Source organism: Lycium barbarum, chromosome 6 (assembly GCF_019175385.1).
Source record: "Lycium barbarum isolate Lr01 chromosome 6, ASM1917538v2, whole genome shotgun sequence".
Taxonomy (NCBI): Eukaryota; Viridiplantae; Streptophyta; class Magnoliopsida; order Solanales; family Solanaceae; genus Lycium; species Lycium barbarum.
This window is the reverse complement of record NC_083342.1, coordinates 103,102,617-103,174,705: the sequence shown is the minus strand read 5'-3', so window position 1 is coordinate 103,174,705 and position 72,089 is coordinate 103,102,617. Positions and strand designations below refer to the sequence as shown.

At 39.0% G+C, this 72,089-nt stretch overlaps 3 protein-coding genes across 5 annotated transcripts; 1 reads left to right on the top strand and 2 right to left on the bottom strand.

The window, feature by feature from the left end:
• The first annotated feature begins 17,814 nt into the window (after positions 1–17,814).
• Positions 17,815–35,497, top strand: LOC132645143 (protein transport protein SEC23 C-like). The gene is made up of 13 exons (XM_060361930.1): positions 17,815–18,415; positions 23,146–23,424; positions 24,337–24,510; positions 26,380–26,541; positions 28,142–28,284; positions 28,662–28,737; positions 28,812–28,987; positions 29,080–29,161; positions 32,798–32,875; positions 33,033–33,194; positions 33,293–33,556; positions 34,195–34,299; positions 35,058–35,497. The coding sequence occupies exons 1-13, from the start codon at positions 17,966–17,968 to the stop codon at positions 35,199–35,201; spliced, it is 2,295 nt and encodes a 764-aa protein (XP_060217913.1). The 5' UTR covers positions 17,815–17,965; the 3' UTR covers positions 35,202–35,497.
• Positions 35,498–38,530: 3,033 nt separating this feature from the next.
• Positions 38,531–43,210, bottom strand: LOC132645142 (serine/threonine-protein kinase STN7, chloroplastic). 3 transcript variants are annotated; one of them, XM_060361927.1, is made up of 8 exons: positions 42,471–43,210; positions 42,265–42,369; positions 40,623–40,791; positions 40,447–40,540; positions 40,080–40,173; positions 39,942–39,998; positions 38,979–39,392; positions 38,531–38,856 (listed from the first exon to the last, which is right to left on the bottom strand). In XM_060361927.1, exons 1-8 carry the CDS (start codon positions 43,050–43,052, stop codon positions 38,689–38,691), a joined length of 1,683 nt encoding a protein of 560 aa, XP_060217910.1. In that variant the 5' UTR covers positions 43,053–43,210; the 3' UTR covers positions 38,531–38,688. The 3 variants fall into 3 exon arrangements, with proteins under 3 accessions (XP_060217910.1, XP_060217911.1, XP_060217912.1); XM_060361928.1 differs by having other exon boundaries at positions 42,265–42,366; XM_060361929.1 differs by lacking the exon at positions 39,942–39,998.
• A 5,329-nt stretch (positions 43,211–48,539) lies between these two features.
• Positions 48,540–71,231, bottom strand: LOC132599904 (replication factor C subunit 3-like). The gene is made up of 12 exons (XM_060313070.1): positions 70,746–71,231; positions 70,094–70,663; positions 69,883–69,996; positions 69,424–69,456; positions 56,231–56,402; positions 55,961–56,139; positions 55,648–55,784; positions 55,436–55,531; positions 54,952–55,021; positions 54,787–54,864; positions 54,604–54,685; positions 48,540–48,896 (listed from the first exon to the last, which is right to left on the bottom strand). The coding sequence occupies exons 1-12, from the start codon at positions 71,193–71,195 to the stop codon at positions 48,844–48,846; spliced, it is 2,034 nt and encodes a 677-aa protein (XP_060169053.1). The 5' UTR covers positions 71,196–71,231; the 3' UTR covers positions 48,540–48,843.
• Positions 71,232–72,089: the final 858 nt, after the last annotated feature.

The window sequence follows — 72,089 nt, the reverse complement described above, 5'->3', positions numbered from 1 at the left end:
CAATAGATATCTTACTTGATCTTTATAACCTCACTTCTAAGCTGTAGAAATTTCCTTGTACGCTGCTTTCGTTTGGCAAGTTTCTGGCTGTACAAATTTGAGCTTTTATTTAGACAACCCAAGGGAATTTCAAGATCCTCTTCATTTCACCTGGGATCTTGATTTATATTAATTTGAATGTAATCACATTCGTCTTCTAGTATTTGGACTTTGATCACTCCGAACATGAACATTTTTGTGCACTTAAGACTTTTGGCATATTTTGATACTCCATAGATTGTGGACCTTCCTTAAGTAACAAATTGATCTCGAGCTTTTTCTTTTCTAGAATATTTTTCTTCCATAGGACCGTAGTAAATATTCTTTCCATAATTCTTGCACCTTGATTTGAGTAAGTCTTTTTCTTCAACATCTTCTTCTGTAATTCCATCTCGTAATATCTTCTTTTCCATATGTGATTAAATCTTCACCAAATCCTTCTTCATCAAATAAACCTATACCAAAAATAAATTTACCACAAGTAAATGTTCTTTTATTAATAATTATATTGGTTTGTTATCATCAAAATTAATAAGTGAAACCTTGGACCTAACAGCATGTTTTGTCATACAAGAAAAAAGAACATTTTTTACTTATATACTTGTTAGTTTTTTGTTTGCTCGTAAATCAAAATAGAGTGGTAATCAATTAATAGGGTTGATACTTCGCATAGAAGAGCCTATAAAACCAGTTTCCACTAAAGCCCAGTATGCATCTTTTTTTAAGCCAGAAATCATGAACCAACAAAATCAATCAATTCCAATCAAACAGATTACTATGTTACAAGGAAAACCATATTTTAAATGGACTGAGAATGAAGTGGCAAGAATGGAGGTTATTGAAGAGTTACAGCTTGCTGTGGTTGGAAAATTTTCGTATGGTTGGCCAGATTTGGAGCAACTTAGGACAATGATCCCAAAACAGTGTGGAATTAAGGGGGAATGCAGAGTGGGTTTCTTTAGAAATAGGCTTGTGCTGATAAGATTGGGTTTAGATGAAGATTTTATAAATCTAACTTCTAAACCAGCATACTTTCTGACAGACAATGAGGGGTATTCCTATCAAATGAGACCTCTCATATATGATTCAAAGTTCAAGGTCAATGAGGAGACATCAAAAGCAATGGCATGGATCTCTTTCCCTAATTTGTTGCCCACTTATTTCGTGAAAGAAGCATTGTTTACACTCGCTTCAGCAGTTGGTAAACCATTACATTTAGATCTAGCCACAATCAATAAAACTAGACTTAGTTGTGCCAGGTTCAAAGTTTTAGTTGATTTATTATCAGATTTTCCAAAGGAAGTACGGATGGACAGTGAAGATGAACAATAAAAAAATGTTAGGACTGTTGATGTAAAGATTCATTATGACTATTTACCAAAGTATTGTAAGGAGTGTAGACTACAGGGCCATACTACAAGGCCATAATGAAGTTGAATGTAGGGTTATTCATCCTAAACTTGCTTATAGAGAAGATGTGGAGAAGGTACAGATTGAGGAGCAAGCCAATACTAAAACAGATATATCTCAAGTGAAAATTCAAGAAGAAAGTAGGAAAGACAAGGGGGAAATTGTTTCTGAGACCCTAAAATCAGAGAGAAATCATGATAGAGAAAAGTATAAGGGGGAATAGGAGCAAAAATAATGGGTTCTCCGATCCTTTAAAGTCATCTGCAAGGTTGTTACCAAGTGGAAAATGGTTGGGAAATCAAGGTGTATGGAATCCTAAGAAGGATAACAGAGCAATCATTTCAAAGCAAGATGTTGTTCAATCTCAAAAGGGTGGGGAAGGTAGCAAGAATGATGAGGACAAGAATAGCATGTTGCAGACCAATGATCAATTTGAAGTTTTGACAGAGGTGGAAGAAACTGGAGATATTGAAGCAGTCATGGAGAATCGGTCATGTCAATGTTTAAATGGTAACAAAGGAAAGAAGAGTGAATATGATGGGATGGAATTAGTACAACAAAATAAGTGTTATGAAGGGACACAAGAAGTAAAGGGGTCTGGTATTAATAATGCACTCAAGGGCAATCAAGAAAAACCTGCACAATGTAAGGATGGAAACAAACAAAACACTGTAGAGCTACAACAGACATCTGAACCTTCACCACCAAAATTGAAGAAAAAAACGACTGAAAGCAGTTCCAATGGCAATGGAAATGATCAACAAAGTGCTAAACAATGGGGAGAAGGCTATAAGGAAAATAAGCAAATTTCTAGGAAAGAACAAAAGGGGATAATATAAGAGGAATTACAGCATACAAGCTTTGAAGAGGAAGAAGCAACACAGAACTCTGTAGTGAACTCATATGACACTACAAAGACACATTATGGAGAGCGTATGGGGGAATCAATACTATCAGATGAGGCCATGGAAAAGGAAGAAACTACAACAGAGGACACATACAAGGAAGAAAACAAACCTCCAGATGTGCAAAGTGGCTATGATGATGGAATGGTGCAGTCACAGGCAGGAAATCAATTGAATGCAGACAAAGTAGAGGATTCTGGCAATGCAAGCTCCAAGCCTAGTGAAAAGTCTTCTGTAAATGCAAAAAAAAAAGGTGCAGTCACGGGAAAAAGAGAATAAATCACCAAAAGCAGTTGTGCAAAGTGTTGTTGATGATGGAATGGTGCAGTCGAAGGCAGGAAACCAGTTGAATGCAGTTAAATGCTCAACTTTATTTACAACAATGGAGGATCTGGCAGTGCAAGCTCCAAGTCTAGTGAAAAGTCTCCTGTAAATGCAAAAAATAAGATGTTGTCAGAGGAAAAAGAGAACACATCCCCATATGCTAAGTTACTGTCACACCCCGACCTCACTAGGGTGTGATGGACACCCGACTCTTACTTAGGGCCGAGCGAACCCTCAGACTCTTGGTTCACATAAAATCACGTCATATTTTTTTTTAAATCAAATAATAAAGTGCATAGCAAAACTTTTCTTTCAGAAAAATTCTTTCTCGTGGCCCTCAGGCCGAACAAATTTGTGAACATACAAAATTCATTACATACACAGACCGACAACCAACACCCACAACACTGTCTGCAAAGTCTCTAACCAGATTCCGAGCGCATAACATACAGACTCTGACTCGGCAGCACTCCGGGAACAAATGGAGCTTGCCATCTGTGCTGGGATATCTTCCATCTGTCCTCACCTCAACTGGGAGTACCTGCGCGGCATGAAACGCAGCCCCCGAAGAACAGGGGGTCAGTACGGAAATGTACCGAGTATGTAAAGCGACCATGTAACAATATAATCAAAACCCGAGCCAGAAGTATAGAAGTACAACAGGTAGGATCGGACCCGAGTCCGAAACAGAAATACAGAGTGTGTGGGCAGGACCACGACATATATCATAAGCACGGGGTGTAGCCGTCTGAATCGTGATATGAAACAGAGGCACAGAGCTTAACTGACAGGATCATCGAGCGAATCGGGGCACAGAGTGCGACTGACATACCCGCAACCAAAGCTAGGGGTGCAGAACTATAGCCGACTGAATCATAGTCCGGCTCAGTCATACAGAAGCAACACCGACAGAATCATTCTCTGAATCAACTGTCTATAAGTGTAACAGGCAGAACCATGCATACAGAATCATAACTTACACAAGTACAGATAATACACATTTATATCAGGTTTCGGCCCTTTAATGAGGGGCGCAGTAGACAGTGCAACGGAGTGTGCACGAATAACCAGGATGCCACAATGTCACCTCTGACGTGCAAGTCACACACAAGAGGTTCCGGCTGACGAATACGACAATTAGAATGCCAAAATGCTTTACTTTCTTTTGAAAATCATTTTTTGCTTCATGCCTACAAAAGAATCAAACGCACACTTACCACGGCCATAAGTCCAGCGGTCGCCATCACGCATACCGCGGCCAAGTACCCAGCGGTCATTATCACACATACCGTGGCCAGGGGTCCAGCGGTCACAATCACACATACCGCGGTCAAGTATCCAACGGTCACAATCATACATACCGTGGTCAAGTATCCAGCGGTCACTACCACAATTTCGACATACCGCGGTCAAGGGTCCAGCGGTCTATGTCGGGCATAATCACAAGTGCGGCAGATGCGGTCAAGGGTCCAGCAGTCAATGCCACACGTCCGGCATGACGCGGTCAAAGGTCCAGCAGTCAATGTCGGACACGCCGCGGTCGAGGGTCCAGCGGCCAATATCACATATGCGCATATTCACATAACCGGCCCGGGACTCGGTAAAACAGAAAATAACCATACAGGATACCAAATCACTACTTCCCAAACATAAATCACACGTGCCAGGATCATGCGTTACACAAGATTCAGGTATGCCAAAATCGTATATCAGAAAATACAGAAGATAAGTAGTTTATCCAAATTATCAGGGTAAGATTTTCAAAACGGTTTAGATGTCAAAATATTTTATAAGGCTCATAAAGGTGGTCATAGCACCTATCGTGTATTGAACAGCATAATAACCAGGAGCTACCTGTGAGCTCCGGACAAAAGTGAGCTGGCTAAAGCCATTCCGAAGATATCAAGGTTTCTGTCTCCACAATCGTTTCAATAAACATTAAATCAAACTCAGAATAGTTAAAATAACTCCCGTTTAGTAGTCGGAACAATAACCATAAGTTCCCTTGACTTATCGTACAAGAATGAAACAAACAGGACCATAGAAGAGAAGTCGGGGATAGCGAGCCCACCTCAGGTCAAGTCGAGGTGGCAGACATGAATCACGCACATTATACTCTACGGAGTCACCCAGGAAAGTTTCAGAGCGATCGGATTACATTTGTGAAAGTTACGGATGCTTAACCATTTTTCTAACAAAATGCACCTTTTGTAGTTCAATTGCATTGAATGAATAGTACCAAAAATCAATCTCGGATTTCTATGAGCAGAATTGCCCCCGAGGCTCAAATCTCAACCTAGTATGTCTAGGACATGCCAAAGAATGAAGGGGAAGGCTTTACATACCTTAGTTGCGCTCTACGCTCATCCAGACTCGATTCCCGTTTCATCCAAAATCTGCAAATGGTCACTTTTACCAATTGTCAAATTCAAGCCTTAAGGACCCAACTTAAGCACATACTTGCCTACCGAAATTTCGGCAGCATTTCCTTTATAAATATAGCATCCCCGAGAAACATCTCGGCTCAAATAATAGCGACAACAACCCAACAGCATCAACAAAGTCAACAACCATTACAATATAGCACAATATAAGGCAACTAGCTCTATTTTCCGACATAATGCACTAACGTCCATTCCGACTTCACACTTCCAAACTAAGCTCAATATTTTCATATTCATCACTAATCAAGATCATCACCATATAGGTTAGAAGCATTTCATATCGTTTTCACAAAATATTCACACGATATACAAGATATACAATTTTCCACCAAGATCATATTTCATCCAAAACTTCTAGTCTTTGGCATACATATCCATAACATGTTTCCACCTTCCAAATCCATCAATGATCATCATAATCATATCCTTAACAACTCCATTTTCATAATGTCATAAAATCATCACAAAACGACATAGACTTCTACTTTCCATTTCAATGCAAACTTATATCATTTCATCTTCATTTATATTGCAAGCATCACATTAACACAATTAACATATTAAACAAAAGTGATTTATTTCCATTCCAATTTCAACATCACACGACCAACCTACTCATTTCCCACTTCAACCAAATTCATTCCACTTTCATTCTCAATGCAATTTCCACAATTATCACAACTAGAATACAACATAAATTTCCATTCATCACATGCACACATTAATACACACACGGCCACACATGGATATGCACTCCCACTTTGCAAACTTCTATATTTTCATGAATTCTACTCATTTCCATATACTACAACACAAACAAACCTTCATAACTTAATAATATGGAATGAATTCTTACCTTTTCTCTTCAACTTCTTCACTCAAATATGTTGTCCCATTGAAGAAACTAGTGCCCTTTCTTCCCAAATAATTGCACCATGTTGTAGAGGAACCTTGAATTAGTGCAAATACCACAAGAAAAATATTTTGGAAGCAAGATTTCCAAGACCCAATTTCTTAGGGTCTTGGCCGAATGGCTTGCCCCTTTGTTCTTCATCTTTTTTTTTGTTTTGTTTCTTGATCCTTCTAATGGCTAAGTGTATATATATAATATGAATACTTTGATTAGTGACCACATGGAAATCACATGACCATTTTATGGGTTTGGGCCATGCTTTGGCCGGCCACCTTCTTCAAATTGGGCCTCCATTTTCTTATTTATTTTGAGCCCAATAATAATAATTCTCGTTTTGTAATTCCCGAAACTAATTTTCAAAATTCCAATTTTTTCCCTTGGCCTTCCTCCGTGTTTCCACACCAATATTTTTCATGAACAACAGACCCATATGAGAATTCAAATCAACATATGGCCTTATTCCTTGCAAATCAAAATCATTCGAATTTTCCCGAACATGCGAAAGTACGGGATATAACAGTTACATGATATAGTATCACACAAAGTTTCAAAAAAGGAGATTCAAAAGGCATCAGAGGAATTTCCTGCACAAGGAGAGGAGAAGGATACTGAACATAACATCAATATTGTTCACAAGATGACAAGGGAAACAGATTTATCACCAAAAAAGCTTGGCAAAAGTGGTAAGAAGGCTAAAAGTCAAGAGATGATTCAATCCAAGAGGACTTCAACAAGGAAGGGGGCATGCTCAAAACATAAATGATGATGATGAAGGCCTTAATATGGAATATTAGATCAGTAAATACTCAAAAGGCTTTTCAAAGATTAGTCATACTACAAAGATAATATAAATGTTGTATTGTGGCTTTGATGAAACCATTTCAGAATTGCAGACATATACAGAAGTACAAGAGAAGATTGGGGATGAAGGAGGCTTTTACTAATTGTAATGGAAAGATATGGGTGTTTATAGATGCAGCAGTTCAATGGGAAATAATAATGAATACTAATCAGCAAATAACTCTGAATTTAAACCATCAGTACTTTGATACAGACATTATTACAACTTTTGTCTATGCCAAGTGTGATGCTGGTGAAAGATTGGAGTTATGGGATAATTTATATCATTTAGCAAGTTCTATAGACCAGCCCTGGTTGGTAGGTGGAGATTTTAATGTCATTCTTTCTGAAGAGGAAAAGTTAGGATGTCACGCCCCGAACCATGGCCTGGGTGAAACACGGCACTCGGTGCCTTACTGCATGTGACCGAGCGAACCACATGGCTTGCTGAATCATCGTGAGGCATAACATGAGCGGAATTTAACGTGAATGCATGATGAGCCTTTATAAAATGCAATAAGTCATAATACTTAATCAAAATACTTGTTTAAACATGAGTGTGGAAATAACATGAATGAGCCAAAATGGTTATACGACTCTGAAAGTGTGACATGACAGAACTGACTTGTCTAGTCTATGAAACCTCTAACATAAGTCTGAACATAGAAAACATACTCGCTGGGACAAGGCCCTCAGCATACCTTAGATGCATAGCTAATCATAAAATAAAGAGTTGACTAAACCCCGAATAATATGGGGCTCACCAATAAGCTGATACGAATGCTGTCGTACTGAGCAGATGCGTCATCCTGTAAATTAGTACCTGCATCGTGAAATGCAGGCCCCCGGGCAAATAAAAGGGGACGTCAGCACATTGAATGTAATGGTATGTAAAGCAATGAAGAATAACATGGGACATGGAATAACATGATAAGAACTGAAACTGAAAACATGATCATGAACATGAGTACATATACATATATATATATATATATATATATATCATGCGTAAAGTATCGTGAGTATGGAGAGCAGTAAATATAACCGATAACATGGTCTGGTACTTGCGTCCTACCAGCAGAACACTCATACCTTGCCAGGAACATGAGGCGTAATAATATTATGAAAGGATCCAGTCATTATGAGAGATCCTCCAGGACATGGGTGGAGCGATCCTTATCTTACGGTGGCTACGTAGTTTCAGGCTATCTGAAGCCCTCCTCGGTAATTAAAGCAACTTCCCAAAACATGGACATGTAAAATAAGTGGCACTTGCTGCCCATGGTTTTCATGAATATAACTTGCTTGTACATGGATATCATGAATTATAGCTTGCTTGCATGAACTTATAAAACATGTATAGTATTTTGTTGAAACTTAGGCTTTTAGTCTCATTTGTCATTCTTTAGTGTCAAGGAGGGACTTGGTGTCAAATGGGTTTATTCACAAAAGGGAAGGAGGTTAGTTCACGGCTAATCAAAGAAAAAGTCTATAGGCTCAAAATGGGAGACTAGGGATCATTTTCTGTACGGGCTAGGCTCATTTAAGATAAACAGGCTTTGGAGTCAATACAAAGAAAGCCTAAGATCACTTCACAATCAAACTCTTCTTAGAATTCACGCACGACCAACCGGGCAAGTTCTAGATTACAAGCATCATATACAAATAGAAACTAAGAACTCACAACACAATGGCATAAGGATTGTTTAAATACTCTGACTTCACTTCCGTTTGAAGATTTCACACACATGGACACCCTTTATTTTCAATGTCATTAAAAGAACCATACATGTATCAACAACCCATTCTTGATGTACATCACAAATTATTTTTCGGAGGGATATCATTGACTTGTAAAAACACTTTTATATATGCTAGAAAACATGGACCACCACCACGTAAGTCATCATTACTTTACTTTTAACTAAACATCCTAAACATTCCAGGTTCAACATAAAAATAACATTCTTCGGGAAAAGAACACATGGCAAAGAACAGCCGAAGAGGGTCCTAAACATATACTTAATATCACAATTTTAGTAAACAATACCAACAAAAACACTTAATATCACAATTTTAGTAAACAATACCAATCAAAAACAAAAAACAATAACAAAAACAATATCTGATATACCAAAACAATACTAACAATACCCGCAATTACCCAACACCCCCAACTTAGAAACATGCATTGCCCTCAAGGCATCTATATAGTCCATCAATAGAATGGAGGGCCTCCCTGGAGCGCACTAGGCGCTTGGATCTGCGGCAGCATCATGAGGTTGGGTAACTTCAGAGGTAGGAGCAATGGTGGTATCAGGCTGGCCAACACTAGAAGTCCCAATCTCAGTGTGTGGAGCAGAAGTATGGTGCGCCGGCTCAATTGGATAGGTTGAGCTAAAAGTCGCTCCAGTGGTGTCAGAACTCAGCCGGGATTCATGTCGGATCTTTTTCAATGTTCGCCACTCCTCCTCCTCATTCTGTGGGCGCAAAGCATCAAAGGGATCAAGTCTCTTGAGAATGGGATCGAGGTTTTCATCATCTAGCGTGGCTCTCCTGCGCTTCCCTTTAGCCAAAGAGTGGGTATCCTCTTCCAACTCCTCGTCTTGCTCCTCATCAACCGTGTCCTCGATCTCATCATCCCCGAGTAGACTCTGAACCGGCTGGTATAAGCTTTGTACCAACTCTGTGTGTACTTTCGGAATCTGGTCCGTCACAACAACCATTTCCTGTGCCTTCAATTTCTGCACATCATCTTTTAATGACAGCAACTCACTCCGAGCAGTGCCCAATTCCGCAGCGGGGTGTGTCCTAGTCAGCTCCGTCATTCTGTTCTCAATACCATCTATTCAAGAGTGGATCTGTAGGTGGTCATCAGCCATCTGTTCTTTTATCGGCCTCAACGCTGCATCAATAGCCCTTTTTGTGTACAATTTTAGCTCATTCATGAGCTGCTTGACCTGCCTATCTGTTCGATCTGCTTGCAGGATCACTGCCCCAAAATTCTCCCGGTTGAAAATTATTTTTCTCGCAAGTTCGGGTGGGACTCCCGGTATGGGCTGAGCTGGTGCTGGGCTCGTTCCAGTGGAAGAGGTAGGACCACCCGAAGTAGGTATCATTTGAGCTGGCATGGGCTGTGTAGCATAGTCATTCGGTGGAGCCTTAGAATCTATGGGCTGACCCACAGCAGTTTCCTCAGAACCCATGATAGCCAAGGGTAAAACATCTGATCCCGTTGGCCCCTCCGGCACATCAGAAGACGAGGCAGATGGCATTGAACCTTGGCTCAACATATCATCTCTCCCCCTTTGTGATGTCATAGATACTCCTGGCGATCACACTGTGGTCGATAAAGGGGAGGGGTTCTGGTCCCTCACGCAAGCATAAGAACGTAAGCAAACATGGATGAATGAGGGAAGTGGCTGGTTGGGTGGCTCTCTCCCGGAGATCCACTGCTACCAGTCTTCCAAAGTTGATCTTATACCTCGACATAAGGGCAGCCACAAGAACAGCTCTGTCCGGAGTCAAATAATTATCTACCTGGGTAGGACGGATGCGGAACAGAACAATCTGCCACCAAAACTTTGCCTCATGCGTGAGGGTGTTTTTCCAAATCCGCATAGCGGCTGTTAACTTTGGCACTATTGCCCATTCGGGATCTGCCGACCGTGCAATCACTGCGGCCACCCATTTTCTGACGGAGATTGTATCTTTCTGTTCAATTTTGTAGACAAACTCTTCTTCTTCCGCCGCTGTAGGCGCAATATAATCCTCCCCGAATAGTATTTTATTGATAGCCGTCAGAGAAACATCAATCTTCTTTTTCCGCACTACTACCTCATTCATGGCTGGCACTTGAGTTGCGCGCTGCCTTTTTTTTTGTGTTTTGAATACAGCAACCCCATAAGAAGCGTAGAATTACCGAACAAGAGCCGGGATGTAGGACCCCACAGGGTTTTTCAAAAACTCTAACTTGTGGAAGCGGATAGTGTCACGAATGCCCGGATATCCATCAAGACCATCAAAGCTGACGTTCCTTTCCTCGAAAATACTTCTCTTCGGGCCTTGTCCCTCATGCTTTGCTAGCTCACACCCTTTATTGTACATTTCTTCAGATCCCTCCACAGAAAACCGGAGGTCCTGCTCATACATAGCCCTCATCCAGATGTCTGTCTCTCTCCGTTCCTGCTCGCGCTCCTCCGCAGTAGGCTGTCTAATGGGTGGTTGAGGTCGGTGTGGTGGTGTGACAGCCTGTCTGGGTTCACTATGGCTCGACGAACTAGACGAACTCTCCTCATCAGACAAGGTGGAACTTTTGGATGGTGGGGCTGGCCTGCTAGGTGCCACTGGCCTCTTTGTAGCCCTGGTGTCTTTGATTTCATCTTCGTCGCGCAACCGTAAGGTTACTTTGCCTGCACCACGACCTTTTCCTTTGCTTGCAACCTTGGGTGAAACCTTTTTTCCTTGCCTTGGGTTACCCGTACCTGTGGAAGGCAAAGTTAGATATGATACACGAGAAGCTTTTCAATTATACACTTTATTGGTTTAAGTTGAGGACTTCAATTAGCTCATGCACCGTAACACAGTCGACGGACCGTCGATGGTGTTACGGGTCGTATCTCCAACCGTAACTCAATTTGTTCATTTATAACTCAGGAAACGTAACACATTCGATGGACCGTCATACTCGTTACGGTCTGTAACATTGAACCGTAACATGACCCAAATTTCCAGTAAGTTTTCTGGAAATCATAAGTGTTACGGTATGATGTTACGGACCGTCACGCGTGTTACGGTCCGTAACACCTGACCGTAACATCACCCAAATTTCCAGAAAGTTTTCATGGAAATCATCGGTGTTACGATGGGGTGTTACGGTCCGTCAACCGTGTTACGGTCCGTAACACCTCACCGTAACGTCACCCAAATTTCCAGAAAGTTTTCATGGAAATCATCGGTGTTACGATGGGTGTTACGGTCCATAACGTAACACACGTTACGGCCCGGAACACTGAACGACGGGCAATCAGTTAACAGAGGCACAGCTTGGCCAAATTTTCTCGTTTAAGCACGAGGCCAAGATGTTCGTCTTTATACTCCCTGGGTATGGTGTAAAACAACATTTTATCCCCTCACATACCTCGGAGTACCTAGACTTCACCCGGTTTTACCAAAGTTTTCATTGGAACCTTTTATCGAACAGTTGGTGGACAAACCAATTTAGTAGTTTCACGAATGAAACTTTCAATCGGGATGCCCTCCGACTCAGTGGGAGACAATGTGCTTGTGCCCACGAGTCTCTCAAACAGCAAACATACCAAACCCAACCCCCAACCATTGTTAAATCCCGCGCAATTATTCAATGGGGATTCAAAGTCATTCAACACATTAATTACAAGGCATTGCATACGAATTTACTCATGAAAGATCATAACAATCTTATCGATAGGTAAAAGAAGAAAGAGAGTCAACACATGGTTATACCTGATCGTTGGCGATGCTTGGATGAAACGCAAAATTTAAGCAGGGATTGTGACGAGAAAAATAACAAGAATGGTGAAAGAAATATTGAGAGATGGTGAGGGGGAGATGAAGAGAGGATGAGGGAAATTATGAGGGAGAGGGGAGGGGTTTTTAAAAAAATTAAAACGTCGTTTGGTTTGAAATGGTAACCGTCGGGTATGTATTTAAACATGCCCGACCGTTACGCTTAGAATTACGGACCGTAACATGAGATACGAGACGTAACTCGTGTTACGGTCAACCAAACGACCACGTTTTCTGTTTTCATTAATGACATGGCACTACAACCGACGGATCGTAACTCGTGTTACGGTCCGTATTACCTGGCGTAACGTAACATGAGCAAATTTTCCAGTGATTGCCCAGATTGTTGTCAAGGTTACGCTCATGTGTTAGGGTCCGTAACATGATCGACGGTCCGTATCTCAGACCGTAACACCTTTCCTCCATCCTTCAGTGATTTCTACATTTTATTTTCTCTTGTTACACTCCATTATACGAACCGTAACATGAGTTACGGGCCGTAACGTGGAGCGTCCTTTCCTTGAAAACTCAGCACTTACTTTCTTTTGGCCTCTTCAATCCTCAGAATCCTACCACATCAGCAAACATCAAAAACATAAAAGAAAACAAAGGAAATACAAAATTTAAACTACTTATAAAGCAGTAAATGTGGGTTGCCTCCCACACAGCGCTTGGTTTAACGTCACGTCTCGACATGATACCTAAATTTCCCGTTCCGGAACCGTATTTCAACGATACCTATTAACCACCTTACCATCATCAATACACCAATGGTAATGCTTTACTCTTTGTGCATTCACTTTAAAAGTCCGAGTGCCATCCTTGGTTTTCACTTCAATGACACTTCCATTTGGGGAAACACTTGCGATTACAAACGGACCGGACCATCGAGACTTTAGTTTGCCCGGAAAGAACTTTAGGCGCGAATTGTACAACAAGACCAAGTCCTTCGGCTGAAAATCCCTTTTGAGGATCTTCGAGTCATGATAGTATTTCATATTTTCCTTGTACAATGTTGCACTTTCATAGGCATTGTACCTAAATTTATCCATCTCGTTGATTTGAAACAACCTCAGCTTTGTTGCTTCATGTCAATCCATGTTCAGCTTTTTCAATGCCCAAAGGGCCTTATGCTCAAGCTCAATAAGCAAATGACATGCCTTCCCAAATACCAACTTATACGGTGAAGTTCCAATAGGCGTTTTGAACGCTGTGCGATATGCCCATAGAGCATCATCCAACTTTTTGGACCAGTCAGTACGATTCACATTGACCGTCTTTGCCAAGATGTTTTTTATCTCTCTGTTTGAGACTTCAACCTGACCACTCGTCTGAGGATGATATGGAGTGGCAACCCTATGATGCACGCCATATTTTTCAAGAAGATCAGCAAATGGTTTGTTGCAGAAATGAGAACTACCATCACTAATAATAGCTCTAGGAGTGGCAAATCTAGTAAAGATGTTATTTTTTAGAAAGGAATTGACTCTCCTACCATCATTGTTAGGCAAGGCCACCGCCTCCACCCACTTGGAGACATAATCCACCGCAATAAGAATATATTTCAGGCCATATGAGCTCACGAAGGGCCCCATAAAATCAATTCCCCACACATCAAAGAGCTCCACCTCAAGCACAAAATTCATCGGTGTTTCATGCTTCTGACCTATTATGCCCTGGCGTTGGCATTTATCACAAGAACGTGCCAACATATTCGCATCACGATAGATGGCTGGCCAATAGTAGCCACACTCTAGCACCTTGGCTGCCGTTCTATTTCCACTGTGATGCCCACCAACCGGAGAATCATGACAAGCCTTCAAAATATCCATCACCTCAGATTCGGCTACACATCTTCTGATTATATTGTCTGCACAAGTCTTGAATAAGTAAGGCTCTCCCAATAATACTGTCAGAAATCTCTCAAGAATTTCTTCTTTTGATATGCCTTCAAATCTTCAGGAACAATGCCAGTTACCAAATAATTGGCAATATTGGCATACCATCATTGGAGATTGCCAAGACTCTTTCATCCGGAAAAGTGTCATCAATATCCAGCACATCATTCGGTCTCCCTGGTGCTTCAAGTCTGGAGAGATGGTCAGCTACTTGATTTTCTGACCCTTTTCGGTCTTTGACTTCGAAGTCAAATTCTTGTAGCAACAACACCCATCTTATCAATCGAGGCTTAGCATCCTTTTTAGCCATTAAGTACCGCAGGGCAGCATGGTCAGTGTGAACCACTACCTTGGCACCCAATAAATAAGCCCGGAACTTTTCAATGGCATAAACAATAGCAAGTAGTTCCTTCTCCATTACTGTATAGTTCAGTTGAGCTCCATTTAGCGTTTTGCTGGCATAATAAATTGGGTGCAAGATTTTGTTGAGCCGCTGACCAAGCACAGCTCCAATTGCAAGACCGCTGGCATCACACATTAATTCAAAGGGCAACGACCAATCCGGGGACACAACAATAGGGGCTGAGGTTAATTTTAACTTCAACTCGTCAAAAGCCTTTATGTACTTCTCATCAAAATTGAATTTGGACTCCTTTTCCAAGAGTTTGCACATTGGATTTGCAATTTTTTAGAAGTCTTTGATAAATCTTCTATAGAATCCGGCGTGCCCCAGGAAACTCCGAACTCCTTTTATTGAGATGGGTGGAGGGAGTTTTGAAATCACATCGATTTTGGCTTGGTCAACCTTAATCCCTTTTTCGAAAATCTTATGGCCAAGGACAATTCCCTCCTTTACCATAAAATGACACTTTTCGCAGTTAAGAACGAGGTTTGTCTCCTCACACCTTTGCAGCACCCGATCAAGATGGTCTAAACATTCATCGAATGAATCTCCCACCACAGAGAAGTCATCCATGAAGACTTCAAGAAAGTTTTCAACCATGTCAGAGAATATCGACATCATGCATCGTTGGAAAGTAGCTGGGGCATTGCAAAGACCAAATGGCATCCGGCTGAAAGCAAATGTCCCATAGGGACAAGTGAAAGTAGTCTTTTCTTGGTCTTCCAATGAAATGTTGATTTGGTTGTACCCTAAGTACCCATCCAAGAAACAATAATAAGACCTTCCAGCTAGCCGATCAAGCATTTGATCAATAAAAGGCATAGGGAAATGATCATTGCAAGATGCAGTGTTCAGCTTCCGGTAGTCCATACACGCTCTCCAACCGGTGACAGTTCTTGTCAGAATCAACTCATTTTTAGAGTTAGGGACAACAGTGATGCCCCCTTTCTTTGGCACACACTGGACTTACCCATGGACTGTTGGCAATCGGGTAAACCACCCCAGCATCTAGCCACTTAATAATCTCTTTCTTTACCACCTCTTGCATCGGTGGATTTAATCTTCTCTGATGCTCAACACTTGGTGAACTTTCCTCCTCCAACTGAATTCGGTGCTCACAAATTCCGGAGGGAATCCCCCGGATGTTTGCAATAGTCCAACCCAAAGCTCTTAAATGTTTCCTCAAAACTGTGATGAGTCTTTGAGTTTGACCCTCATTCAGAAGTGATGAAACAATAACTGGGAGGGTGGCATTTGCTCCAAGAAACTCATATTTAAGATGGGATGGAAGTTGCTTGAGTTCCAACTTCGGTGGCTCAATAATTGATGGTTTTGCTGGAGGAGTTGTTCATTTCTCTAAATCAAGAGACAATTTCTTGGGCTCATAAGAGTAAGACCCCAGACCGGTGAGTGAATTCACTGTCTCAATATATCCCTCCATTTATCCTGCATCAAAATTCACCAAGATGGCCGATAATGCTTCACCCAAGCATTCTTCCTCCATTTTGAATTCTACCGCTTCATCCACCACATCAACAGAATTAATGACTGAAATATTTTGATAAAGACTAGGTAATTTCATACCCTTGCTGGTGTGAAAAGTCACCTCCTCATCGTTCACCCAGAACTTGATTTCATTCTTCTCGGAATCCATAAGATCCCTCCCTGTAGCAAGGAAAGGTCTCCCCAGAATAATAGGAATTTCTTGATCAATAGCACAGTCGAGAATCACGAAATCTGCCGGCAGTAGGAAATCCCCGATTTGAACAAGCACATCATCAACTACCCCCACTGGCCTTTTTATCGATCTGTCAGTCATCTGCAACCTCATGGTAGTTGGCCTTGGTATCCCTAATCCTGATCTCTTAAAAATCTCAAGGGGCATAAGATTTATGCTAGCCCGATTATCACACAAAGCCTTGGCAAAATCCTGCTGCCCTATGGTGTATGGAATGGTGAATGCCCCAGGATCTTCCCTTTTTTACACTGTGGTCTTGGAAATAATAGCACTAACGCGATGAGTGATACCCACAGTGTCGTGTTTCAATGGATTCTTCTTCTTTGTTAAGAGATCCTTCAAATACTTAGCAAACCCAGGCATTTCTTGGACAACGTCCATGAAAGGAATGTTCATCGTCAACTGCTTGAGTTGATCATAAAATCGCAAGCACTTGTCATCTTCTGTTTTCCTCACTAGCCTTTGAGGAAAAGGTGGTGAAGATTTGAACAATTGGCTCAAAGGGCGTAGAGCGCCAGAAAGTTTTTCCTTCCCCTTTTCCTGTTTTTCTCCTTGTGCCTTGAGATTATCAAGATTTTGCTCCTCTTCAGCTATAATAGGGACTTCCTCCTCTGTTTCTTCCTCCACAATATCATCGGATACATCAGGTTGTGCCTCTTCTTCAACAATTGGCTCGAGATCAACCACCTGTTTATCAGCACCTTGAAGTATTTTTCCATTTATGGTGCTAATAGCAACTACATGCTCCACAGAGTTTACCCTACTACCTTTTGGATTTGGAACTGTATCACTTGGTAGTTATCCACGTTGAGGAGTATGCAATTCTCTGGAAAGGTCTCTGAATTGCAATTCAATCTTCTGAATGGAAGCTGAATGAGATAATTGAACCTGAGACATTCCCTTTATTGTGCTATCAGTTCTGTCCTGATTCATTAGCATTTTCTGCATCATACTTTTCAGCTCCGTAGAATCATTAGGCGCTTTGGTGAGCTTGCCAGAAAAGAAAGGGCAGAAGAAAAACAAAGGATTTTTTTTTTTTTAAAGAAAAAATTGTCATCTCACGCCTTTGGAGTAGTGTAATGCACGCATTGTGCCACCTCAATAAATTGTGTCTAAGTGTCACATTAAAAGTGATTTTGAAGGGTCAATTGAAATTAGAGGGTCTAAATGGATTCCACGAATAAGTTCTAGGGCCCGTCTATGCGTTAAGTCCGTTAGAAAACTACAACACAAATAGTTCGTTTATTACATATCAAGTTCATAAATTTAGAGTACTAGTAGTATTTATCAAAATTTGTTAACAAACTATTTTTTTTGGTCAACAGAAGTTTAACATTATAGTTGACTCCTAAAACAAAGAAGTTTCCCCATTTCATTCTTTCGTTCAATTCACCAAACACCACCTTAACTAGAACTCCAAACTAAAACGTTACCATCACTAAAAACACACACACTTAAAAACTCTTCCAGGAAAAGATCCGATCACCGCCACACCACCTTCACAATGACGGAATTCCTGGAACTAGAAACGCAAGACGCAGTACGTATGCCCTGGAACGTATTACCTGGTACCAAATCCGAAGCCGCACAATGCGTTATCCCTGTTTCCGCTATCTACACACCTTTAAAACCCTTCCCTAATACTCCTACTCTTCCTTACGCTCCACTTCGTTGTCGTAATTGCCGATCGGTCCTTAATCCTTTTTCTATTGTTGACTTCTCGTCTACTAAGATCTGGATCTGTTGTTTCTGTCTTCAGAGGAATCATTTTCCGCCTAGTTATCAGTCTATTTCGGAGACTAATATGCCTGCTGAGTTGTTCCCTCAGTATACTACTATTGAGTATGAGACTCCAATGGAGAAAGCTGCTATGACGAGTCCGGTTTTTCTTTTTATCATTGATACTTGTGTTATTGAGGAAGAGATTGGTTACTTGAGATCATCTTTGCTACAGGTTATGTGCTTTTAATACAGTGTTGTTGAAAGATCTTTCATTTTTTTTTTTGTTTACTACTTTTACTTGTTTACATTTGTATTATTGATCGGGGTACTAGTCCTGTTTAATACGCGAGTATTGTAAGCTAGTTCTGAATTCTCTAACTATGATTCATTAGGATGTGGTAATTCAGATTATGAAGTATCTTGAGAGTGCTCTAGGGAGAGGTTATGCCCCAAGGAGAGGCTTACTATATTAGTAATAGAGGTCATACTATAATAGTTAGGTATATTGATGTTGATAGTGTTGGTGCTACCTCATAGAGGAGGTCCATAATAGGTTATTATGTTTTGCTTGGAGGAAATGTGATTTCTAGAAATAAAATAAAAACAAAATGTGGTTGCTTGATCAAGTTAGAAGCACAGTACAAGGTTATGGTCTTAGCTACTGGCAAATATTTTTTGTTGAAGCAGTTACTTGGGGAGTTAGGAGTACAGCAATCTCATCCTATGAAGTTATATTCTGATAATCTGGCAGCTTTACAAATTGTCATTGAATCCAATTTTTCAAAGAGGACTAAACACATTGAAGTTGATTATCACTTTGTTCGAGAAAGCTTGCAGTTCCGGGATGTTCTGATAACATTTGTTAGTTAAATGGTCAATTGATAGATATTTTCACTAAAACTCTTAAAAATCCTACAGTAGATTATGTCTGTAAAAAGTTTTGATAATCAAGAGGCTTTAGACATTGTCATTGAGTTCAACTTTTCATGAGAGATCTAAACACATTGAAGTTGCTTGTCACTTCGTTCGAGGAAAAAAATGCAATCCTGGGATATTGTCCAAGCATTTGTTAGTTCAAATGATCAATTGGCAAATATTTTCTCTAAACTTTCAGAAGTCCTACCGTAGATTATATCTGTAACAAGTCAGATATAATGTCATATATACTCCTGCTTGAGGGTGAGTATTAAATATGGATATTAAGACTAGCAATATACTTGCAAAAAAATACAGATATTTAATTTTACAATTATTGGATTCACGCAAGTACATTGTGGGATATTAATATCATCATTTCAAAAATGCCATCGTTGGCCATATTTTAAAGTTGATTCCTGGAAAAAGGACTTTTTGATGAACATTAGCCATGCTAAAAGACAATGAAACTTAAAAGGAAATTTGGGGATGACTTTGTGGAATATGTTGAAGATGAAGTTTATGTTAACTATAGGAATAAGCCTGAAAAAAAAAAGGTAAGTTATAGCCAAGACCAATCGTCAAATTTGCTCTAAAGTTTCAAATATTATGCGCATGTCCCCTTTGAAATTGGCTTAAAGAAATTGAGAAAGCTGTTTTTTAAGAATGGCAGCATGTATCTGTAAACATCAGCACCGAGATAGTGCTGAAAGCCAAAATATGGTTTACAACTGAGAAAAGGAAATTCAAAATCAGTATTCCTTGTTCTTCTAACAGGGAATCTAGTACAGATCAATCTTAGGACAAAAATTAAAAAAAAAAAAAAAAGAAAAGAAAAGGAAAAAAAAAAGGGAATCTATTACATCTAGAATTTCTTCAGGAGCATTGATGTGTTCTGATTTAACACCCAAAACTAAAAAGGAGAATACAATTCATCTCAATTTTCTATAAGGAGCTGCTTGTGTCTTCAAAACATCTTAAATTCCTCTCCTCCTAGACTGTCCACCAGATGCTAGCAGGAACAATTTTCCATTTATCTTTGTATCTGGTATTGTTTCCCCCTTTGGTCCAGCATAACAAAATATCAGAAGTCCTTCCTGGCATTGCCCATCTAGTACCTTTGAGATCAATCAACATATCTCATAGTTAATTGGTTGTTTACATTATTAAAAAAGATGGCGAATTGTCTCTGCATCCTGCCCACACAAGTAACAACAACAACAACATACCTAGTGTAATCCCATAAGTGGGGTATGGGGAGGTGAGTGTACGCAGACTTTACCTCTACCTTGGACCTTGGGAGGTAGCGAGGTTGTTTCCGAAAGACCCCTGGCTCAAGAAAAAAACATGACAAAAAGGGTCAGATAAGAATTGGCGAAAGTAGCACCCAAGGGTGTGGCCTAGTGGTAAGTGAAGTGGGTTGAGCACCATGAGGTCTTACGTTCAATTCCCAACACTAGGTGATTTTTTCCCGTCTGTTCTATACTTGGTACCAGTTACTGGTAGGAGGTGGCAGATATCTCATGGAATTAGTCGAGGTGCGCGCAAGCTTGCTTGGACTACACGGTTATAAAAAAAAAAATTGGTGAAAGTTTACCAGTCTCAAAAAAAAAAAAAAAAAAAAAAGAAGAAGAAAAGAATTGGCGAAAGTAAAGAAGCCATGGAAAAATACTATAGATAAGCATTTTGAAGAAAAGTAACAATAACTGCCACAAACTAATACGATAAATGAAGTTCAAGAGGCAGTGTATAGTAAAGATAATCGAAGGGCAGAAAACTACCAAGATAATACTATGGCTACTAATATGGAAGGACATGAGAGAACGCTCTAGTACCTACTAACCTTATACCCTAATCCACGTCCTCCACAACCTCCTATCTAAGGTCATGTCCTCGGTAAGCTGCAACTGCGCCATGTCCTGTCTAATCACCTCTCCCCAATACTTCTTCGGCCTACCTCTCCTGAAACCATCCATAACCAATATCTCACACCTCCGCACTGGGGCATCCGTGCCTCTCCTCCTCTGCACGTATCCGAACCATCTCAGTCTAGCTTCCGCATCTTGTCCTCCACTGAGGCCACTCCCACCTTGTCCGGGATAACTTCATTTCTACTCCTATCTTTCCTAGCATGCCCATACATCCATCGCAACATCCTCATTTCCGCAACCTTCATCTTCTGGATGTGAAATTTCTTGACTGGCCAGCACTCTGCCCCATCTAACATAGGATGTCTAATCACCACTCTGTAAAACTTGCTTTTGAGTCTTGGTAGCACCTTCTTATCACACAAGACTTCGGAGGCGAGCTTCCATTTCATCCACCCTGCCCCAATAGGGTGTGTGACATCATTGTCAATCTCCCTGTTTCCTTGGATAATGGACCCAAGACACTTAAAACTTCCTCTCTTTTGGATGGCCTGTGTCTCTAGCCTCACTTCCACGTCCGTCTCACGCTCTACATCATTGAACTTGCACTCCTAGTACTCCATCTTGGTTTTGCTCAACCTAAATCCTTTGGACTCCAGAGTTTGTCTCCAAACCCCCAGCTTATCATTAATTCTGCCGCGGGTCTCTTCAATCAAAACTATGCCCACACAAGTAACATCTTGAACAAAGCTGTATTGCAAGATTATCTTGAGTCAAAACAACCTGTCCAGCAACCAACCAAGTAAAGCATGCCACCTTATATGGAACCTTCACTTTCCAAATATGTTTCCATGGCCATAATGTTAGCTGAGATTCCACCTGATTCAAATCTTGCCAAAGAAACTTGACAATACTACAACTTAGGGGGACACAAGGTGGAGAGACTTTCTGGAGCTTGAGAGTTAGGATGGACTTCCATGACCGGGATGTGATTGAGTTTCAAAGATTGTTGCCCTACTCCATAAGCAAGTTACAGCCATAGAAGATACTGATGCTTTGTGGTGAGGTTTGGGAAACAATGGTATGTTCTCTTTCAAGTCTTTTTATGATAATTTTTTTGTTAGGGAAGGGGAATGGTATGTTCTCTTCCAAGTCTTTTTATGAGAAACTTTTTGTTAGGGAAAGGGAAGTTTTTCCTTGAATTGTAGTGTTGATACCAAAAGTACCAAGGATGGTGTGTTTTTGCACCAGGCTAGCTACTAGAGGGTTATCTTTACGGTGGAAAATCTTGGAAAGTGGAAGGTTATCTGCGTCAGCTGGTGTTATATGTGCAAGGAGGCGAGCTAGGATATGGATCATCTTCTTCATCATTGCGGTCTTATTTTGAGGCTATGGTGGGACATGTTTAGGTGGTTTGGTACTTCTTGGGCTATGTCAAGAATTGGAAAAGAGTGATGTTTAGTAGGGCGGGAGAACGAGGAGAAGACGCATGGCGTGGAACGTGGTTCCGCTCGCATTAATGTGGGTGGTGTGGAGAGAAATAGGAGAGCTTTTGAGGGGATAGAATCGAGTTTTTCTTAATTGAGGAGTAGACTCCGATCCCTTATTTTCTTTTGGTGTACCCATAGAGTTCCCAATTGTATAAAAGATTGGGTGGAGTATGTAGAGAATCATTTCTTTGTGTAGATTTTTTACCTTTTGTTTTACCCCTTGTATACGGCTAGTTTTTTGGCCATGTTTATGAATGATAATATATTTACCTGATCAAAGAAAATGTTTAAGGTTTACCATATTTATTTACTCAGTTCCTTATAACTTAATAAATAGTTCTTCTTTCGATTGAGCTCTCTTCAAGTATATAAATGATATGATCTGGGGAAGATGATCAGGTAGTGAATGGCAGTGTCATTCTCCTTCCACAAACTGAAGCCTTCTGCTTTTAGGTAACATTTGTGCCTGGTCCTTAATCCTCAGGTTGGTTCCTTTACCAATTAAAGGTTGGGTTCAAATTGGAATGTGAAGTATCGCATGTAGAACAAATTTCTGCTGGACATCCTCCCTCAACGTCATACAAGCATGTCTCGTTGAAAATAATGATTCTTTCGGTTTCCACTTTTTGTTAAAGTGACAATCCTTGTAGTAATTTTTTCACTGACATGATTACTTCTGTTGATAGCAGGTACTGGGCACATTGCCTGAGAATTGTTTAATTGGCCTAATTACATTTGGGACCTACGTGCATGTTCATGAGCTGGGGTTTGGGCAGATTCCAAAGGTTTATGTGTTCAAGGGGTCAAAGGAAGTTTCTAAAGATCAAGTGTTGGAGCAAATGGGCTTCTTTGCAAATAAGCCTAAACCAACCACAGGTGTCATTGCAGGTGTTAGAGATGGACTCTCTCAACAGAGTATTTCTAGGTTTTTGTTGCCTGCATCTGAGTGCGAGTTTACACTCAATACGGTATGGGTTCAATCATGCCTTTTTTATATGTAATTACTGTTATATACATGCTGCAAAAAAGGGAATGCAGCTTATAGGTCTTGTCAAATATTTATTTTTCACAATATATATTGCATTTATTAGTGTAAATGGATGTGTTTGGATGCCCCCCCCCCCCCCCCCCCCCCCCCTCTCTCCTTTTCCCACACCAAATCCTACAGAAATGTTCCATTTAACACCTTTGAACATGGCTGAATGCATTCATCTTCGTTTCTTCATTTGGGTTTGCAAATGTACTCTTTCTGGAATATACTTCCTTCTGTGCCTTCCAAATTCAATGACAGTTTTTCTAAATGAGACATTTCATTTATTATTGTGTGCCATACAATGTGTAATGTTATTCCACCTGTATACTGACTGAAATGTAAATAAATAATAACTTGATGTTAATTCGACATTCCTCTGAAAAAATCAAAACCAAAACTGAAAACTAAAAAATCAAAACTTAATATCTGATGTGTATAATTAAAATGGGTGGGATGTTTTAATTGGTTGAATTTTCCACATAGGATGCGATTTACATTCACGCGCAAGGCTAAAGAAAATGAAACTCACCATATATGTTATATAAATCGGACTGTGTTTGATAGATACACTTGAGGCCAAGTTCAGGGGTTTAATAGGAACAACACTTAGTTGAGGTGCCAAAATGGAAAAAAGGGACAAGTTTAGGGGGCTGTATATGCATTAAGCCTAAGAATAATTTACTCTAATCCAGAAAGTGAAAAAAAATCAATCTTTTTCTCATGAAAGTGTGAAAGGTCTAATAGGATATTTAGTTCAAAGTGCATGGCTTTGACAAGTAATGTGATACTAATTTTGTTACTCCATTTGTATCCAACTTCATTTTTCTTCTGAAATTCTCTTTTTCAGATATTAGAGGAGCTTCAAAGAGATCCTTGGCCCGTGCCAGCAGATCAACGAGCTGCAAGGTGCACTGGTACAGCATTGAGTGTGGCTGCTCATTTGTTGGGTATATGTGTTCCAGGTTCTGGGGCCAGAATTATGGCATTCTTAGGTGGGCCCTCAACGGAAGGGCCAGGTTCTGTAAGTCGTAGCCCTTTGTTGAGTTATTAAGTATGCATTGTATTCTGAGTTTCTCATTTCTAATTCTTTTGTGGGGGTTTTGGGGGTGGCGGCTACATTTTTCTTCTTAGTGAAAGTAGAAAACGAATGAAATTATAACCAAAAAGATAAAAAGAAAGTGAAAAGACATTATTCACTTGTCAAATTGAATCGTTTACTCGGCATTCTGATCTATAAGGTAGCACTTAGTACATGTGATTTTAATTCACTCACTTGAATTGTTGAGAAAGCAACCCTTTGTTATAGGTTCACTGTTCTTTAGGCTCTTTGATACTGTAAGATTGTTTCTAGGATATCATGTTAAAACCATAGCATTCAAAAACTAAGGAAGAATAGCTTGACATTTTCCTTTGTTGTCTTTTCCGTGAGCGGATGGAGGTAAAACTAGTGTTTGTAAAAGCCAAAAGCACATAAACGACAAGGCTCCTAGGGCTTTAAAAACAAGTATCGAGAAGCAATAAGAAGATTCTTCAAATTGAAGCGCATAATTTATAGAAAATTAAAGTTACATGATATATGAATATAGCACTTCTTTTTTCAAACCATGGTGTCCAAGCTAGCTTGTGTGAACCTCAGCTGTTTTACCGGGTACCTATTATCTCCCACCTGTGCAAGTATCAGGTTAATTTGCCCACTAAGGCTTAGGTAGATGAGAAGAGATCACCCAGTGTTATCGAAAGCGAAAAGCGCAAAAAAGCTGCAAGGTCCTCGGGGCTTTAAGCGCAAAGCACAAATAAAGTGTGGGCTTTGATTAAAAAAGGCGCAAATGGAGAAAAAATATAAAGATATATGTTTAGTCCATGACTAATAATTATAAGCATGACTAACAAATATGGACAAAGCACTTGAATTTTTTATTATAAAGTGAAATATCAATTGTTAGTGTCGCCTCATCAGGAAACACTCATTTGCAAGGCTAGACTTTTCTTGAAATTGTGGCCTTATACATGTCATAGCGTTGTGTGGTTATAAAAACCTCCGATTAAGGGTAAAATGAGAAGTGAAAAATTAACTGGCTTCAAATTTAGAAGTGTCCCATTCTTTTTGGAACAGACTAAAAAGGAAAATGTGTCACAGAATGGCGGGAGTATAATGATAATATTTATTCCAATTTTCAAAATAGATATGACTAAACTGTAATTTCTACAGTGTAGGAGAAATAACTGCAATCAATTGATTCTCAGTTTTCAATAACTAACAATAAAATTGTAAAAGATTTATTTTAGCAGTCAATTGATTTTTTTTGTTTCCAAATAATCAGCCTATAAATCAAGAATAAGAGAAAGGAAAATGTTCTGGAGGAGATACAATAAAGGGAAAACACAATAAAGGGAAAACGAATCATTGATAGTAAGAGAGAGTAGAAGGGAGAAGCGGAATAGAAGTCCAGGTTCCAGAAGCAGGAGCGAAAAAAGAGGACTTGCATTGTTGCACACCAGAAGGAGAAGAAATATTCATCTTGAAGAAGAAAGAAGTAAATCAAAGGAAGCAAAGAAATATAATTAGTAGAAGAAAAAGAGTCATAAATTAACTGAAAGTCATATTTTACCTTTTTCTCTTTTTATTTTTCATCAGTTAAATCGGATCCAAGGAAGCAACTGCATCTTGCTTAGATTGTTTCATTATCACCTGGATTTGAGTTTGTCAACTTGTTACTGAGAGGTTTTCAAGTAAAAAAGGAAGAGCCAACAAAAATATTAAGCATGTTTATATCTGAAAAATTCTGTATCATGTGCATATTACTCCTAACTTTGGTCATTTTCATTGTCAATTGCAACACTCGGCATCTATGCACTTGTAAGTGATTTGTCTTAATGTCGAATATTGCAGATTGTGTCGAAGATTTTGTCTGAGCCCATAAGGTCTCACAAGGATCTGGACAAAGATTCTGCACCATTGTATCATAAGGCTGTGAAGTTTTATGAGGGACTTTCCAAGCAACTTGTGCATCAAGGGCATGTACTGGATATTTTTGCTTGTGCACTTGAACAGGTAACAATCAAATGTTATTCACCAGAATTTTGATATAAATATTTTTCACTAATTTAATCAGTCCCAAGGTTATGAAGTAGATGATTGATAGTCACTTGTAGATTGAAGCGCTTAAGTTTTACCTTTTGATACCGGTGGATTTCTTTTATAGAGAGATTTGGTATCTATATGACCATGCTCTTATATAAACACGTAGTGGAAAAAGGAAACATGTTCAATCATTCATACATAAATGTATAACCAATTGATAAGAGAGAGATAACAACTGTAACGACACATGTACTTTGTGAGTAAGAAGAGAGTTTGAGAGAATACAACTTGATTATTCCCTCAAGCTATTGGGTTTTAAATAACTATGTCTGAGTGCTCTGAAAAGGAAAGAAAATCGCTACATAACTACAATAGGAACAAATCAAGCTATTTACACTTAATCTATAATATTCACAAGATTCTAAATCTCCCCTCAAGCTGGTGCATACAAATCATATGTACCAAGCTTTCTACATATATTAACTTGTTCGACCGGCGAGGGACTTGGTTAATATGTCTGCAAGCTGATCATTGACCACACAAACTTTGTGACAATGTCTCCTGAGAGTACCTTTTCTCTAACCAAATGACAATAATTTCGATGTGTTTGGTCTTCTCGTGAAACACCGAATTTGATGCAATGTGTAATGCAGCCTCATTATTACACTCAAGTTTCATTTGTCGATATCGCCATATCTTAATTCTTTCAGTAGTTACTTGATCCATATGAGTTAATATGTAGCCACTGTTACAGCCTGATATTCTGCTTCTTCACTCGATTGTGCAACTACATTTTGTTTTTTACTTTTCCAAGATACCAAAATTTTCCAACTAGAATGCAATATCCAGAGGTGGATCGTCTATTAGAGCTGACCCTGACAATCTGCCTCTGTATATCCAACAATTTATTTAAGTCCTTGATCTTCGTTAAGGAGTCCTTTCTCTGGAGCAGATTTTATGTATGGAAGAATGCAAATAGTTGTGTTCCAAGGACTGTTACAAGGGTAGTCCAAGAACTGACTTACAACACTAATCGGGAAGGGAATGTCAGGTTGAGTCACAGTGAGATAACTTAACTTGCTTACCAACCTCCTATTTCAGATGCTTAAGTATCGATTCATTAATGTGCTGACTTTCTGAATCATAGCATATATTGGTTTTAGTGAGATCAGGCTAGCATCTGAAGTAGCGCATCCACCAACTCAATGACATCAAGCTTTTGAAAAGGGCTCCAGGGCATGAATTGGATACCAAATTATGTGATTGTATATAATATTTTATTTTTGTGGCTTGAATATACTAAAAGTACATTTTTTGTCCTTCAAATAATCAACTGAGATTTCGTTCTTGACCATGCTTTTCTTTTTTCTATCTCTTGTTGGGATGGATAAGTCCAGTATTGTAAATTGTAACCATGTTTTTGGTGATTGGGATAGATACGAACCATATCTTCCCATCTATTTAATTGGTTTGATTTAGATAATCAGATATGATGTTCTCACCTTGTGTCCCCTTGCTATTTCCTGTATGTCTGTTCTCTTTGATTTATATGGAATCTGTTGCATGCTAGGTTGGCCTTGCTGAAATTAAAGTTGCAAGTGAGAAAACTGGTGGACTTGTTGTTCTGGCAGAAAGTTTCGGCCATAGTGTTTTCAAGGATTCTCTGAAACAAGTTTTCCGGTCAGGTGGCAATGATCTTGGACTGTCATCAAAGTAAGGTTTGATTGAACATTCTTTGGTTTGATGCCCCACCCCAGCCCCTTCCAAAGGGAAAAAAAAAGAAAAAAAAAACAAGGAAGAAATTTCCAGATGAAATCTAGTACTTAAGAACCTTAAGAACCTCTAATTTCTGATCTAGCTTTTGGGTAATGTCTCTTTGTTATATTTTGTTCTACTTCTAAATCTCTAATGAAATCAAATTGTCATGCCGTCATTGCCAAGTAATTATTAACATGTTATACATATCTCTGCACAAAATTCCACTCCAAATGCTGATGAGTGGTCTGAAACATTTTCATTTGCTAGCATTGATATGTTATCAAGTTCTTACTCTGTCTTACAACTTAGGTAGTATCTTTGCTTGTATGCAGCGGTATTTTTGAGGTAAATTGCTCAAAAGATGTAAAAGTTCAGGGAGTTATCGGCCCTTGTGCATCACTTGAAAAGGTATCTTTTACTAATGTAAGTGCTTACTCTCTCTCAGGCTTCTTTAAATACTTATTAATGGTGTCTTTTTACAGAAAGGTCCTTTGTGCTCTGAGGTTGTCGTAGGTCAGGGAAATACAACAGCTTGGAAGATGTGTGGTCTTGATAAAACTACAACATTTTGTTTAATATTTGAAGTCGCCAAGAAGGAGAGCCCAGATGCAATTGCTCAATCTGCAAATCCTCAGTTTTATTTCCAGTTTTTGACATAGTATGAACTTAGCATATTATTTCTTGAGAAGTACTGACCAGTTTGTTGGCTATGATCAAGCATTTCCTGACATCAAAAATATTCTTCTCCAGTTATCAGCACCCTAGTGGGCAAATGAGACTTCGGGTTACTACTCTTTCTAGAAGATGGGTTGCTGGACCTGGAAGTGTACAGGCAAGGATTTTTCTTCTCTTTATGCCGTCTGTTTCTGTTTATGGTGCTTTTTTTTACCTGTCTTTTATTCTTTATGCTTTTGCCTTGTAAACAGAAGTAAACATCTGATGAGTTCTGTAGTTACATCATGAAATTGAGGATACCGGGTTGGTTTGGATGGATTAGAAGGGAGATAGGAAAGATAGTTGCTCATTAGATTATGATAACCCGGGCTCCTTTTGTCCAACAAGAACATGAAGTACTCAAGTTCGAAACCCACTGGGTGCAAACAATTTCTGAGGGCCATCGGACTGGGGAAACCCTGAATTAACCGTGGTGCACTTGCGGGAAACTCCTTGCCGAGGGCCTGTGCACCCACGGGATTAGTCGGGGCTCAAAGAGACTCGGACACCCGTGGCTAATCAAAAAAAAAAAAGAACATGAAGTACTCAAATCTCCTCTTTGGGAATGTAATAGGACATATTTAAGTTAAATAATTATTGGAGTTATATTGGTTTGGTCATCATTTAAAAGTAGGCATAGTTGAACTTGGCCTGCAAAGGCAATTCACCATTGTTTGGCCTCTTCCATTTACAATCCTTGTGGTACAAAGTGAGATATGTGTGCAGATTGATAGTCTTGGGAGTCATCTTGATGCTGTTTGCAGTGCACGCTAGCTTTGTGCTTTGCTTACCCACCTCAAACTCCTTGGAGTCCTCTAGGAGTGTGTGAATATCTACTGCGAGTGTGTGAGATAGTTTCTTTATCCTTAAATGAACCTAATCATTGATACTGAAATTAAAGGTAATGAGGGCTGTGGTTTCATGCTCTGTTGGTCCCCAGAGGAGCTTTAATGATCTCTGGCCGTTGAAATCAGATTCTTAGATAAGGCTCTCTCCAGTCATCTAATAGGTCGTTTTATCTCCTGTTTCTGCACCTGTTTTAGGAGCAACAAATAACCCTCTTATATTACAAGTTCATCAATAAGCATCAACAGTGTAAATACTACACTCTTAATGGTTGATATCATTTAACTCCCACCGTCCGACATTAACTTTCCTCTTTCGTATTTAGGTTTTCCCGAAATTATCCAGTTTCTAACTTTTGAAGCCTTTTCACTGCACTTATCAATACTTCCGTAATATTTTATTTAAAAGAAACGGTATGGGATCGATATATAAAAGTACTTTGGGATTGATTTTTTCTAAAAAAAAAAAAATTCAAATTCTTCGATAAGTCAACTTTATCTTTACATTTCCCATTTCAATTTAGCTACAATAAGAATCATTCTAGTTGTATTCGAACCAAATCAGATATCTAACTTAAAATGGAGTATGTTAAATAACATGTAATATGTCTAATGTCTAATATAGATGGTATTGGGAGATCTTTTAGTCATTGTTTATTAGAGGAAGAATATTCTGTACCTTTTCTTGTTACTAAATACGTTTAGAACACGGTTATGTGAAGTTCATTAGATTTGTCCTTGTTTGAGTGTCAACTATGTAAGCTATATTGTTACTGTATCCTAGTTTATCTTACATTAATTGTGTAGAAGTATTTAGCTGGGTTGAAATTGTTGTGTTTTTAAGTAGAACTAACAAAGCGTAGATGACATTAAATTTTGAAGATTTAAGTCTTGTTACTTCATCATTTATGTGGATAGTGTGGAGATTGGAGGGAGAGAATACGAGAGCCTTTGAAAGGGAAGGTCTAGGATTCTTGGAGATGGGTGTTCGGGAGTAATGGACAATTCTAAGTAAAGAGTTATTACTGTACGTTGCTAGCTAGAGAATTCTGGTTTCCTTTATTGAATGGTTTGGATCCCTTAGACGCCAAGAAAGGTGTGTTTTTTCGCACGGTTGGCGTGCGATTCCGATGGAGGAAAATTTGAGGAAGAGGAGGATCACTCATGTTAGTTTGTGCTTCATGTGTAGACACTCGGGAGAGGATGTGGATCATCTCTTACTGCACTGGCAGGTAGCATTACGATTGTGGTGGGAGATTTTGTGATCGTTCAGAATACAATCCACCATTCTGGTTACTGTGGAAGATGCCTATTTAGTTGGGCAATTAGAGGACGGAGAAGAAGACGCTGGACGTGGGATGTTACTTCATTAGGATTTATGTGGACTGTATGGATATTGGAGGGGGAAATTATGAGAGCCTTTGAAAGGAAAGAGCATGATCTTGTGCATATGATGAATAACCTTCTGCTTTTAGTGTTCTCTTGATGCATCCAGGTGATTTCTCTTTGTGTAGAAGACTAGAAGATCAGATATCTTTCATAGAGAATTATATCTTTCTGTTAATTCTTAAGTATCATCTTTTAGAATACCTCTTGCATAGAAGAGCCACGATAGAAGACTTCGCCCTGTCCTTAACGACTACCTTCTGTGATCCGTTTTTGTTCTCTTGCCTGCCCTGGAAGGGGGTTCAGATAAAGGTAACTTGCTTCTCTTCTGGACGGATGGGCGTCTTATGTAGTGGTCAGCCATCTTACCAGGATGCCTTCTTGGTCGAATAGCCCCTTTTTGACGAATACACAGGAAGCAAAAAAAATTTCACGAAGGACATTTTCTTCTCTGCCCTCTCCTCTCCAGAGAGATTGAATTCCTTTCTTTCGGTAGCTTGTTTGGTTTTCCAAGGATAGCGGGAATATGAAGTTTTCATGTGGCTTATTTTGAGTCGCCATCTAACCTATTATCAATAAATTTACACTTGGGTAAACATAAAACACAGATATGTTTAGTTCTAGCAGAACTAATAAGGAATAGCTTATGACAATATTGTGGAGAAGCAAGGCTCAAATAAAAGACGGTTGTTTTGAGTGGATAAGCTTTATCAAGCATGCCTTAAACTGGAAACTTGGAGGAACAAATGGGGTCTACCTGTGTAATATGTGTGAGGAAAGGACTGTAAAGATTCTAATCTTCTTTTGCATTGTGACAGCGGGATTTGTGATGCATGTCTTAAATCCTTTTGGCATACACTGGGTGATGCCAAGAGCTTTAACACAAGCTCTTGATAGTTAGTTGGAGTGTACTTCATTAAAAAAAAAAAAAAAGGATAGTTAGTTGGAGTGTAACTCGCCAAAAAATAAATTATTAGAGTGCTACTCTGGCATTTCTCCTTTTTAAATCTTAGAAGTTGTCTTTAAAAATGTTCTTCAACATACTTTATCAAAGGAGAAGCTTGTGAAAACTGAACTGCAGTTTGACTAACTACCACGGTCCTTCAATCTAAATAAATACTGTGCCTTTTATTGCAATGCAACACCAAACTTAACCTTGTTGCTAACTAAAACAATTTAATCTCATCATAAGTGGGTATGTTACTAGGTCAGATGTTTGAGTTGATATGTCTTGAAAACATCTGGATCCTAGTTTTCATTGCTTTGCTAAATTTCTTAAATTACATTTGTACTTCTTTAAGAAAAGGTACGAAGGACTGAGGGGACTAAATTCGGAATTTGATTTAGTGTATGTTTTTCTTATCTAAAGTTATTTATCTGCTTATTGACAGTTATGCCTTAAATTGAATTCCTTATAGATTATTTCATGGCCACTTTAGAGATAAAGTAAATAGGATGTAGTTACATCTTATGGTTATCTATCTCATTGTTTCAGCGAAAAGTTTGTCTTCTGTATTTTATAGGACCTCATTGCTGGATTTGATCAAGAAGCAGCTGCTGTGGTAATGGCACGACAAGTTTCCTTCAAAATGGAAACCGAGGTATCATCCTCTCGGTCTTACTACAGATGATTTAACCTTATATCTGGTTGTATTGTTTGTTTTCTGTCCAAGAAGTTTTGCTTTCTTTTCTCTGACTTGCTATCTTGCTCTGTTGTTTCTTTACCTTTTGTAAAACCACTTCCACTTTCTTCTGCAGGCTGATTTTGATCCCATCAGATGGCTGGATAAGTCATTGATACACATATGTTCTCGGTTTGGTGACTACCAAAAAGATACTCCATCTTCTTTCACTCTATCTCCTCGTTTTTCAATATTTCCCCAGTTTATGTTTCACTTGCGGCGGTCTCAGTTTGTCCAGGTATATTTTCACCTTGATTGTAAACATCAAGCAAGTTACTTTCTTACATTTCTGCTTCTACCATCATGCTCAATTTGTAAGCATCAACTCTGACTCAGGTCTTTGGCAACAGTCCAGATGAGACAGCATATTTTAGGATGATTCTGAACCGGGAAAATGTTGCTAACTCAGTTGTGATGATTCAGCCCTCTTTGATATCTTATTCTTTTCATTCTGGTCCGGAACCAGTCCTCCTTGATGTGGCGGCAATTGCTGCTGATAGAATCCTTCTTTTAGATTCTTATTTTACCATTGTCGTGTTTCATGGATCAACTATTGCTCAATGGAGAAAAGCTGGATATCATGAACAGCCTGAACATCAGGTAGCCTTCCTTTCAGTCTGAACTAAACACTAAAGATTTAAGAACTTTTATCGATTGCTGGTTCAAGGATATTATGTCAAGTAATTTAATCTAAAGACCAGCTTTCTTTTTGTTGCTGGTTTGAGCATGATATACAGGATTACCAACCCCCCCCCCCCCCCCCCCCCCCCCCCCCCCCCCAAAAAAAAACTGATTCATGGATCTAGATTTTTCAAGGGAACGATTTCTGTTCTTTGCCGTCAAATGCAGACACTTCACTTCAAAGTCACCATGACTGGATAGTCACAACACTGGTTCCGCATGTTAGATCTAGTCTTATTTTCACCATGAGACACATGATAATAGTCATGCTAAGGACTTGAATACTGGAAAACCGATAAACCAGCTTTTACTTTTTATTTCTTTTGTTTAATACACAAGTCAAAGTGTAGTATCAGCAATGATGTGGAAAAGGTATTGTCAGCATCCTTGTGTTTTGACACCTATACTTTGCTGCTTTGTAGCCTGCTTTAAACAATTAATCTTAATTCTGAGTCCCTTTTGATTCTGGTCTATAATTTTTGGTGCGTAAAACTCCTGTTGATTTGGATTTGAGTGTGCTCGTCATTTCTGTGGCCTTAAATTTGCTCTCTTGGCAGGCATTTGCGCAACTATTAAAATCTCCTAGAGAAGATGCAGAGGCCATAATTCGTGAAAGATTTCCAGTACCTCGTTTGGTCATTTGCGATCAATATGGCTCTCAGGTTATTAGCTATGCTTTTTATCTAGTCCTCCGCAATGTATATAGTCTTTGTTTTTGTGATACATGTGCTTGTATTACAGTTGATGCTGGCCTGTGATTTTTCAGTTTCGTATTTCTTTTTTACATATTTGAAATTTTTCTTAAACAGTAAGGGGTTCGTGATATAACATTTTTGTCCACGATTCATGTTCTGAAGATAAGGCTTGGATTGGGTGTTTGAGTTGATATCTTGCGCTAAAATGCCATGTTTAAGACGTTATCTTTCTTCTAACTAAACTTGGTTTCTTCCTTTGAGACCTGACCCAAAAGCTAATCATGTTTCACTTATATGAAAGAAGAATCTGTCTGTGTTGCCTATTTAAGCAGCTTTAGAAGAAAAACTGTGGAAACAAACACCTTTTGGAAGTATCATGAATTACTTTTTGATGTTTGTAGTCTTCATGAATAATTTTTTTAGAAGAAGGCAGAGTTTCATCCGGAGCTTCCAGTTTCCCTGAATCTTTACCTGCTTGATATATCTTCTCTTTCAGTTACCATTGCATTCTCCACCTTTCTTTGTCGAAAGACCTGGTGACCATAGTGGAAACTAGATCTGGACATCAAAATTTTTGCCATAAAGTTGCTCACGCCTGGAAAAGTTTCATTTCCTTTTTCAAAATTCAGTGTTAACATGAATATCACTGGCTGTCTTGTAGGCAAAAAAAATTTATAATATGAGAAATCTTTTCTAGTGCTGATAATTCGAACAATATTGTACAGGCCCGTTTTATGCTAGCAAAGTTGAATCCCTCTGCCACATACAACTCTGATGCACCTCCTATTCCTGGTGGAGATATCATATTCACGGATGACGTTAGTTTTGAGGTTTTCTTGGATCACCTGCAGCGGTTGGCTGTTCATTAGAGTCCTTGACATCATCTTCAGAGATTTAGCAGTTATAAGCGGAGAATTTTGTAAACCTTTTCATTGATTGTACAGCAAAGACATTTTGACATTTAATTTAGAAATCATTTTTACGCGACTTAGTTATTTGCAAAATCTTGTAATGCATCTGTATTATGAACTCGGTGAGGTGTGGTTAGACATCAAAGAAAGAAAAGCCATGTGCCACTACGGTGAGAACAGACCATCTCTACTGCAAGTGGATTTAATTTATAAGAGGCTGAGTTATATTATTAATTCAAAATTAACTTCTTGTACTCGACAGTTAGTCGCATAAAATATGTCGCTTAATGCGTTATCGTTGCTTGAAGTGCATAATGTGCTGCCATACATCTCTTTAGAAGCTCTCTCTTTACTACAATAATGCTTACTGTCTTGCTTTTCTTTTTCATCATAATTGTTGTTTAAAGTTTCTTTTATACTCCCAATGTTTCTGTCTTCATTGCGATGCTGTAACTGTAAAGATCTCTCACTAATTTTCTTTTCAATCTTCTAACCAAGGATGTGGAAAATCGAAAGTTCATCATGTCGGTACTACCAAATTGTTTTCTCTTGATCTTCTCTCGGTCTCAGGGGACAAACTGAGGTTAAGATATCTGACTAATAATGAGGTGTTTCCTTTGGTGCCTTTGAATGTAGATAGCCAAGTAAAGGGGCTAAAGGCCACCTGTGGATTGTCATTTGTCAATTTTCACTATTTCTATATTGAGAGTATTCCAAGAATTTTGGTATATTCTATTACATATACACACTAGTTTCTGGACACATGCATTGCACGTGTTCCCATGTCAATCATTACAAACTTTTTGATAATACTAAAATGCGTAAACACTGAGTAATTAAAATTCAAAAGAAAAATACAAGCTGAAATTAATGAATATTAAGCCAAGTCGAACGACTTGATCGTCGATTACTATTATAGTTTGTAGTTGTACATAATCAACTGAATTAGTATGCCTTTTAATGATGCGGTTCTTCTAACATATCTAATATTGAGGTTAACAGTTTCCTTATTATTTGATACTTCAATAACACATAATTTATATGTGAATATGAATAGTGATGCTGCGTTCCCAGCAGGAAGTCCTGGGAGGAGCTGTATAGAACACAATTTTTTTTTTGTGGGGGGAGGGGGGGGGGGGGGGGGGTTGCTGCTGGACCTTACCCCTGATATACAACACTGATTGCAAGCAATCATAGCAAAAAAAGGGAATGCTTAATCTGTGAGATTAAACATTCCTGAGAGATCCAACTATACAATTTTCGCTAACAAAAAAGTTGGCATTGTCATATATAATCCTGATACTAGGAAGCTGCATCCTATCCAAAAAATAAAGGCCTTTAGCACCTCTTGGCATCTGGTCAATTCTTTAGTAAATGATCTGCTTATTGATGTTAGTGGCCAGTTTTGCTAAGAAATCCGCAACCTGATTGGCCTCTCTATAGTAGTGAGAAAAGTTAACATCAATATTATCAATCCTGGAATTAGTGTCCTCCACTATAGTCTTCAGATTAAGATTGTTGGAGTAGTTATTTTTTCTACCATATCAATAACTACTAAAGAGTCCATCTCAATAGTCCAACAGTTATCACCACTGTGTTTGATCATTTTTGAAATAAAAAAAGCAGCTAATGCCTCGGCAATGTTGTGATCTGTGCACTTAACTGGGGCAGCAAATGCAAACAAGAAATCCCCTGCATTGTTCCTGACAATACCACCAATACCAGCTCTTCAATTATGTGGCATGAAGCTCCCATCAGTATTAATCTTGCACCTTCCTTCCTGAGGTTTGGACCATATCACAGTTCTCGAAATGATTTGAGGCCTTAGCCTCTCTACCTTGTCACAAAGAACCTTATTTAGGAAAAGTCTTGTTCAATACAGCCATGATGTTCCAATTGATTTGTTGTTCCATTCTTCTAGGGTAGAACTTCTTTTGCTTTCCGTATTTGCATGCACATCTAGTCTTCCAAAGCTCCCAACAAATTAACACCGGAACAACTGGAAAAATCATTTTTTGGACATTATTTTTGGCATGATTGTTCCACCAATCATTAAGAAAACGTCTCATTGTTTTGCTTTGGTATTTTATTCCCATTGGTTGTCCAAAAAATCGCCATAGAATCTGAGCAGGCTCACTGTCTACAAAGAGATATCGGATGGTCTCAGTGATAGGTGTGGAACAACATAGACATTGCAGTGTTTCCCCATTCCCAAACCTGCAAACATCATCATTAAAAGGAAGTTTAGCTTTTAACAACATCCAAGATAGAAAGGATATTTTAAACGGAACATTATGATGCCAGATATTAAATAGTAAAGGATCCTTTTGTTTGCGAATCTCTGATGATGCCCCAGACAGTTTTATTGGAGAAAATTTCATCATTGGATGGTCTCCAGTAAAGAAAATCCTTTCTGCTTGGACTCCCCATTTTGATGTTGATGATCTGCTGATGAAGCCAATCAGGAACCATAGTTTGTAGCATTTGAATGTTCCATTCTCTGTTGTAAAAGAATCTGCTGATTGAATGAGCATGTTCTGGACAGATCCTTGCAGTCGCACCATTTCCTGTCCAATTATCATACCAGAAGCTAGTATTTGGGAGGGAAAAAAAAAGTGTCTTTGGAAATGACTTTCTACACAATCTCTTTTTTCTTGCTGCGATTTTTTTTTTTCACGATTTCAATTCTCTAAATATTACTAATGGATTGCTATAGTTCTTTTAAAAATAAATCTTCCATATGGCCTAGATGATACAACTTTTGAGAGTTTTTCCTGATTAAATGACGACAAACATGTATTCAGCATCATATAAATATACTTTAATAAATTTTTCGTTACTCTAAACTTAAAGAGCTATTAAAAAAAATTAAAGAAAAATAAATTTACCACAAAGCTGTCTTGCCGAAAATACCATGCCTTGCTTCTCTTTCTTGGAATATCAGACACATATGCTGTAAAAAAAGTGCTTTAAATTTCGCTTGTAAGATGTCATGGACAGCATCCAACCTCAGGCTTACATCAAAGATGCATATGCTACTAACGCATAAGATGAAAAGGCTACATCACAATAATGAACCCCAAACACAGACTCTTCCAATTTTGCAATGCATATATCATTGGCTTTTTATTGAAGAGAAAAAGAAATATTACTATATCAATTTGAAAGCAATAAAGCTTTCTGTTGGCAAAGAGCCCACATGCAATAAGTTAAATGATTTTCTGCAGAAGCAACCACGTTCTCTGGTTTCTGTCAATTTTAACAGGCTACAGATAACTAGGGTATACTTTCTTTAAATAATAAAACAAGGGTATATTTTCATTTTTTATATATAAAACTCTATGTTAAAAAATTGCTTTACATTGTCAGATGAGAATGAAAACTAGTAAGCTCTATGGACTTGACAAAGTACTAAAACTATTTTGTACATATTTATTTACTGATTTTATTCCTCTCTTGGAATCCATCTGCTCCACCATAAGCTTTTCCTTTGTCTGCTAAGCTCATCCATACTCTCATTCAGGGTTCTCAGAATTTTCCGTTGAACCCGAAGAGCTGATGCAAGAGCATTCCTCTGCGCACTTGACTTCTTCATCTTTTTAGGCTCTATTTCCTGTAAATATCAGATGGAAAAACAAAGCGCATGAGGAAATGATCCTGTAGTTGTTTGAAAAAGTTAGATTTTCAAACGATAAAGTTAGTCTAGTTATACATATATGGGATGAGAATACACACCCTAAGCTCCTGAAGTTGCGCTTCAGTGAAGCCGCCACCTTGTTCTGTTCCTGATTTTGCCATTAGTTGAACAACCCAATTTGCAGCTTCACTGTAGTCTTGTTGTGTAGCCCGGAATAATTGCAGCTTTAGGTTCTGAATGACGGACAAGGCTAGTAGACCTTCTCTGTCAAAGTAAGGATGAGCTAAAGCTGTCTTTGCACTAATTCTTTGGCGTGCTTTGAAACGAACCATAGATGTTAATAGCTCCCACCCTATTCCACCATCCAAATCTAACAACTCGAAGCCTTTCCTAAGTTCAGGGCCAGCACGAGGCTCTACAGTCTGTCTCCACGAAACTAAATCATACTCGCATCTCTTCAGCTGTCGGTTGAATTGAATGAGACTGTTGTCACTGCGTAATCCTGGGAATGCCTATGACGGAACAAACAGTAGAAAGTGAAGAAACAAATATTAGGATTTAACCCATTTCGGACTGTAACACATATTAGCATTAATTTCAAGTGGTGACTTTAGGAACTACAAATCGTTTGATTATTGAAGAACGCGCATCTTCCCCATCAAAATCAGATCATAGTTTATCTTTTTCCTAAGCCTGCGTTGCTTATTTTTGAACGAGTGAGTAGTTAATATCCTAGTTCCGGCTCTCATCTTTCACCTCATTTTAGAAACACTTGATTCTGTGTTCTACATCACGAGATACATCAGTTTTTTGATATCAAACTTCCAATCATTGTTTTCGCTTAAAGTTCAAGATACTAGTTGACTAGTTCTTTGTTAACTCAAAGAATCACATCATGTACTCAAAAGGAACTGATATTCTCTACATTCAGACAAGAAAAACTAAAAGGAGCTGACATTCACTTCCTTGTAGCCTGCACTCAAATGTCTAAAGTCTCCAGGAAGAGCTAAATTTTGTCTTAAGAAATATTAATAGTAAAAAGCTTTTGATTTGAAACTAACCATTTGCAGGAATATGAGACCGACACTGTAGATGTCAAATCTGTCTGGGAGATTCAGCTGTTAGCGTAACAAAGAGTTAATTTTACTGACAAAAAAGAGGTAATGGGCCACAAGTGAGTGACTGGTCATCAAACGTACCTGCCATAGCACTGGGGAAAGGGCAGTTGCAACTGGAGCAGATGGTGCAGAAGGGGTTTGTGTGCTCATAATATATTGCTCTGGTGCAGCATATCTTGACCACCAAAGTTGGACAATTAGAAAAGCAAGTAAACCAAAAAGAATAACCGAAAAGAATGATAAGAAGACATCAGTATGAGCTGAGAATTATAAGCTATTATTGTATGCCACATGTTTAACTGATGGAAAGTTTTACCTCTTTTATCAAGGGGATAATTAGTTTCAAGAAACAAAAATTAAGAGTAGGTCAGAGAATGAAAAAATATAGATCTAGCAGTATTACTGTAAGTAGAATAGAATGTTTTGAACAAGAAATTTCGGATATTACCTTGGATCTAAAAGAAACTCCTTAGGAATATAATTGATCCCTACTCTCAAATCCGCTGCAGCTCCAAGATCAATTATTTTGAACGTTCGGGAACCTGCTTGAGAGAGAGAGAGAGAGACAAGAATGGATTAGTTACACAATCAAACTCGACCACAAATGTTAACAAGACAGTTTACCTTGAGAGAAAATTATGTTTTGAGGCTTAATATCTCTATGCACTATCCCTGTGGAGTGAAGACCATCCAAAGCAAATAGGAGTTGTCCCATAATTGTCTGAATGATCCTATTTTCTCTATCCAAACCCTTGGGTAAGTCCTGAACCTCTCCAAGGATCAATGCTTCCACCTGATGATTCATTTAATAAGTCATCCGATGAAAGAGAGAGTGAGAGAAGAAATCAGATAGTATTTGCTTACAATAACTACTACACCACAACCAGAAACTAGTAAGTGTCGGGTTTCCTTTATCTCATTCCAGGCTTTTTATTCCCAATACTCAATAATTTGTCTCAGAACTTTTCTAAGATAATATTCATTTATCTCTAGACCATCATATAATCTCGACAGTCATGATAAACACAGAATCTAATGTAAGTGTACATATAATAACTAAGCAGTAGTTTCAACTAGTTGATGTTGTCTTCGTCAATTATTTGCTTCCATTGGGTTCTGTTATTTAACTATAACTGTATACAAGGATAGATTATCAAAATTTCCTTCCACAATGTATGAGTAAGAAAATTATTTAAAATGGGGGTCATTTGTCTCCTAATATAGCTCAAATGCCTCGAAGTCTCTGGGAAAAAAATTTACAGCTTAATTGTGTCAAAGATTGCTTTGAACATTTAAGTAGATAAACAATAATGTTCCTTTGAGAGGAATGATCAGAATTTGGTAATTCACCATTCCAAGCAACTCAATAAGAGGCACATGAGAAATTACAATCCTTCGAATTATAATAACTCACATATGCGATTGTTCAACTTTGAAACCTTTGGGGTCACAGGTGTAATAATTTTGGATATCTTCATTGAATATATATAAACACGGTCCGATCAGATAATTAGGCTTAAATGACAGCATTTATTATATATCTTAACTTGAGGAGGTAGTTTTATCAATGCAATGTTCATGGATAACTTTCTGTAGTAACTTTTCTCAATTAGGACAGGAGGGCATTTTCTTCATATTGTTTATCTCTTTTCAATTAGCGGAGAGTTGCATTATCTAAGTGTTTTATATAACATCCTTTTATCCTTTCACTCTATCATTATCTATGATATAGTTTCACTAAGGAAATAAGAAAGCATTCTTCGCAGCTCTATATCTGCTAATTTCCCTTAACATTTACATGCCTAAAATGAAGGATATTTCTCTTATATCTGAACTGAGATTCAATATAAAACATTGTTATCATGCGAGGATTTTAGGAGACTAATTTAGACCAATGGAGCTCACCCTCAAATAACAAATGTTCCTTTGACAACTATATATTCTTCAGATTCTATATTCCCTTTTCTCTCAGAGGGAAAGACCCTGAGAAACTAAGATCCTTTCACAATCGCCTCAATCGCAATGGTATAAGCACAAAGCTGTAATTTTGTTCGTAATGAAATCGGGAAATACTTTCTTAACTATCTATCCAGGTCAATGCTGTCTCCGCTTAAATTGTAAATTACTGAATATTTACCACGAGGGCGAATGAGAAAATCTTTTTTTATGCAAGGAACTAATGGAGCTTCATGATGTGTAGAACTAGACAAATGTGCATTAAACCTACATATAAAAGCTTGTAGCTAACAAGAGAGAAAATACCAACATTGTAGGGAAAATCTCTACTCTGCATCAAATCAGCAAGTGTAGCTTCCCCTTCGAAACGCCAAAGGAGCCAATACTCTGCTTCTTTCTTTGAAGAAGTACTCTTCTTTAAACATAAATAACTTAGAAGAGTTAGTTTGTAGTTATATCCAAAAATAAAATAAAATGCATGTGATCATAATGGATATCAATCAAAAGAAACACTACCTCTAGAAAGCCATAGAGAAAATCAGCACAACTATTAGCACAAGCTCTACGCACACGTTCATTCATCCATATTTCCACAGCTCCATATTCAGTTGCTCTTTTTAAGACTAAATCACCACTCCCCTTATTGTTTTTAGCCAAAGAAACTCTATAAACAGAACCAAACGATCCCTCACCTAATTTCTTTCCCAAGACAATATCATCCTTCTTATAAGTAGGTCTCCAGAATCTTTCAAGAAAGGCAAGAACAAACATATCAAAGAAACCAGGAGCAACACCAGGTGTAGACCAGAGATAAGAGAGTGTACCCAAAGCCAAAATAACACCAGGAATAGTAACTGTGATCTCATTTGACTTAGGTAGTGTGCTTCTATATATTATATCACCACACTCCATTACTGTACATGGTAGTCCTACTCCAACTCCAAGAAATACATCATGTGCAAAGCTAAAGCTAATTATCCTTGAATTTTTCCATTCTTTCTTCAATGGTATCGACAAACATAAAGGCTTGGGCTTGAGTTTGCTCCCGAGAAATGAAGAGTGGAGTACTGCTACTCCACCTATGCCTACTGCAGCCATGGCTTTACTTTAGTCCGATCACAAACTTCCTTTTTAGCTTTGGTTACTCAGGTTTTCCCCATTGTTTTAGCAAGATTTTCTTTAGCTATATGCTTTCTTGTTTGTGGAGCCAAGTGCTTGATTAGATTGGCGTAAATCCTCGGCCACAAATGACACATAGTTTCACTTATTGGGTCTCTCTATCTATACCACATATTTACTCCTTTTTTTTCTAAATATTACACGTGTAACATTACTACTTTCTTCCTCCAGATTTATGTGATATTTTTTTTCCTCCGTTCGGAAAAGAATGGCAGTAATACATTTTATCAATAATCTAAACTTTAAAATATTCACTTTATACTTAATGAGATAGATTTATAGTCATACATACTTATTTTAGATCATAAATTTTAAAAGTTTTTTTAATTTCTCAAACATTTTATTTAGTCAAATATCATCACATAAATTGAAACAGAAAGAGTATTATTGGTGCTGAGTTACATTACAACTATCTAGTGAAGTCAATTTTCACTATTTCTTTATGGAGAACGTTCCGATAAATTTTGGCGCTATTAAAAATAAGTCTATCTATTTTTTTAAATGAACCAGATCCGATCCATCAGAAAAAAATAACTATGTGGCTTTAGAAAAGTATGTCTACTGAAAAAAAAAAAAAAAAAAGGATAGTATGTCTACTGAAAAAAAATGGATAGACTTTTTTTTTAAAGTAACGTGACATTTTTTTAATTAAAAAATAATTTAAATGATTTTAAAAAAAATTCCATCAACGAAAAGGGTATATTTGCATCATTTTGTAACGGCAGGGGTATACATACACCACTTTTATAATGAAGGGTATATCTGTTTACCCCGATTTTAGATAACCAATTGAATTTGTAAGTGAGTTATATATAAGATATGTGGATGAACTTTAATCTTTGTAGATTTTTGAGGGAATATATATATATGGATTCGTGTACAATGGTTTGTAGATATGAATATATGCGTTAATAACTTGGATACATGCTTTGCATATGTTTCTATGGATGATTAAGTATAGTGATATTAGAAGAATGAAGCTAAACAATAATACCCCACAGATCCAGACTAATGAGAGAAATAATATTTTGATTTGCTATTACAATGCTCTAGATTTCAAAAAGCTAACCCTTAAAAGTAGGGAAATGCCCCTTATTTATAGTTTTGCCCTATGGGCCTTGTATACAACATAAAACCCTTTTAGAATAAAGAAAGTCCTAAAAGGATAGGGTTGGGCCGTACGGTCTGACACCCGTACGATTGGCAGTACAATGTGGCAGAACGGTCTTGACGCGTGACAATTTTGTAACTGATCAACCGGACTAACGGCCACGATCAACCCGGTCATGGAGAAACCCTGGGTTAACAGCCACGATCAACTCGGTTATGGAGAAACTGGACTGGCTGTGACGAGGAATTTGCTCCGAATAAACCGGACCAAACGATTCCTTCACTTTCTTCTGATTAACCACTTCTGGTGCAATACCTCCGGTCCGAAAGAAAGTTTTCATGCTCGTGCTTGTTTCTTCTTTCCCTCGATCCTCGGTCTCAAACCCCCGGTCTAGCATGAATCCGATTTTTACTGTATACAATATCTGCCCTAAATAGCAAAGTTGAAGAGTATTTTTGCACCACTGCCCTAAAAAAGATATGGGGATTTGGGAATGGGAAGTGCTTGAATTAATGTGTTGCAAATGAAGATGTGGGGTTTCTTGATTAGTTTGGTGTAAAGGGTGTAAGCTATAAGAGATTTAAAGATTGGCAAGTGGTGATGAAGTTGTGGGCTATGCTGGTGTTGAAATGGAGATTGTGGTGGATTAGTTGAGCTTGGATTTGGGAGATTTGGGTTGGTGAAATGGAGGTTTTGTTAAGGCGATGGACGATTTTTGTGGTTAACCGTTGAGGTGTGAAAATGAATTTGTAGTCATCGGCAAGTTTGAGCATTTATCTTTTTTGGTATTAGAATGAAACTTGGTCTGATGGAGTGAAATGAATTTTCTATTGTATTGTGTTGTTAGTTTAAGGAGCCGTTTGGACATGATTTCATCTCATGAGATGAAATCATGAGATGAAATCATGTTTGGACATGCAATTTGAATTTCTTAAATTGAAGTTTTTTTATAAACATAAAAATCCACAAGTTGTGAAAACCATCAAATTTTTCCCAAATCTTATAATCTTACCAAATGAGTAAATCATAGTTCATAATAAAATTAATACGCTACTAGAAGACCTTTCTAAAAAATACATCAATTGATCAAACTTTAGTTCAATAAACATGAATAGTAATGTAACTACTTTTTAATATAATCCTCTCATATAGTACGGACAATATATCTACCAACTTATGATTGGTAAACATGATTGATAAATATATCTACCAACTTATGGGTCTTTTTTTACATAATACAAACGTATGAGTCAAATTTTACATTTATATTTTTTGAAATCACGATTTCAAATCCCAAATCATGTCTTTTTGGATGATTTGGGATTTCATCTCATGAGATGAAATCGCATGTCCAAACGTTGATTTCATCTCATGAGATGAAATCGCATGTCTAAACGCTGATTTCATCTCATGAGATGAAATCGCATGTCCAAACGCCTACTAAGTACAATGTTTGTTTTGATTATTACTTAAATTTTATTGTATGTAATGACGAAAAGTCCCATTTTATGGAACGATGGATTTGGTGTGATGATGTCGTTACCTTTTTAAAAAAAAATTGTCATTTACTTATTATCTAACTAGTTTTCGGACACATGTATCCTTATCATCTTATTACTTTAACTTGTAGCAAAAAAAAAAAAAAAAAACCTAAATTTCATATATATTCTAAAGTGTTTGCATTAAAATAAAATTTATTGCATACCTAAAATTAATTATTAATTATTTTATCTCATTTAATGTTTTTTGACTTTTTGCCTTTCAATCCTGGGAGGAGCACATGACTCGAAGTAACAGTACCCATTTTTTGCTTGTAAACACTATATGAAGAAAAATGGAAAGGAAGATTTAATTATCCCTACTGTGAAAACTTCCCAAGCTTTTCGATTGTAATTTTCTTAAGCATTTTACCAATAATTTCTATTATTTTTATATTATATTATTTCAAGTCCAATTATTAATCAACTGGTAAAAATTACTTTCAATGCTCTAAATTTGCATATAGGCAGTTATGATAAATTTCATAAAACTAAAAATCCACTAAACCTTACTAAAAATTACAAGGGATGAAATTTTTGAAAACAGCTATCCTCAACAACAACAACAACATGCCCGGTAGAATCCCACAATGTGGGGTCTGGGGAGGGTAGAGTGTACGCAGACCTAACCCCCACGTTGAAAGGTAGGGTGGTTGTTTTCGAAAGACCCTCGGCTCAAGAGAGAAAACAAGACAAAAAGTCAGATAGGGACAAGCATATCAAAAACAATATGAAAACGAGGAATAACAAAAGAGAGAAAGACATGATAGAACAGTCTGGAAAGAAAGGAGCATTAGCTAATATAGATAAATAAGATAATCAAAGTACAAGACCCAACAAATATAAGCAGAAATCAAATGGCAATAAACGAATGAGCAAAACTACAACTACTAGGATGAAAGGATAAGCAACCTAGCCTTCTATCCTAATCTGAGTCCTCCACAACCTCCTATCTAAGGTCATGTCCTCGGTAAGCTGAAACTGTGTCATGTCTTGTCTAATCACCTCTCCCCAATACTTCTTCGGCCTCCCTTTACCTCTCCTGAAACCGTCCATAGCCAACCTCTCACACCTCCGCACTGAAGCATCTGTGTCTCTCCTCTTCACATGCCCAAATCATCTCAGCCTCGCTTCCTGCATTTTGTTCTCCACCGATGCCACTCCCACCTTATCCCGGATATCTTCATTTCAAATTCTATCCCTCCTAGATAAATAACACCACTTTTTCGACAGTAAATCGTTATATATTGCATTGCATATAGTGTTGATCTTTTCATCTAAGGAAAAAATTGTAATCATCATAATATACTATAAAGAATGACTCAATTAGTGTCAATCCTAAAGTCAACCTTCTAGTCCCTCTCCCTCTCCTCATACTCTTGAATCTCCGATAGTGATACACCATAGCTGGAGATAGTGGTCTTTATCATATGTGAAATATCGTCTGATTATCTGATGATTGAATATCGTCTTAACCTGTGCTGCGAGAATGAACATTAAAGTTTAATTAGATACTTGTAATTTTTTATATTTTTTTACATATTTTGATCTGAAAGCAAAACGAAAAATAAAAATAAAAAATTAGAAGTCCCATGAGCTTCGCAAGCTAAGCCATGACTTCTAATGCAATAGTATTATCGTAAGTAAACTTTTGCTATATGAAGAAAACAAAACGTCCCCAATTTTTGAGATCTTTCGCGTTTTGAATGGGTGGATTGATTAGCATACCATTGACAAAAATAGTTGATACTAAAAAATTCCCTAGTTCGAGCACAAATAAAAAGATTAATATATTTCTAGTCCAATTCCCAGACTATTTTCTTGAGTTTGGCTTTCAGATTTTGTTTACTCCCAAGCCAGGTATAGCACTTCTCGAACAGACTTCTTCTTGAGTTTTTATTCCTTTCTGTTTATGTTTTCGTGCATAATTGAATTACACTACATATCATGCCTCTCCATCGGTATCCTAAAAAAATTTCTTTGTTAGAAAAGAAAGAAAAGCAAAAAAAAAATATTAATAGGTTATGCAATATTAATAATATGGCATTATAGGTTTTTATTTAAATGTGTATTTACATTTGTATACAAAAATATTATAAGAGTATTAATTGATAGAGGGGTAAAAAAAAATTGTTCAACATTTCATGGGCATTAATCCAACTTTGAACTTTGTCGCTTCCCACTTTTAGAATATATATATAGAGAGTGAGATTATTTAATTAGATGAATTGTCAAATGACTGATTTTAACGCAAAACAGATTTGTTGTGTTACTATACGTCAAAACGCATGTCATATTTGGATACTTGATCCCTAATAATATAAATATAACCAAAATGAACAAAGAATTCTATAAGAGTATAATTAATGACTTTTATAGCAATGAAAAGGCTATCACGTAATGGTGATTAAAGTTGATTTATTGCTGCTGTAGTTAACCATCATGTAATTTAAGTATTACTATTTAATTAAATGTTTTATTTACTATATTTTGATTTAATGTAAGAGCAAAATGGTAATTTAACTTGAAGGTAAGTGTTTCTCACTTTTAGTATATTATGATAATTATATTTTATCCTTTACCACACCTTTTCATGATAGCTCTACACTGTAGCCTACGTTTTTTATATACTTATCCTTCAAATTACTAATGTCTAATATTATATAACAACAGAAAACGATACAATTCATCCAAAAGTGCAATTCATCAAAACAATACAATACAATATCAAACAATATATAACAACCGTCCAAACAAGGTGTAATAGAAAAAGTGTCAAATATGGTGTATTAGTTTTAGAAGTACCCTTCCAATACAATGAAAGCTTACACCTCTTGAGTGCCTTTTTATTTATCTTACATAATTCTACAGGAGATAGAATTTCTTAAGCACATAAAATGTATGATTCGGCTAGATTGCCACTTTATTTTACAACTGAAATACGAAATTATTAACCAAGCTTGTTCGCAATAGTACTCTTAAGTGCATTAAATTCTTTACCACTCAAATGGAAATTGTTTCCAAACTAAACACCAACTGTGGAGAGGATGGGGTTGTAATATCATTTCGTCAGAACAGAAGTCTTATACCAGCTCATGAATTTAGCTATGAACTCTGCAGTGAAAAATAGAAAGGAAAATAAGGAAATTAAAAAAATTCAATCTTTTAGAAACATTGATGCCCAATATTTTTCCTGTGTAAATCATACGTTATATAAACATACGTTTGAGATACCGTTGCATTGCCATACATATGGCCTAGAGGTGAAGCTAAGTGTCAAGAAAGTATAAGCATACGTGAAAATATATTAGCCTTAAAATTTTATGTCTGTCCTGTTACATGCTTTCAATTTGACAACTCTATATTAAGGTATTCTGAGGATTGGTTTTCAATAGCATTTTGTTAAGTTTTAGTTGTTCTATTCTCCTGACCCTAGATTAAGGTGAAGAGTGGCAGGAGAGTTCTACAAGGATATCTTCTATGGAATAAAAACATCCTCCACTCTCATTAAAGATATCTTCTATGATATCTTCTGTGGATGCTCTTTTTAACATTAAAACTTAAGAGGATTAATTATCAAGTGCCAAATTTTATCTGTTTATTGTCCTTGGTATTGTAGGGAGGTGATATAGAAGAGTGTCAGAAGACTATGGGCTTGCACCAGATTTTATCTTAAACTTGTCATGTTTACGTAGGAAAGAATAGGAAGAGAATATTTTTCTTAGAGAATGCTCAAGTTGTATTAGGCTACTTAAGGCCACTTGAGATGATTACAATCATCAATTACATCTCTATTTATACTACTCAAAAAACCAATTCAAAAGTCTTGTACAAATAACTAGATACATGTATCACAATTCACTAGATACATGTATCACAAACTTTTAAAAGATTTCTTGAAAAACTAAGAGATAATATTGAAAGACTAAATGATATTCTTGAAACAATAAAGAACTCCTAGAAAACATAAAAGTCAAAGATAGTATCCTGAATGCATTAATTCCAACACTCCCCCTTAATGCATTTGCTTGACAACTCCAATGCGTTCTCGAAGATAGCAAAACTTTTCTCTAGGAAGTGTTTTGGTAAAGATGTCAGCAAATTGTTCTCCTGTCTGGCAATAATGCAACTGAATTTCACCTTTCTCTTGTGCTTCTCGGATAAAATGATACTTGATGGAAATATGCTTTGATCTTTCATGGTTGACCGGATTCTTGGCAATGGCAATCGCTGATTTGTTATCGCAATACAAAACAGTCCCTTCTTTTTGTTTTTCACCAATATCTTCAAGAATTCTCCTAAGTCAAATAGCTTGAGAAGTAGCCTTAGTTGCTGAGACATATTCTGCTTCGGCAGTGGATTGAGCAACTACACTTTGCTTTTTTGACAACCAAAAACAAATGCTTGAACCAAATAAGAAAGCATAACTAGAAGCACTCTTCATGTCATCTATACTTCCAGCCCAATCACTATCAGAATAGCCAATTAAGTCCAAATCTCCATCAAATTTGTACATTATCCCATAATCCATTGTTCCTTGCAAGTAGCGTAGAACGCTTTGTAGCTCCAAAATGCACTTGGCTTGGTTCTTGCATGAATCTGGATAATAAACTGGCAGCAAACATAATGTCAGGTCTTGTTGAAGTAAGATATAACAGGCTTCCAATCAAGCTCCTGTAAAGTGAGCTATTAGCTTTCTTTGCTCCATCATCTTTTTTGAATTTCTCATTTGCTGCTAATGGTATGGCCACAGACCTGCAATCCATCATTTTAAATTTTGAAGAATACTTTTAGTATACTTCTTTTGAGAAATAAAAATTCCTTCTTTCACTTGAGAAACTTCAATGCCCAAGAAATAATGTAGTAACCCAAGATCACTCATTTCATAGGTTTGCATCATATCTTGCTTGAATTTCTGCATCATCTTCAGATCATTTCCTGTAAAAATCAGATCATCCACATAGAGGCAAACAATGACAATACTGCCATGTTCTTGCTTCACATACAAAGTGGCTTCGCTTTTACTTCTCTGAAAATTATTTTTCAGAAAATATGTATCAATTTCATTGTACCAGGCTCTTGGCGCTTGCTTCAGCCCATAAAGAGCCTTTTTATCATGTACACCTTCTCTTCTCCCCCTTGAACAAAAAATCCTTGAGGTTGCTCAACATAAATTTCTTCATCAAGTTTTCCATTTAGAAATGTAGACTTAACATCAAGTTGAAAATTCTTCCATTTCTTTTGTGCAACAACAGCAATCAAGGTTCTAATTGTCACAAGACGTGCAACTGGAGAGAAAGTTTCGTAAAAATCAATACCTGGCATTTGAGTGAAACCTCTAGCAACCAACCTTGCTTTGTGCTTTTGAATTTCTTCTTCTTGATTGAGTTTGATTTTGTAAATCCATTTTAGACTTACAACTTCTCTTTCTTTGGGTACATCCACAAACTCCCAAGTATTATTTTTCTCAATCATCCGAATTTCTTCTACCATGGCTGCCTTCCAAACAGCATGCTTTATTGCCTCCTCATAATTTTCTGGCTCAATACAGGCAAAGTTTCATCTTTGATAGATGTCACTCAACATTCTTGTTCCTCTTGGAGGTGGTTCTTCATCTTCTGGATCTGAGATTTCTCCCCCTTGAGGGATATCTTCCTCTTCCTCATCCTCTTCTTGACTTGGCACATTTAAAGAAATGATAGAAGTATTCTCCACCTTTTTATCTTTCCAATTCCATGCTATTTTTTCATCAAAAAATGACATCTCTACTAACAACAAGTTTGTTAGTTTTGACATCGAGAAGCCTATCCTTTTGTCACATCACTATAACCAAGAAATATACATTTTTGACTCTTTTCATCCAATTTTGTTCTTTTTTCAGCAGGTATATGAGCATAATAAATACACCCGAAAATTTTAAAATGACTTACAGAAGGTTTCGTTCCACTCCAAGCTTCAATTGGTGCCTTATCCTTCAATGTCTTTGTCGGGCACCTACTGAGGATGTACACTGCTGTATGTACTGCTTCTGTCCAAAAATATTTTGGCAGCCCTTTCTCATTCATCATCATTCTGGCCATTTCAACAATGGTTCTTTTCTTCTTTCAGATACACCATTTTGTTGAGGAGTGTACCCTGCTGTAAGTTGCTTCTCAATGCCTTCATTTTTGCAATATTCTTCAAATTCTCGACTTGTGTATTCACCTCCTCTGTCACTGCGAATGGTTTTGATGCTGCAGCCTTTTTGCTTCTCAACAAAGGCTTTAAATCTCTTGAATGTAGCAAATGTTTCTGACTTTTCTTTCAAGAAATAAACCCAAGTCATTCTTGAAAAATCATCAATAAAAATTAGAAAGTACCTTTGGCTTCCCAGAGATGGAGTCTTCATTGGTCCACAAATGTCTGTATGGATTAGTTCCAAAAGCACACTTGCTCTCTAAGACTTCCCTTTTGGAAAAGACTTTTTATGTTGCTTTCCCATAATACAACTTTCACATGGATCCACTTCAGTATGTATCTCAGGAAGGCCTTGCACCATGTCTTTTTGCTTCAGAAGCTTCAAACCATGAAAATTCAAGTGACAAAACCTTTTGTGCCAAAACCATGAATCATCTACAACTTCATTTTTGAATGCATTGTAATGAAGTTGTAAAGGAAAGTTTCTTTTTATCATCTTTACTTCAACAATGACTTGATTTGGCTCAATTTTATCATAAATTCTACAACAATTATCTCTAAACACAAGAGAATAACCATTTTCCATGAGCTAACCAACACTAAGCAAATTTTCTTCCAGGTCAGTAACATAAAGGACATCATGAATTTTCTTACCGCTCCCTTTTCTGTTGATCGAAATGGTACCTCTACCTTTTGCATCAACTAAGGCTCCATTCCCCATTCTCACTTTAGAAGTGATGCTGCGATTAATTGAGAGGAAAGCCTTTTCATCTCCAGTCATATGACTGGTACAACCGCTATCAACATACCATTCATTGCTTTTGGCTGAAGCATCAGATTGAGAAGCGTAGAAAAGGTTTTCTTCCTTTTCTTCCTCTTTTCCTTCACAGAAATTTACTTGCTTCTGTTGCTTGTGCCTGCAGTCCTTCTCAATATGGCCAAACTTTTTTACAAAAGTTACATTGGGGCTTGCCTTTGTGCCAACATTTTTCTGCATTATGATTAGTCTTTTTGCAAATTTTACAAAAAAGACTAGTACTTTTCTCACCTTTTTCTTCAACATTCCTAGTAGAGCCATCACGATCCTGCTTCTTTTTTGGATTGTACTTCTTTTTTTGTTGATTCTTTGAGAAATTTTGAGAATTCTCATTGGTTTTGGACTGGAAAGCCGTCTCTTTGGGTTGATTCTCACGAAAAAGTCTTCGCTTCTCGTGTGCACGAAATGATCCAAAGCTCTTAGAAAGATCTTTCGTCTCCTCAGTGATAGCAACAATATACTCATACTTTTCTGTGACACTAATTAGAATCTTTTCCACAACTTGTTGGTCAGAAATTTCATCACCATGATTTCTCATTTCATTAACAATATTCATGACTCTTGTGCAATATTCATCGATTTTTTCAGATTCTATCATCTTCAAATCTTGAAACTCTCTTCTAAGAGTTTGAAGATTGATAGTGCGTAACTTTTCGTCACCATACACCTCAGCTTCCAGAGACTCCCAAGCTTGCTTTGCAGTCTCACAAGTAGCAATTTTTGCAAAAAATGCTCTTGAGACTCCCATTTGAATTTTTCTCAAAGCCTTTGCATCTTGACGACGCTTAGCCTCAAGATTATTTATCCCTGCTACTAAAAGTTCACCATCGTCTTCTGGCTCTTCATAGCCATTTGCAACAATAGTCCACAAACCTTCAGCTTTCAGATAAGTTTTCATTCTTATCTTCCAGTAGTCAAAGTCATTTCCATTAAAAAATGGAGTAAGAACAACTGAAGAATCAACACCATCATTTGTTTTAGATGCCATAATTTTTTCTTCTTCACCTAACCCCAGATTAAGAACGAAAACTGCTCTTGATACCAATTTGTAGGAAAGAATAGGAAGAGAATATTTTTCTTAGAGAATGCTCAAGTTGTATTAGGTTACTTAAGGCCACTTGAGATGATTACAGTCATCAATTACATCTCTATTTATACTACTCAAAAAACCAATTCAAAAGTCTTGCACAAATAACTAGATACATGTATCACAATTCACTAAATACATGTATCACAAACTTTTAAAAGATTTCTTAAAAAACTAAGAGATAATATTGAAAGACTAAATAATATTCTTGAAACAATAAAGAACTCCTAGAAGACATAAAAGTCAAGGATAGTATCCTTGTGAATGTATTAATTCCAACAGTTTACCACTCTGATGGATGAGCTAACAAATAATATACAAGCTAAGGTTTCATGATGCATGTTATTTACAAATGATAATTTCGACAATTAGTGGAACTAGAGGATGACTCAACGAAAGATTGGAGTAAAGGAGAGGGTAAGACATGTAGGATAAGTAGATGGAGGGAAAGATATTAACTGCAAGGTCAGCTCCCACAGAAGAATGATGGTGAAACAAGATTCAATGGGATTGTGGTGCCTAAGTTCAGTCTTCCAAGATAATGACAAAATAGATAAATAATTCACACATAAAATTATAATATGGTGGCTAAATAGAGGAGTATTATTGGGAAAAAAGTAAAGGATCATCATAGGAGCGACAAAAGCTTTAAGGAAAGATTTGGTACGGGATCTAGAATTCGTCTTTTTCTTTCTTCAAAGGAAGATGAAGAATAAATTTCCATCAAATGCTTGTCTTACCTTCAATCTTCATAAATTTTAGAACAATCTTTTTCACTGCATCATTGTCACTCTTACCCTGTTCGAGATCATTGTAATTTATCTGGGTGAAGGAAAAAAGTCGACTTAATTATTTGCCTCTCTGATAATGTATTGGCGAACGTATACTGAGTATTTAATAGTGAAATGTGTGAAATTCCGTACACTGTACTTCATTTTCAGAGTGTCCATTTCTTTGTGGAATTGGTCATCCAAATTACTCTTTAGTTCTTCAACCACAGTCTGCATATAACGGAATGAAGTAAAACGAAGTTAGTGAAAAGCTTCAATTATTTCAAGCAATAGGTATAAGGACTAAGAAGCTCTTACATTAAAGATGAACTCAGCAGATACATTGTGCTCTATCAAGTTCTGCAATTTCCCACGAATAACGTATAGCCTGAGAGAGAAAAGAACTCTTGATGTTACTATTATGAGTGCTCGGAACTCTTAATTGGGGTGTCGAAGAGCCTCAATGTGAAGTGAACAATGCCCTCATAGTCATAGAAATGTCTTTCTAATATACTCTTTCCGTTTCATTTTATATGACAATATTTGATTGGACACAATCTAGGAAAAATAGAATATGATTTTTGGCATTTGCCAAAACTACCCTTAAAACTTGTGATTTCAAACATATTAAAATATTTTTACGGCTGTAAAAGCATGTCGTTAAGGATAACATGAGAAGCTTAAAGTTAAACAATTTTTAAATATTCTAAGATATTATCCTTTTTTAAATAAACTAAAAACGAAAGAGCGTCACATAAAAGGGAGAGGGAGTAACTTCTTGATAATGTGAAATTATACTTACTGCTCTGGGCTTTGTTCTTCAATTATGTTTTTAGCAATCTTTGCAATGTCGTCTTCCCACCCTGTCTTTATTTCTTGATTCTCAGTCAAGGAAGTGCTGATAACACCACATTCTCCAATAGTTAGCGAGTGGACAATACAAAAGAAGAATCTGTTTGCAAATAGTTAATCTAGATAGAGGAATGTGTAATTCATTCTCTAAAAAAACGTTACTTGAAGTGCCAGGTAGCTTCAAAAGAGCGAATTGCTTGGCGTAGGTTACTTTTAGAGTTACTAGCAATCCTCGCTACCATTTGGTGGGGTAGTTCTATTCCTTCCCGTTTTGCTATGAATTCTAAGACGTGTACAATCTGTCAACAAGAGAAGCTTTTTCAAGTTAGTTACGGGAAGATAGAGTTGTGCATATTATATTTGAGTTCAAGTAACTTGCTATAATAGGTTAGATTATACTGATTGCGTAAATTCTTTTTTATGTTCTCAATGTATGTAACTTAAATCCAATTAAGTATTGGAACTGTGTACCCACCTCATCATCTGAAGGTTTTTGGAGATGGACAACTTTGCAAATAGACTTAATTGGCTGGAGTTTTGTGATATCACTGCAGCAAAAGACCACCATATAACAACCTTCATATCTCTCTATCATCCATTTGATATATAGCAAGGCATCTGTTGATAGTCTGTCTGCCTCACAAAGAATGATGGCTGTATACATTACAGAAAAAGTGATACATCAACTTTATCAAGACTTCAATTGTCCAATTTTCGGTGCTAGAAATTGCAAAAGCATTAATACCTTTACAGTCATCAGGATGGCACGGTGCAGATTTGCTTGATGATTTGTGCCTTCTCTCATTGATTAGTTCTACTATGACATGCTTCTCATAGCCTTTAGTTTCAGAGAGATTGATCTCAACATGTTTTGTTGATTCCTTCACATTTACTTGGATGCTGGGAACTCCTTCTCCCTGAAATGCATTTTGAGAAGGTCCTTTCACCATTCAAGCAGGAGATGTGCTTCAATTTATATGCACTACAGTGTGAATAATTTTTCCACTACCAGTGTAAGTTATCCTGTTGTAGCACGTTCTATCTTATTTTCCAGGTTAACTTGTAGTATCTTCAACCTAATAGCGTACAAATTCTTTTACATTGTGAGTGTCATTAAAATTAACTCTTTCATAAATACATGAAGTGGTAATTGTAGCTTTTACAGTCATATCCCAGACCAAAAGATAGTCTTTCTTTGGATATTTTAGTTGAAACTTGAAATTATTTCTGAAGCACTAGTTTTAACATTGAGATACTTTTATGGGATAAAAATGATGACTTGCTATCTGATGCCCTGCGCGTATTTGACGCGTTAGGATCATGAACTAGTAGAATATTGTGTGACATTCATAGCTTTTATGTCTTTGGAAGATATGAGAACTTCTCATTTGTTTCAATTTGCTTGTACTCTTCGTTTAGTGGGGATCAATTTAAACAACTGTTGGAATGGGAATAAATTAATTCTTTATTAATTAAAATTTAGATAATATAGAAACTATACAAAATGTACTACTACTTTGAATAAAAATGGATTTACTACTACTAATTTTAAAAAAATTAATTGTAATGGTGAAAAGACATATTACAAGTTAAATCTCACTTAGTTAGATTATCGGATAAACGCAAAGTATAACCAACACTTTGGCCTTTTAGTAATTAAGTAATATTGGAATTGCTTATAGTTGTTTACCCCGAATTTGGATAATCAATTAAATTTGTGGGTGAGGTATATGATATGTGGTTATTCCTTGAATCCCTTTGATAGAAAAAGGAAATATATGAATGTGCTATGAAGAAGCAACTAATAATCGGTGGTTTGCTATATACTTGTATGTTTACTAATATAGGTGTGTCACTTGATTGAAGAAATGTAATAGAGATGAACACGATGAATTAGGATTGCAACACGATAATGAGAGAGATTTGTATATATTTCTAGTACAAAGAATGTTTTTGATATTAAAGAGCCAACCCCTTAAAAGTGAGCAATGACCCTTATTTATAGTGTTGCCTCATGGGCCCCTTACAATAAGAGAAATCTAAAAAATAAAGAAAAGACTCTGACTTGGATTAGGTTGGGTTAGGTTGGCCGTACGGTCTGACACCCGTGCGATTGGCAGTTGAACGTGGCAGGACGTTATCGACGCGTGGCAATCGCGCAACGGATCTCCCGGACTAACGGCCACGACCAAACGGATCAACAGCAACGACCAACTCGGCCATGAAGAAAACCGAACCAAATGACGCCCTTCCTTGGCCTCGGTCCGAGCGTTCCTCCGGTTCAGAACAAAAGTCTTCATGCACGTTCTTGTCCCATTCTTCCCTCGGTTCCGGGTCTCGCCGGTTTAACGCATATCCGATTTTTACCGTATACAGATAGTCCCCACACTTTCCGGACCGTAGATTATATCGGAGTAACGGGAAGTGGATGAATCAAGAAGTCGGCGACTCCGTTTGTCCGTTGTTATCTTCTCATTTTGGCGGGAACAGTTGCGTCACGTCCCCTTTTCATCGGCCACGTGTCTTATTCCGGATGGTCAACTCTGACAACCGCTGTAACGCACGTCGCTTCAGGTCATTCCTCATTAATTATGGGGCACGTGGCTCCCCCTGGTTGGTCGGCATCCGTAACCGTTCTATTCCCATGCCTATATAAGGCTCTTCATCTCTTCATTCAAATATTTTTACGATTCATTCCTCTTCATCTTCACTGCATTTCTTCATCTTCACCATATATAATTATCCTCCATAGCAAGTTTGTTGCTGATTCATCGCTTATACCACGTGAAAGTAAGCAACTTTGCCACCATCTTTACTAGCTGCTCTTGTTTGAGTGTTGCTGCTTCTTACTCTGTCATTTCTTGAACCGTCTGTTCCTTTACTCTTTTTTAACTTCCTTTCTGAATCCACTCAACTTCTTCTGTTCATATTTTCAAATGTCTGAAACCACTTCCCATGATATTCCCTCGGTTTCATCTCAAGGAACCGAACCTGCATCCCCAACTAAAGCAAAAAGCACCTTCGAGCCCACTGCCTCGGACATTATACCGGCCAAGCCTAACTTCAATAAAGATTTTGAGGTCGAAAAACCTTCTTCGGTATCCGATAGGGGGTTTGATGTGAGGCGATATCCCTCATCCATTACTGAGGAAAAACTCGACTTAGTCCGGGCTGATTGTGGGTAGGACACCCGTTCGGTTCAAGTTTTTTCCCCCGGGCCAAGTGAGTCAGTCACTGACCACCGGGAAGGTTTTTTATACGTGTATACTTACCCTTTCACTCTCAAGCTCGACCCTCCGGTCGATCCGGTCATCTTGGACATGTGTCGGACCTATGACGTGACCTTGGCACAGATTTGTCCGATCGTCTGAAGGGTCGTGGAATGCCTCCGGTTGATGGCCAACAATGCCGGGAAGGAGCTCACGCTGGCCCACTTGATATTCTTATATTCCCCGAGGTTGTTCCGGGGTGGCGTAATAAAACTCGTAAAGCGTAGCCAGAATCCATTTTTCTCGAAAATGGACGAAGATAGAGACAGGGGCTAGTTGGAGCGATATGTCCGGGTGAGGACCGCGGACATCATTCCGGACAATTACATGCCTTTTCCGGAAATGTGGAACAACAAACGTAAGCCTGAACTCTAAGTAATTTCTTTTGTATATTTTGACAAACTTCGATCCCACTTTCTCACCGCTTTTCTTATTTATATTAGCCAATGGATGGATTCCTCCGGTCGTCCGGAATCTGAACGAATGGGTCACTGCACTCGTTAGCTAGTATGTCCACGACGACCGGACGTGGGGCCACCTGTCACGCGGCCGATGGGTCGCCCAGAACCACGGTAATACTTTGCTTCTACCCGTGTCCACTGCATCTTCTACGACCCGTATTCATTGCGTCTTCGATTTTCAGGTTTGCCCAAGGGTTCGGTGGATCCCAGACCGGAGACGACAGCCGAACCCATAATGTTGGCACCCGAGTTCGATTCAGCAGGTGTATCTCGTATCCTTGCTGCTGCTGCCAAAAGAAAAAGGCCCTCGAACAAAGGGCAGAAAATAAAGAAAAAGGCGAGGAGCGTCGTTAGGACTTTACGGGACGAAGTAGAGCCCGAGCTCCTCGTCTGGAGTATCAGTGCGGTCCCTTCCGTGGCTCCCGTTCTGGAGGAGGATATCACCGCTTCACCACTTCATCCAACCGGAGAAGGACCTTTGGTCCCGGCGTTACCCACATGTGCGGAAGAAGTTCTTTACCCGACTCCTCTAAGGTCGATTGACTTCGTCGACATTTCAGGTGAAGCTTCTTTCGAAGAAACCCCCCTGTAAAGGGCAAGTAGATCTGGGGGGGGGGGCTGCCGCAGAAGCTGATCAAAGAAACGAGCCGGCCCCCGAGAGCGAAGCTCCAACGGTCACTGGCCCGTTGCCCGATTATGAGACTGCTGCAACTACGAAGCCCCCTATCTTTGCCGAAGGTGCTGAGGCTGCTCCAAGTTTCCCTGTTCTCAAGCACCCCTCCTGCAACCGGCGAAGCCGCAGGTTTCGGACATCTCCAGATCCCTCGAGCCACGAGGGCGGTTGGTCGGGCCACCGAATCTGGTGCCAGGGACAGCTTGGTGCTCATCTTTCCGACCCCAAGTATGGAGCCGAGGAGGACAAGATCGGCTACGATCACCGTCCCCGAGGATTGCAGCTTTCTTTCTCGCCCGGTGGGCGTGAAAAGCTATCTGAGGCCCTTGTTTCGGATTCGGACAAGCGAAAGATGAACGGGGTCACCTGGCGGTGCTTTATTAACGAGGGTATGCATGCGGGCAACCGGGTAAGTTTATTAGCCACCTTTGCATAATTTCATTGAGAATTTTAGCCTTGTTTTGTTCAAGTTTTTAACTTGCTTCATTTGCAGAGTGTGGTGCTCGTCAACGAGGCCTTCATCCATGCCCAGCAAGAGGTGGACGACCTCAAGGGCCAGCTGGATGCTCAAAGCCGAGAGCCCGAGAAGTTTTTGCATCTTCTGCGGGTGAAGGAGGACGAGTTGAATCAAGTAGTAGCTCTTTCCAACCTCCGACCCGAGCTTGACGTAGCAAAGACTGAAAATCGTCAGTTAAAGGGTGAGCTGGCCGCGATGGCCGAATACAATCGGAGTCTCGAAGCTGAAAAGATCGGCCTTAGCCGAGATAACGCTCAATTTTTCTCGAGGCTCGATGAGCTCGAAACTACCCTTTCTCAACTCCGGGGGGAGCTGGATTCGATGAAGTCTGATGTTGCGAGTTTGGCCGAGAGGAAACGGCTGCTCGAATCTGAGAGTGCCCGGTACAAAGAGCGCATGAGGGTGTTCGAGGAGAAGGCGGAGCATAGGGCCCAGATATGCGATGATCTGAAAACCGAGCTCTTAAGGAGACGGTCGATGCTAATGACGCCCTCAAGGCCGAGCTCGAGTCGTCCATCCACATGCAAGATGTCTTGGGAGAGGCTCGGGATGTTCTGGCGGCAAAGTTAGCCCAGGCCGAGGCTGATTTCGAGGAAGCTCTGAAGAGCGTGGAGGCCGCCGAGGCTCATGCCACTATTGCTGCTGAGTACGAAAAATGGAAGTCTCAGAGGATCACCCTTGAGCAAGCCAGCATGGCTTTACGGATCTTCCGGCCCTTATTCTCGAGGCTAGAAGAATCGAGGAAGAGGCTAAGGGTGCCCTCGGGGATGACTCCGAGCGGACAGTGTCTGAACACTCCGGCTCCAGCCATTCCGGATAGATTTAGGGCCTGTACTTAGCTTTTTATTTTTTTGCCTTTGTAGGGGTCTCTGATGTAAAATCCTCTGTATAAATAGAACATGTGCTTTTCTTGATTCTTTTCTTCGAACAAATGATTTTTATGATTTTCGCCCGAATTGTCGGTTCGTTTTTAAGGAGTCATTTATTTCTGACTGTGCCTATATATCGGCTTTTCTCCTCCTCTGGTATACGTCATCCGGGAATTTTATGGAGTTTTTTTGCCCATGGGACTTATCTTACGCTTTCGTGAATTTGGACGTCTCCGAATCACGACGGGCGTTGTTAGGGCCGGTATTTTCGGCTACTTTTAGAGCCGGTATATTTCGGACACCTGAGTCTCAGCCTTAGTTGGATTTTGATGTAAAAGTCCCCATTTGTGGGGTTAATGATTTTGGCTCGGTTCTCTATGACCTTGTGGCCTTTGTCGAATTTCGACTGTAGTGCCCGGTATAGGGTGTACGAATGAAATAGTGCCGAAATACGGCGGTTATCACTGGGGTGAACTATTTTAACAGGAAGACATCCGAGATATCGTTTATCCAAACTTTCGATAATTTTTGCATTGCAAGTGTTTGTGTACATGAGAATGAATTTTTCCCTTTCGCCTTTGCCGTAGCAAACACTAAATGGACACGATTCATTCTGATCATTTGGTCCTTACATCGGAACCTAATGCAGAAGATACGGTTCTTGGTTTTGCCGTAGCAAATGTTATGTGGACACGATTCGTTTTGATCGTTTGGCCCTTACATCGGAGCCTAATATTAAAGGTCCGATTTTATTTTGTTGAGGGAGGCCTCCGGTTTCAACAAACCGGGGTAAACTTCGGAGTGGGTGTGATAGTCCCTAGCTCTTATCCGAGCTGCAAGATCGGGTGAGTGCTATTAAGTCCCCACTCGTTGGGTGTGACCTCGAGTTTCCGTGCGTCTGCCTTCGTCTTCGTTGAGTAACACGTTGTACTTGTTGCCTCATTAAAAACCTTGTCGGAAAACCCATTTTGGAACAAAACCGCACTAAGGAAAAGAGTGCAACACGTGTTTTCAGGCCTAAATTCTAACTTTATCCGGCTCTCAATTTTTCTGCAAAAAGAGAAAGGTTAAATAGAAAACATGAGGAGTTCATACCTTAACAATAGTATCTTTTCAGATGAGCCACGTTCCAATTATTGCGCAACCGTTGCCCATTCATGGACTCCAACTGATACGATCCTTTGCCTGTTATCCCGGTTATCTTATACGGACCTTCCCAGTTCGGACCCAGTTTTCCTTCGTTGGGATTCTTGGTGTTCAAGGTAACTTTTCGAAACACCAAGTCCCCAACTTGGAAATGCCAAAAATTGGATCTTCGATTGTAGTACCTTTCCATTCTCTATTTCTGAGCTGCAATACGGACTAACGCGTTTTCCCGAAGTTCATCCGTGAGGTCAAGCTTTACGGCCATGGCCTCCTCGTTTGACTCCCCGGTAGTATAGCTGAACCGGAGAGTGGGTTCACCAACCTCTACGGGAATAAGGGCTTCAGCCCCGTAGACCAACGAGAAAGGAGTTTCTCCCGTACTTGATTTTGATGTGATTCTGTATTCCCACAACACCTCCGGTAATATTTCCCTCCAGTGATGCTTCGACGCTTCAAGGTTTTTCCTGAGGTTTTGGATTATTGTCTTGTTCGTGGATTTGGCCTGTCCGTTTGCACACGGGTGATACCGGGTCGATACAATTTTCTTAATCTTCAATCCCTCGAGAAAATCGTTGACTTTGCCACCTATGAACTGGGGTCCGTTATCACAGGTTATCTCAGCAGGGATGCCGAAGCGACAGATGATGTGGTCCCATATAAAGTCAATAACTTCCTTCTCTCTAATTTTTTCAAAGGCCTGTGCTTCAACCCACTTAGAGAAATAATCAGTCATAAACAGAATGAAACGGGCTTTACCTGGTACCCATGGTAATGGGCCCACAATTTCCATTCCCCACTTCATGAAAGGCCAAGGTGAAACCACCGAATGCAGCAACTCCCCGGGCTAATGAATCATCGGAGCATGTCTCTGACACCCGTCACAATTTCGGATAAAAATTTTCGAGTCTTCGTCCATCTGGTATCAGTAATAACCGGCCCTGATGATCTTTCGGACCAGAGCTTCAACACCGGAGTGGTTGCCACAGGTTCCTTCGTGCACCTCTCTCAACACATACTCCATCTCTCCGGGACCCAAACACTTAGCCAGGGGGCCGAAGAAAGATCGTCGATACAATTGGCCGTCTACCAAGCAGAAACGCGCAGCTTTGGTCCTTAATGACCGTGATTCTTTTGGGTCATTCGGGAGCTTTCCATCACGCAAGTAGTCGATGTACTGGTTGCGCCAATCCCAAGTTAAAGCCATTGTGTTTATTTCGGCATGTCCGTTTTCTATAGCCGTGTTCAACAAGTGCACCGTAGTCCCGGGGTTGATTTCTTCCCCTTCGACCGAGGATCCCAAATTTGCCAATGCATCGGCTTCGCTGTTCTGCTCCCTCGGTATATGCTGCATGGTCCATTCTTTAAACCGATGTAGTATCACTTGGATTTTTTCAAGATACCTCTGCATCCGCTCGTCCTTGACCTCGAAGACGCCGTTCACCTGGTTTATGACCAAGAGCGAATCGCACTTTGCCTCGATTATTTCGGCCCCCATACTTCGGGCCAATTCCAAACCTGCAATCATAGCCTCATATTCGGCTTCATTGTTAGTCAATTTAATAGTTCTAATAGACTGTCGAACGGCATCCCCGGCCGAGGTCCTAAGGACGATCCCTAGCCCGGAACCTTTGAGGTTTGAGGCTCAGTCCGTATGTAGCGACCAAATACCCGAAGCTTTCCCCGAGGTCAGCAGGATCTCTTTCTCAACCTCAGGAACCATAGCCGGGGTGAAATCTGCCACAAAATCGCCCAAGATCTGGGACTTGATGGCCGTTGCAGGTTTGTACTCGATATTATATCCGCTAATTTTGACGGCCCATTTAGTTAGTCTACCCGATAATTCCGGTTTATGCATGATGTTTTTCAGGGGGTAAGTAGTTACTACACATATGGGGTGGCATTGAAAGTAGGGCTTGAGCTTTCTAGAAGCACTTACCAGTGCCAATGCCAATTTTTCCAAGTGGGGATAACGGATCTCCGCATCCCCCAAAGTTCTACTTACATAATAGATAGGGAATTGCGTACCTGATTCTTCTCGGACCAAAACGCCACTTGCCGCTACCTCAGAGACAACAAGGTAGAGAAAAAATAGCTCGTCCGCCTTTGGCGTGTGCAACAGCGGTGGGCTAGACAAGTATCTCTTCAATTCTTGTAAAGCTCTTTGGCACTCCGGTGTCCAAACGAAGTCGTTCTTCTTCCTTAGTAAGGAGAAGAAATGATGACTCATATCTGAGGACCTCGATATGAAACGACTCAACGCCGCTATCCTTCTTGTGAGCTTCTGTACTCCTTTGACGTTATTCACCACCTCGATATCCTCGATGGCCTTGATCTTGTCCGGGTTAATTTTGATCCCCCGGTTTGATACCATGAAACCCAAAAATTTGCCGGACCTTACCCCAGAGGCACATTTTTCCGGGTTGAGCTTCATGTTATACTTGCAGAGTACGTCGAAGGTTTCCTGCAAATGTTTTAAATGGTCCTCTATTTCCAGGGACTTGACCACCATGTCGTCAATATAAACTTCTATTGTTTTCCCTATTTGTTCTTCGAACATCTCATTAACTAGGCGTTGGTAAGTTGCACTGGCATTTTTTAGTCCAAAAGGCATGACATTATAACAGTAAGTCCCATATCGGGTGATGAAGGATGTTTTCTCTTGATCCTCCGGGTGCATCCGAATCTGGTTATACCCGGAGTAGGCATCGAGAAAACTTAACATCTCAAGCCTGGCCGTCGCATCGATCATTCTATTGACGTGATGCAACGGGAATGAATCCTTCGGCATGCTTTATTTAAATCCTTGTAATCAACACACATTCGAAAGTTAGCTAGCCAGTCTGGGTACTTTACCTCCCGGATAGAACCTATTCTTAAAAGCTTTGTTACCTCGTCTTTTACGAAGACGTGTTTTGCTTCCGCCATGGGCCTTCTCTTCTGCTTCACCAGGGGAAACTTCCCGTCTAGACTGAGCTTGTGAGTTGCTACTTCCGGTGATATACCTGTCATATCTATATGGGACCATGCGAAGCAATCTGCGTTAGCTTGAAGAAATTCAATTAACTTGTTCCTGAGCTCCGGGGTTAACCCCGTGCCCAGGTATACCTTTCTGTCCAGCAGGTATTCGAACAAGATGATTTGCTCCAGCTCCTCTACTGTTGACTTGGTCGCGTCCGAGTCATCCGGCATGACGAATGATCTGGGCACACCGAAGTCATCCTCTTCGCACTCCGGGTCCAACCCTGTATGTTGTGATTGCTATTTGGTGTCTGTTTCCCCGGTTGAGTCTTTCTTCCTTTGGTCCGATTTTTCAGGCTGAGGTGTCGTTTCCTCGACCGCGAACATCTCCTTTGCAGTGGGCTGTTCGCCTCAGATGGTTATTATCCCCTCCGGTGTCAGGAATTTCAGCAACTGATGCAATGTCGATGGCACGACCCTCATGCTATGTATCCAGGGTCTGCCCAGTAATGCGCTATACTTTATGTCGCCTTCGATCACATAGAACACCGCTTGCTGGATAGTGCCATTGATGTTAACCGGCAACGATATCTCCCCCTTTGTGGTTTCGCTCGCCATGTTGAACCCGCTGAGGACCCGGGCTACCGGCACGACCTAGTCGAGTAGCCTTAACTGTTCGACCACTTTCCACTGGATGATGTTGGCTGAGCTACCTGGGTCAATCAAAATACGTTTAATGTGAGTTTTAAAGATAAGAATAGAAATTACCAATGCATCATTGTGCGGTTGAATGATGCCTTATGCATCCTCGTTGCTGAAAGAGATAGAACCCTCGGGCAAATAATCCCGACTGCGTTTTTCGCGAACAACAGAAACCTTGGCCCGTTTCATCACCGGCCCTCGAGGGGCATCGGTGCCCCCAACTATCATGTTGATTACATGCTGGGGTTCTACTGGCTCGGCCCTTCGATGAGCCTCCCTTTCCTTGTAGTGATTTTTGGCTCGTTCACTCAGCAATTCTCGGAGATGACCATTCTTCAGTAACCGGCTACCTCTTTTCTTAGCTGGTGACAATTTTCGGTTCTGTGACCATGGGTTCCATGGTATTCACACACCATGCTCGGGTCCCGTTGGCCCGGATCCGACCTTAGAGGTCTTGGCCATCTTACATCAGGGACACGGCCAATGGCCGAGACGAGGCCCGAGGTACTGACGTTGAAGTTGTACTCCGATATCTTTGGTAAATCCTTGTTGCCAGCAGAGCTTCCGGCATCGCTCCTGAATGAGAGACCCCGACTATTCGACGGGCGCTCGACCCATTTATTACCCCGACCGGATAAATGGCTTGGGCTAAACCTTGATTTCTCCGACCTAAAGCTTGGCTTTTCCGAATGGGAGTATGGCCGATACCTTTCCCTCGACGATTCGGCCTTCATTTCGTAACCTTTCCTTGGTCTCTCAAAACTTTTGTTCACATTTATCGGCCTCGGGGGGAGCTCGAATTGATCATCCTCCACCCGAATCTTCGACTCGTATCGGTTATGGACATCAGCCCATGTCACAACCTCGTACTCCAGCAAGCTTTCCTTTAATTTGAACGAAGCCGTTGAGCTTTGAACATTGAGCCCCTTTGTGAAAGCTTGTGCAGCCCATTCTTCTGGAACCGGGGGGAGTTCCATCCGTTCCCTTTGGAATCGGTTGATAAATTCACACAGTAACTCATCGTCTCTTTTGGGCTATACGGAAAATGTCGGCCTTATGGGCCTGCACCTTTTTGGCACCGGCGTGAGCTTTGATGAAGGCATCGACGAGCATTTCAAAAGAGGTGATCGAATGCTCGGGCAGCTGGTCGTACCATGTTAATTCTCCTTTTGACAGAGTTTCCCTGCACTTTTTCAACAATACTGATTCAATTTCGTCCTTCTCCATATCATTGCCTTTTATAGCGCATGTGTATGAGGTCACATGTTTGTGTGGGTTCGTTGTGCCATCATATTTCTAGATATCCGGCATCTTGAACCTCTTCGGGATTAGTTTTGGAGCTGCACTCGGAGGAAAAGGCTTTTGGATGTACCTTTTCGAATCCGGCCCTTTCAGTAAAGGCGGAGCCCCCAGGATTTGGTCTACCCGAGAGTTGTATGTTTCCACCCTCTTCTCGGTTAAGTCTACCGTTTTGCCAAAGTTTCAAGCATTCTCAGAACCTCGGTGGAGGACCCAGCTCCGGACCCATCGCTCTCAACCATCTGTGCTTCATCTCTTCTGGGTTCAGCAACACCCTTTGCCTCCTCCGAGGTCGTTTTATCCCCTCCGTTTTGCAACCGGGCTATTGCGATTCCCTGTTCGGCAATCGCCGCTCTCTGTTCCTGCAACATTTCAAAAATTAAACGTAAGTCAATATTATCATTTGGGGCTTCCGGTTCTTTCCGACCCTGAGTCCAGGACAAAGTAATCGAATTGTGTGTATTTAAAGGGTCGGTAGCCGGTTATGCGGCATTCTCCTGGTCCACGGTGTTTTGATGGTTGAGGCCTTCCCTCGAATTAACGGGGTTAGGATCAGCGGGGTTTGGCAATCCTCGTGGACCGCTGCCTTCGTTTTCGGCCACGATCTCGTTGTTGTTGACTTGACCAGATTGCCCACTGTCAGCCATTTTAGTCCATTTTTTTTAGTGACGAACAGAAGATGTTTTCGATTTTGATGGGTAAGGTAGAGATCAAGATAAAAGACCACTATTATCCTGGCTCCAAGGTGGGCGCCAAACTGTTTACTCCGAATTTGGATAATCAATTAAATTTGTGGGTGAGGTATAGGATATGTGGTTATTCCTTGAGTCCCTTTGATAGAAAAAAGAAATATATGAATGTGCTATGAAAAAGCAACTAATAATCGGTGGTTTGCTATATACTTGTATGTTTACTAATATAGGTGTGTCACTTGATTGAAGAAATGTAATAGAGATGAACACGATGAATTCGGATTGCAACACGATAATGAGAGAGATTTGTATATATTTCTAGTACAAAGAATGTTCTTGATATTAAAGAGCCAATCACTTAAAAGTGGGCAATGGTCCTTATTTATAGTGTTGCCTCATGGGCCCCTTACAATAAGAGAAATCTAAAAAATAAAGAAAAGACTCTGAGTTGGATTAGGTTGGGTTAGGTTGGCCGTACGGTCTGACACCCGTACGATTGGCAGTTGAACATGACAGGACGTTATTGACGCGCGACGATCGCGCAACGGATATCCCGGACCAACGCCCACGAATAAACGGACTAACGGCCACGACCAAACGGACCAACGGCAACGACCAACTCGGCCATGAAGAAAACCGGACCAAATGACGCCCTTCCTTGGCCTCGGTCCGAGCGTTCCTCCGGTTCAGAACGAAAGTCTTCATGCACGTCAGTGACGGAGCCACACCTACTCAAGGGTGTTCATATGAACACCCTTCGTCGGAAAAAATTGTCGGATGCCTATGTCAAATATAAAACTTTGTGGATATATACTAGTAATGAACAACCTTGACATAGAAACAAAGGATAGTTCAGCGGCTAAGGGTGTGCAAACTCTTGCTTAGGACGCGAGTTCGAATCCCAGCTGTGGCACAATTTTTTTATTTTTGCATTAGAGGCATTGTGTTTTTCATGCGTTGTTTTTTTTTTCCCTCACACATCCCCTGTCCTAAAATATGAACACCCTTGCTAAAAATCCTGGCTCCGCCCCTGATGCACGTTCTTGTTCCATTCTTCCCTCGGTTCCGGGTCTCACCGGTTTAACGCATATCCCGTTTTTACCGTATACAATAGTAGTTATTTATTGTGATCTATCGACAGCAGAGATTCTTTTAGTAATAAAAGATTTTTATGTTTTCCCACCATAAAAGATTTCATTCATATTGTGTTATAATTGCAAAACCTCTTTCATGTATTGAAATGCCACCAATTACGAAGCATTTTGTGGGCTTTGAACCTCAGTTTCAGAGTTTTGTATGCATTAACTTATGGAAAAAATACAATTGAAAGAAAGATGGCAGTGTATTGATACCTTTAAGTGGAATACCTTGCACTTTTCTCTTGCCTGTAAAAGCAAAGAAACCATCATGAATCATGGAAACTTAAGTTTTTCAAAAGTTGATCTAGAACATGATACCAGTGATATTTGAATTTAACTTACATACATTGACAGTGTGAACTTTTCTACTCTATCAGTGTACTTTTAATTTGTTGTAGCAGGTACCCTGCCTTATTTTCAGGCCACTGATCCCACTCTTATGCACAGTATTTGTAGTTATCTTTGAGGTGACTTAATACTGTAAAAGTTCGTTTATGTCATAGCAGTGTATCGAAGTTAAAGTCGTGATAATTATGGTTACTCACATCAAGGTTTTTATTTCTGAAGTGGCAAAGCAACATAGTGTCTGGATTAAACTTTTAATATTTTGTAGCTTTAAAGAGAATCAATAAGTATACACTGTATATACCTGTACTTATACACTATATATACCTGTACTTTATTATGTCCAAAAACTTCACGAAGCAGAGCATATATCATGGTTCTTTTCCCTACTCCTGGTTGTCCTGCAAATATATAATGATGAGTACTGAGATCTGTTTTTGCCTGCAAAATTTAGAATCCAAAAAAGTGTCATGTCTTGGTATATTTGCTAAGAATAAGGAAAATTTAGAAAAAGACTGTTCAAGGATTATTATCATACCAGAGCCTTCAATTCTAGTGCTGTATTTCGATTGCATAGGAAATCTTTAAGAGCATTAGGCCTATACTTGTCAGCCCATTTAAATCTTTTGTCATTCTGTTCTTCTGGAACTGTAATATCCTTCTCCTCTATGGTATCTTTTTCATCATCTACAGTTTGAGTTGGTGAAGCTGGCAATGGTACTGGTTCAATTTCTTCCTCTTGCGATGATGTTTGTAATATTAATGGAGTTGGTGGTGGAGATGGTAATGACAATTTTTGTGGTGATGTTAATGGAGGTGCAGGGGCTGGTAGTTGTACTAAATTTGTTTGCATTTCTGATGCTCTCTCCCTCAAAGGCTTCCCCTGATCTAATTGTGAAATTCTAAGTTTGCTTTTTCTTGCACATCTTCTAACTCCTTTGGAACGTAAACCAAGTTCTTCTCCGATTGTCGTTCTGATTACTCTTTTATCTCTTGTCTCTGATGAAGGATCTTGGATGTTCTTGTTCCTAGAAGAAACATTCAAGGAGAAGGATGTTCTTTCCTCTTTGCTTTTGCGTGCAAAGTAAGATGCACTCCATTCTTGTACCTATTGAGACATAATATAATTAAGTAATTAAAAATGTGCTCTCTTAGTTTTTAGATGAAATGGTCAGAGACTTCAACAATACCTTGGTAGCTAAATTGGATTTAGAACTGGAACTTGTAGAAAAAGCTGATATATCTTTTCCAGGACTACTAAACTCTGCTAATAACTTCTGTCGATTAATCTCTTTGGACGAATCAGTAAGTCCTTTGTAATATGGACTTCTAGCAGAGTATCTCTTTTCTTCTTGAATTGCATTTCTTTTGTTGAATTCCTGGAGATTATCAGCTGTCAAACTCGAGTTCTTCGAGGATGAGCCTCCCTTTCTTGCTATAATAAACTCATTGACTTCTTTAGGCCATGATGATGGTTTCAATGAGTCAGCTGATTTGGATGATCTGACTGAAGGGGCTACTATGAGTGAGTTTGTAGGAGAATTTTGAGTTTCTGAGATGTTGCAGGGAACAGATTTTGAACGCAGGATCGATGGACTCGGCATTGAAGAGCTGAGATTGAAAGTTGCTGTTTTTTTCATTTGTTAAAAAGAGGATTAAGGAGGAGATAAAAAAGATGTTAATGCAATTAAGATACAGTATTAATGTGACTGGAAAAAAGATCTTTCCACGATAGGTCCATGGGCGGTCATCCCGAGATGTTACGTTATTAACAATGATTTTTTTTTCTTTATTAATCATCAGTCCACTCTTTTGCATGGCTGTACTATTACTGTAGACAGTATAACTGGCAATAGTCCATGCAAAAACAACTGACTACTTGAGGTTAATCTATATATAGTATAGTCTTTAGCTGTAGTGTTTGGTTCCATCTGTAGGATGTTTGTGCTGTATATACCAATCGCCCAGATCTGGAGAGTTCTTGAATGAGTTCAATTTATATGTACTGACAAAAAAAAAAAAAAAATTTACCTAAAAGATAATTATATGTACTCATCCATAGTAGGTGAGATTACCGACATGAAAAATAGTAGGTCACCCTCTACTTGTTAAAATGCGATGGTAGCGAAAAAATATTTTACACTGTTAATATATACACTTTTAAGTTAAATATTCTTGGATAACTAGACACTAAACATTGTATTGAAGTTACTATTCTTGTTTTTCAGTTAACTAATTTTACTTATTACTAGAATTGTCTTTAATTCAGTTCTTTTTTGTATGTGCTATGCCTACAGCTCATATACTCATTATTTAGGTCTTCATTGAGAGCTTTACTATATAAGTTACCATTGTTAGCTTGCTTATCAATTCCATCAAAACACTAGGTTTATTCTAAGTGTTATTATCTCCCAAGAAACAGTTACATTAATTTACTTTGCAATTTATTACTTGCTTCACAGTGGGTAAGGGTTCAATCTTGAGAGGATTTAAATAATATAATCTGATGGTCTAATTTATTTTCTAACGAAAAG

Bases quoted from the DNA above. Each gene is read 5' to 3' on its own strand.
- LOC132645143 (XM_060361930.1), top strand. From the start codon at position 17,966: ATGACGGAATTCCTGGAACTAGAAACGCAAGACGCAGTACGTATGCCC. The intron at 18,416-23,145 runs GTTATGTGCTTT...TGTTGATAGCAG, and splicing joins TGAGATCATCTTTGCTACAG to GTACTGGGCACATTGCCTGA. The intron at 32,876-33,032 runs GTATCATCCTCT...TTTCTTCTGCAG, and splicing joins CCTTCAAAATGGAAACCGAG to GCTGATTTTGATCCCATCAG.
- LOC132645142 (XM_060361927.1), bottom strand. From the start codon at position 43,052: ATGGCTGCAGTAGGCATAGGTGGAGTAGCAGTACTCCACTCTTCATTT. The intron at 40,174-40,446 runs GTAATATCCGAA...TTGGTGGTCAAG, and splicing joins GAGTTTCTTTTAGATCCAAG to ATATGCTGCACCAGAGCAAT. The intron at 39,393-39,941 runs GTTAGTTTCAAA...GTTCCGTCATAG, and splicing joins GTCTCATATTCCTGCAAATG to GCATTCCCAGGATTACGCAG.
- LOC132599904 (XM_060313070.1), bottom strand. From the start codon at position 71,195: ATGAAAAAAACAGCAACTTTCAATCTCAGCTCTTCAATGCCGAGTCCA. The intron at 56,140-56,230 runs GTATTAATGCTT...TAATGTATACAG, and splicing joins CCATCCTGATGACTGTAAAG to CCATCATTCTTTGTGAGGCA. The intron at 54,865-54,951 runs GTAAGAGCTTCT...CGTTATATGCAG, and splicing joins CTGCTGAGTTCATCTTTAAT to ACTGTGGTTGAAGAACTAAA.